General features: G+C 33.1%; 4 protein-coding genes and 1 long non-coding RNA gene across 6 annotated transcripts; 2 read left to right on the forward strand and 3 right to left on the reverse strand.

The window, feature by feature from the left end:
* The first annotated feature begins 219 nt into the window (after nucleotides 1-219).
* Nucleotides 220-1,937, forward strand: LOC148272373 (uncharacterized). Its single transcript, XR_015824859.1, has 2 exons — nucleotides 220-355; nucleotides 960-1,937. It is a non-coding gene; the product is annotated as an uncharacterized LOC148272373 (long non-coding RNA).
* Nucleotides 1,938-8,272: 6,335 nt separating this feature from the next.
* Hem (Nck associated protein 1 Hem) lies at nucleotides 8,273-12,073 on the reverse strand. The gene is made up of 2 exons (XM_088240123.1): nucleotides 11,913-12,073; nucleotides 8,273-11,796 (listed from the first exon to the last, which is right to left on the reverse strand). Exon 2 carries the CDS (start codon nucleotides 11,779-11,781, stop codon nucleotides 8,410-8,412), a length of 3,372 nt encoding a protein of 1,123 aa, XP_088096249.1. The 5' UTR covers nucleotides 11,782-11,796; nucleotides 11,913-12,073; the 3' UTR covers nucleotides 8,273-8,409.
* A 1,568-nt stretch (nucleotides 12,074-13,641) lies between these two features.
* Nucleotides 13,642-21,973, forward strand: Cdc5 (cell division cycle protein 21). The gene is made up of 15 exons (XM_088240126.1): nucleotides 13,642-13,850; nucleotides 13,927-14,192; nucleotides 14,272-14,402; nucleotides 14,578-14,737; nucleotides 15,266-15,434; nucleotides 15,661-15,795; nucleotides 16,896-17,062; nucleotides 19,011-19,169; nucleotides 19,302-19,374; nucleotides 19,454-19,552; nucleotides 19,646-19,817; nucleotides 20,165-20,356; nucleotides 20,505-20,710; nucleotides 20,787-21,089; nucleotides 21,270-21,973. The coding sequence occupies exons 1-15, from the start codon at nucleotides 13,806-13,808 to the stop codon at nucleotides 21,366-21,368; spliced, it is 2,376 nt and encodes a 791-aa protein (XP_088096252.1). The 5' UTR covers nucleotides 13,642-13,805; the 3' UTR covers nucleotides 21,369-21,973.
* A 1,858-nt stretch (nucleotides 21,974-23,831) lies between these two features.
* On the reverse strand, nucleotides 23,832-40,893 carry Fancm (FA complementation group M). Its single transcript, XM_088240125.1, has 18 exons — nucleotides 40,589-40,893; nucleotides 40,384-40,516; nucleotides 40,112-40,295; nucleotides 38,532-38,797; nucleotides 37,316-37,462; nucleotides 34,700-34,824; nucleotides 33,632-33,875; nucleotides 33,401-33,509; nucleotides 32,647-32,754; nucleotides 30,827-31,019; nucleotides 29,051-29,120; nucleotides 28,782-28,967; nucleotides 28,481-28,628; nucleotides 28,114-28,311; nucleotides 26,038-28,028; nucleotides 25,163-25,365; nucleotides 24,689-24,800; nucleotides 23,832-24,574 (listed from the first exon to the last, which is right to left on the reverse strand). The coding sequence occupies exons 1-18, from the start codon at nucleotides 40,744-40,746 to the stop codon at nucleotides 24,320-24,322; spliced, it is 4,830 nt and encodes a 1,609-aa protein (XP_088096251.1). The 5' UTR covers nucleotides 40,747-40,893; the 3' UTR covers nucleotides 23,832-24,319.
* A 1,622-nt stretch (nucleotides 40,894-42,515) lies between these two features.
* Nucleotides 42,516-46,543, reverse strand: Ercc1 (DNA excision repair protein Ercc1). Of its 2 annotated transcripts, none has more exons than XR_015824860.1 (5): nucleotides 46,314-46,523; nucleotides 46,168-46,229; nucleotides 45,885-46,079; nucleotides 43,941-44,113; nucleotides 42,516-42,926 (listed from the first exon to the last, which is right to left on the reverse strand). XR_015824860.1 is itself a non-coding variant. In XM_088240127.1 (5 exons), exons 1-5 carry the CDS (start codon nucleotides 46,420-46,422, stop codon nucleotides 42,642-42,644), a joined length of 837 nt encoding a protein of 278 aa, XP_088096253.1. In that variant the 5' UTR covers nucleotides 46,423-46,543; the 3' UTR covers nucleotides 42,516-42,641. The 2 variants fall into 2 exon arrangements, 1 of the variants encoding a protein (XP_088096253.1); XM_088240127.1 differs by having other exon boundaries at nucleotides 43,941-44,126; nucleotides 46,314-46,543.
* Nucleotides 46,544-52,135: the final 5,592 nt, after the last annotated feature.

Raw genomic sequence — 52,135 nt, forward strand, 5'->3', positions numbered from 1 at the left:
TGTCAGTCATTTTGTAAAACTTTTAGGAACCCTTATGCCACATGCGAAATCAATCTTATGACTGTCAATTTTATTACATATTCAAGCTCTGCCATGTTTTTTTATCGTAACGTTTTTTTATTATTTTCAATTCTGACTTGCAGACGGATATCCGAGACCCTTCGCCACCCGATGAACACGCTCCGGCGCATGCGGCGCTCCCACCACTCGCCGGGGGCGGCGGCGGGGGGACGCGGCGGCGGGGGCGGGGGCGCACGCTCCATCCCGCCCCCGGGGGCTGCGGTCCCGGCCGGGGGGCGCCGCCCCCAAAATCCCCCCCGCCAGCCCCAGAGGGGGCACTACCAGCAACCCAAAGGTTTAAACAATGACTAGTCAAATATTTTTACCTACCTTGGTATTTATACCATATTATATACATTTTAGTATTTCAAGTGTTTAAGGGTCAGATATCAGACGCAATATTATCATAAAAACATGTACCTCTAAATTTTTATTATTTAAAAGCTGTTAGAATATTCTTCAATATCTTTAAAAGTATTATGACAAAATTTAATTGACTCGGAGAACATGTATATAGATTCCCTTCAATTTAATTACATATTATTTACATTGTGAAAATAATTAAGTTCCATCCTCAATAGCATATCAGTAGTCAGATGGCAGAAGGGACCATCTGTAATTTTTTCTGTTTTTTATTTTTCAAAAGTTTTAGTAAATATTTAAGTAAATACGCATAGATAAAAAAAAAACAACCTTTAGAATGATCATTTATTATTGAAAAGTAACACTAACATATTTTAGTTTTTGGATTAAAGGCTTAAAATTGAGTTTTATTTCAGCTCTCCTGAGCATTTTTTCAAGTTACAGATGGTCCCTTCTGCCATCTGACTACCGACATGTCGTTTGTATTATTATAGATAATTTATATTGCGTCAAGATTCATTAATATTTTTTTACAGCGTCTGCACCAGCCCATGCTGGAGCTAGTGCCAGTGGTCGGGGAGAATTGTACGCCGGAGCATACTCGGGTCCAGCGTACGAGCTCCGCCCGACAAAGCATGTCTGACAGTACCCAAACCCTTACCACAACCACAGCGACGAGTACCCCAGCGACAGGTTCTACTCCCGAGAGAATCAGCAAAACCAGAATGCCTTCCTCAGGATGAATTCTTCCCGCAACGTAGGTGCTGAGCGTCGCATTCAAAGCGCTCCCTTCTACGCTAACCAGCCTGAACCGCAAACACAACACTCCAGGGATGAGATGCTCTACCATTTAGCTGAAGACTCCACTAACTGGCAGTTCCCGAAGATTATCGTCGGCTACCAGCCTGTGCGACCTTTCGATACGGACACCCACGGACTCATGCTAAAACCTACCATGATCTATCGAGCGGATAATGTAGTTTATCAATTAAGAAATGAAGATTTTACTAAACCTACTGCGTCTCAAATATCTACGGATGTTCAAATCAACAAAGACCATCGGGATGACGAAGTGAAAAGTTCAAAAGTGGAACAGTCCACAAATTCCACATCGTGCAGTGAAGTCAAAAGTGAAATGGAACTACTCGCTCAAGAAAGTATCCCGGAAGAACCGTGCGAAGAAGACCCATCTAATTCTCGAGTTAAAGTTTTGGTTGTGAAAACTGTTGCGTCTCAGACAAATATTACGCTCCAATCACCCGATTCTCTTAGTGTCAAAAAATCTTACGATAATAATTCTGCCAAAGTTGTTTTAAACGGTGAATCTAACGATGCCTCCGCGCAATCCTCTAAATCAAAATCAGAAACTGTCATTCAATAGTATATAATACTGGAACTTCCTTGTTACGACGATATATTAATTGTTATACCCGATAAGATTTGTCTCAGCAACAAGTATGTTTAAGTGAAATTTCGATCTTATAATTTTGGAATAAAAGTGCATGATTAAACTATATTTGTAAATTATTTTAATATATAATATAACTATAGTGAATGCCCTAAATTTATTTCTACTTATTTAAGATTGTTTAGTTTTTATTTCATAAAAAGTCATTACCAATATTAGTTTCATAATTGTATAATTCGTGTTTAAATATTGTATAATTAAAATATCATCTTACAACCATTAAAATTTTTCTAAAGGTAATTTATTTTTGTACCTAGAATGTTGTTATAAAACACATGATTTATCTATATCTTGTTTTTCTATACTTTAACAGGTGAATAAATGAATAGAAGATTGGTTTTGCTCAATGTCATTCCTTTCAAATTCAACAGTTTACAATAAGACTGTTTACTTCTAATATACTAGTAATGTATCTTAATTTTATATATTTTATTTCTGAGGTGGCTATGAATTTTTATTTTACTATTTGAGTAACGAAAAAGGACAATATGGAATTCTTAACATTATTTGACATAATAAGAACTTATCCAAAAATATTTTAAAACATTTTATTTACAAAATGTCTCATAAAGTAAGTGAGGATTTATCGTCATTACTGTTTTTCTGATATAATAAATATGCTACTGCATTTTATTAAATCAAATTATTTCTTATTTAATTTATAATAATGAAATATCACCGTACTTTCTTTCTAAAATAGACTAAATAATCATCAATAAAACATTTAAACGTCTCTTTAAGCTTAATATTTTTATATCTACTTCAATTTTTGCTTTTTTTATAATTGTAATTATGTAGGTTAGTTTTTAGTTCGGAAGAACTAATTTTGTCCACTATAAAGACTGCTGTGGAATTTGATTTATGTGATTTATTTTACTGATCAGTAACCGAGTGCTTTTATTCTATTCTGATAGTATTTTCTTGATTAATCAAATTTGGTATCACTTTTTTATGTTTAAGCTTACAACCAAATAGTTAAAACAAAGTACTCGACATGACACTACAATGGGAGCACCTAGTAGTAAAATAGGTGCTCCCATTGTAGTGTCATTATCTTTAAAAAACTTTGTATTTCATCCAGCGACATTCTTTGTGACATAAATTTGGCAAATGATAAAATGTGATCCAAACGCTGAGGTAAAAATAAGTAGAGATGATGCTTCCTTCATAGTTTAGTTCTGAAAAATGAGCATTGTCGCGTCAAGATTGCCGTGCAAAACCCTTAGCAAAGTAAAAAAGACTATCTGTCGATGCCAGTTTACTGTGAATTCAAAGGTGTGTCGGGCCTTTTTCGCTCCTTCACATTTACTGACTACAAGTTAAGTGCCGGAACTTAAGTTGAATGGAACACAAGACGGGTGCTTAGTGCTGCATCTAGTGTATACAAAGATGTATAATAATGGTTCCAAATTTGATTAGTTAAAAATTCATTGTTTACCTGTTCCTTTAAGATGAAAATACATTGATATTTTATGTTTTATCGAGTATTTTTATATGTATTATTTTGTAAGCTAATTTTACTAAACTGTATTTAATTGTTCCGAAAACAGGCTGAATTTCAGGTCACTCGAGAATTCAACTCTTCAAAGGGTAAATATAAAGCATAATAAAGCAAACAGTGCTTAGCAGATTGTTGTAATAAGGAGTGTAAATCGGAGGATCGTAGACGGGAAGTGAAGTGTGCGAGTTTGGCCGATTACTAATTTGAAATGTGGACCTCATCCGACAAGATGCGGTATAAGGAACAGTGCAAAGAGCATTCAGTTCTTACTGAATGTTACAATAAATATAAATTTGCCATTTATTTTTAAGAGACAATGACGCAATCTCTACTCAAAGTGATATGAGAGGAAAATAACGGCTAAGAGTTATTGGAAAAATATCATTTGTAACAGTATATATTTCTTATAAATGTATCTCATACCAAATTATAAAATAGGGTAAACATTAATATGAGGAAGTTGTTTATAAACAAGTATTTTACTTATGTATATTTTAATAATATTAATAAAGTGTACTGGATTGTATAAAATGAAACATAAATTTGAGAAGTCTCATTTACAATATGCTAAAGGATTGTATCCTTTTAGGTTATGATTCGGAGTATGGAGGTTTTAATAAATACTTAGAAATAAATATATTTTAACACTGTTATATGCTGTGTTATCATGGAGATAATTCTTCTCATATTTATTGACTGGTCTTTCGTTCAACATTTCCAACTCATTGATTCCGTGATCGCTGAATGTAAACAAACTTGTGTACATACAGAATTAATGTTTTTATATCACACAATATGTATCATAGTATATCTTAGATACTTTATTATGTATAAAAAAAAGGAACAACCAGAGAAAATATTACCATCGAGGCCAAATTCTTGAATGCTTCTGACAATAATATTTTTCATGATGATGTGTACTTTGGAATAATTTATGCTTATTCAACATGTACATAATTTACCTTAAAGATGTAATTAGATGAATGAAATATAACTGCTGTCAGAAATAACATACATATTTATTGGCTTAAAAAAAATCAGTAAAAATATTTGGTGAGTTTTATAAGTTCATGGAAAGGATCGAGTTTTTCTTCATTTTCAGTATTTTTGTCATTAAAAGGTTTTTTGTAATATAATGCGTCTAGTATTTAAAATATATATTTGCTTTAAGGATCAAAAAAGTCCTTTTTCCTTTCCAGGTACTTAAGATCCACTTGTGATTAGATGTTTGATAGTAATAATTCATCTCTAAATGGAAGCGCATGTCTTTAGACCGAGAGGAAAGGCTTTTATTGGGCGAATAGTAAAACTGTGATGTGTGGTATCTTTGGTAATATTTTTACGTAAATTCGACCAATAGGTGTTGTATGGACTACAAAAGATAACTTCCATCCTTGAAAAATCCTTGTTCCCATTACCACACTAAATAATTTTATTTGTAATAAAATAAATTAAAACTTATGTGAATATTTTAATTATAACAAAATGAATGTTGAGAAAAAATCAATGTGATTTCAAGTGTAAAAAATCAAAATAAATTTTACATTTAAATGAAAATGTTTTTTAATTATTATTTCATTATGTATCTATCTATAAGTATTAACCTTTCCCTAACTGTTCTAAAAATACCCGCGCGTTATGGTACTGTGTAGTCACTACACATTAAAAAAATAAGAGATTTAAAAAAGGGAAAAATGGAATATTTATAGGAAATGGCATTAATTATCCATAATTTAATTTAAAGATGATATTTCAAATCTAACTGCTGAAAACATGAAAAAACCATTGGGTATCGCTAAGGACTCTGGCGAAACATGCACCCGCGCCAACTTCCCGAGAGCTACTAAGTAGCCAGTACTGGACTACGTGACTGGACATGTAACGCCAGGTGTTATTGGTATACTATGATTATACTTTTAATGATATTTGTAATTTATCCCCGATTTCCGATAAAACGCTTTTTTTGTGCCTAATAAGTACTTATTATTTATTAAAAAAATATTTCAGTCGATACGTAAATGTGTAATGGAGGAATACTGAAAATCTAAACCCAATATTTATAAAGATATTATAGTTATTAGACACAAGCTAGCTAGCTTTGTACTAGCTACACATCACCGGGGAGGGAGGGTTAGTACTCAAGAATAGATTGGTTGCGTCTGTCCCTTATACTCACGCACAGGAATTTGAGCCTTATGGTACAAAGGCTAAATTAAAATTTAATATTTAAATGCAATAATAATTATCTCTCTATACTTGTATTAATATTTACCTCTAAATTGATTTTTTTAATGAGCTATGAGAATATATTTTTTTCAATATTATCTTGAAAATAGTTACCTATGAATTATTTTACTAGCTACACATCACCGGGGAGGGAGGGTTAGTACTCAAGAATGGATTGATTGCGTCTGTCCCTTATACTCACGCACAGGAATTTGAGCCTTATAGTACAAAGGCTAAATTAAAATTTAATATTTAAATGCAATAATAATTATCTCTCTATACTTGTATTAATATTTACCTCTAAATTGATTTTTTTAATGAGCTATGAGAATATATTTTTTTCAATATTATCTTGAAAATAGTTACCTATAATTTTTTTTTTTTTAAAAGACTACTAGAATATTATTCAATACCTTTAAATGTATTATGACAAATTTTCAATGACTTTGAGAACATATTCATAGATTCCCTTAAATTAAATTATTATTTGGATTGTGAAAATAATTACACAAATATTATCCTTATTAACTTCCTTTCATATCTTATTTCCCACCTGCTGACAAGCCTCTCAAAGTATAGGCTTAGCTGGTTATTCCTTAAAAACAAAAACTTGATTGTTTTTACAAATAAAACAATATATCTGTTCTGTTTTCCAGTCGCAATGCAATTTAAGCATTTTTTCTTCATACACGACGATGGCATATTTCTGTGTAGCATGACCATCTTCTCTTTATACATACAGTAATATCCACCCACAATTTATCTCTACCACACATTCATTTATGTTAAATATTATATTTACTCTTCAATAAAACACTCGTGAAATAAAGTTTTTTTCTTGTATTTATTACATTTAATAATAAAGTCTTGTGATAATAAACAACTGACACAGTGGCAAAGAGATCTTCAAATCCATCTTATCAATTTGAACAAGTTGTTTTTTAATTAATATTGCTTACAAATTTATATAGTTACTAAAGAAAAATAAATAATGTTCAAAGTTGTTTGGTTTTTCTGTATCATTATAATTCTGATATTTGTTGTAAATCTTGAAAGAAAAAAATCGAGACAGCAGAATGCAAAATTTCGTAAATTCAAAATATCATAAATAAGGTGGTCCATGAGATATAATTTTCTAGATAGGTATGCAAAATAAACAAATTACGTATCAAATCTTTAAAAATATAACTATGCTTTAGATAAAACTATAAGTTCATCATTAAAAAAAAAAGTTTATTGTTATATTATTTTTATCAATATAAAATAAATGGTATTACATTAAATTGAACTGAAACTGTCGTTTTATCATTTTAAAAAAAAACTCTTAAAATCGGTACCAAGCAGCCACCAGACCATTCAATTTTATAAAAAGCACAAGCCAAATAATTGTTAATGTAAAAATGTGATATTTTACTATAAATTTGATATACCCTTGTACCCCTATTAGATCGATATTAGATCTGTTTGTTTTGGTACCCCCTTGGGTACCAAAACAAACAGATCTAATGTTGTGGTGGGCGGAGTTTTTGTAGTATTAAGTTCTGCCGCAAGGATCATGAAGAGCTATCTTTTCCCAGCCAGCATACCAAATGTTGTGGCTGGAGAAAGTTTCACTAGGCCGGTGTGATTTTTTTTTTTTGAGACAGCTGTGATTATCTCGAAAAGCGCAAAGTTTTGCTTCCTGCTTGGGAAATCTGTTGTCAAAGGTCACCCCTCTTACCAGATGAATGAAAACAGACATGAAAAGAAAGCGTTTTGCCGGTGTTGCTGAGGTGAAGAAAAAAAGACGGAGGCACTGTCAAGCATCATGGAAGATGAATTAAAAAAATATTTCCAACAATGGAATAGAAAATTGGACAAGTGCATTAGCTTCAACGGATAGTACTTTGAAGGCAATTAAAGGTCTTTTGTAAAATAATTGAAAAAATATTGTTTGAATATTACTTTGGCATCTTTTGGGTCCCCTCATACATATAATGTGTAGGTAGATTATATAAATCAGGCAAACTTATACAAGGTATCAAAAAACTCTAATTGTATAATAATTATAATATACATGCTCATAGGCAAGTGTAGTATCTATCTAGTATACTAGTGTTTTCCTACAAATAATTTTCAAAGCAACAATACTTTATTTTTTCCAACCAATTGCATTCATTCTTACACCACACATAAAAGCACAAAAAATATTAACTTAATTACCAGTGTAATATATATTTATCATAGTAGATCTACTATACTAGCCTTAGATTAATGATTTATCAAAACTAAGCATATTACAATATAATACTTGGAGTTTCTAAAACAGTAGCACTATTACTTAAAATATAAATGCTGATTTGATTATCATGGTTTTAAAAAGGCATTCATTAAATTGGCGTGTAATCTCTTTTTTTTTAGTGACATCTTTAAAAAATTTATTAAATCACAAAATAATCTTTATATATGTATTAATAGCCTCTGGTTTGTGAAATACAACATATTTTTATATATTTCTAATATACTTTATTTAATTTAATAGTTTTAGAAATGCAAATGTTGTAATGGATGCGTTACTACAGTTCATTTGTTGTACGTAGGTAAGGAATAATTCATATAAAATTAATAACATGTCAAAGAAAACAGGAATGTAATTATTACAGTAATAGGTAGTGGGAAGATATTTGATAATATAGTTAAAATTTTGTTGGTACATATATAATATAAGTATATCTATAAAAATAAAAAAATAAGACCAACATTAAAGCAACAGAAAAAAGTGACCGATAAGAATATTTACAGAATGTACAGTTTAAGTGTGAGTCATAGCTTGTTCCTGTTTGTAAACAGCGTGATAAGCATTTCTAATCAGTGCATATGGAAAACATGACTCTAACAAGTCCATGGTTAGGAAAGGGGACTCTTGAACTATTAAATCCAAAAGCAAATAAACAGATTCTCGATTTTTAATAGCTTCCTTGTCAGCTTCTTGGCCAAGTCTCAGTAAAGATGAAGATGTTAAAGCTAAAAACTCTTTCATTCTATCTTCAATATCCCCTTGCCCGCAAATGGTAAATAGTGCCCCGAAAATATTATTAATAGCCAAAGCCATGCAGTGGATATTATTGGCGTGACCTTCGAGGGATGCCTTGTAAAAGGAGGTCTCATTTCTGGCGAGCTTAGGAATAGAAACTGCAACAAAGACCATCAAAAGACACACTAGCAGGTGTTCCTCTTCGTCGGATGCGGCCTTGTGCTGCCTCAGAGCAGACGCCAGAGTAGGGTCCACCTTACACGGGAGGCCGGCGGCCGAGGACATTTCGGATATTACTCTCATGGGGTCTCCACTGGGGAGGTGGTGCTGGAAATCTTTTATAGAACTTATTAGGAACGGAATCCTTTGCTCCAATACATCCAGCAAAGCTTCTTGAGCTACTTGTCGGAAACTCAAAATTACTCCGACGATAGTCATTCTTTGCAAAACATTATCTACAAATTGGAGTCTCTTAAATTGTTCTTTCATTATTTCTGGTTTGTCAAAGTTAGTTCTAAGCATTTGTAAAACTTCTTTATTTCCATCTACGAGCTTTTTTAATTCTTGTACCTGACTCGATATATGCCACATTAATGTTTCGTTTAGTAATTTCATTCCATACGGACCAATTAATTCAGCTAATGCTCTCAGTTCGTTAAGGTCAGAAAACTCTTCAGCGTTGAACGGAATAGTGCCTTCTGCGGTCAGACTGACGAAAGCTTTTTGATTCATAGAAAAACAAATGTTCCCCGCACTAACTCGCCTGAGTAATATTTCAGAGTACCACTGAGTATATAACGAAGCGATTGTCTTTTCACCGTGGCTATCGACATTTTGGGTTTGTTGGAGTAATGCATTGTTGAAAACTCTCGTTATATCTATGTGTACATAATTTTCTACAGTTTGTAGAACATTCATGTAAGTCCTAACACTAACCAATAATTCGGTGGGTTTTGCTATTTCACTGGTGTCCAAATTAAACATGACCATACCAACGAGAGCTTTGGAAAATCGAGACTCCAAATGTTGGTGTAAGTATTCTCTGGGAGCGAAGGTGTACTCCCACACATTCACTGTTGTGCAGTAATTAATGGCGAAACACAGCTCAGTTAAGGCCATATGAAGTTTATCCATAGTTGTTAATTCTTCGCGAGTTTTTCTATAACTTTCCGAACCCGGTTTCATCACTTCAATAGCATTTTTCTTGTTCTTATCCTTTTTCTTTCTATTGACAAGTTGGGCAATAGTTTGTGCGCAATGTTTGGGAAGCAATTTGTCGCTCAAAGTGCATTGCTCATCACAAATAGTTGTGATTATATTTTTGGCTTCTTTGGCCATCTCTTCTAAAAACATGTTGACAACTGACAGACTGCGTTCGCGGATATGGTGTCTTTCCTCAGGACATAATTCGTGGGTACAATTCTGAAAATGACTGCATATTAATGGAAAAGCTATTATGTATCTATTTTGGGCGGGAAATTCCAAGCACATGTGAAATTGATCCTCAAATATCTTGCTATAAAAACAGAAAATTGAGAGATCAGATGTTTCCACCATTATTTCATCCAGATTATCTACCATTTTCGTGTGATATACCATTTTATCAATTAGCTGTGCCATTTCACGATTATCCAATAGAGACATGGGAGTTTTTCCTACCGACGTATATGCTTGCAATCTGAACCAATCTAATCTGAAAGCTCTAAAATCAAATATTTCATTAGCTTCAACCTGCTTCACATTGAGGCTGGCCGCAGTATTGCAAAGAGAGGATAAAATAACGCTTTCATCTTCTGGACAAACTTGGAGATTTTGAATAAGAATGTTCAAAGCGATAGCGTCGTAGCCGGCGAGGTATTGGATGTAATACCTCTGCATAACTTGGCTGTATTTGCGAACAAGAGCTCGCAGCTCCTCCATATGGAACAGTAATTCAGGCAACTGCCTGTCGACTAAGTCCTCCGCAGACTTCCCCTTGGCTTTTTGCGGCGGAGGATTGTCGTTGTGTCTCAACAGCCAGAATACTTCATCTCGAGAATAACTGAGCCCGATGAATATAAGGAGAGCCTTAGGTCCCAAAAGACCGGGCTGGTCAGTGAGAATCAGACCGAGTTCTTTCAGGGCGGTCCGCAGGAACTTTCTCCGTTCCCTGTGTTTGTAGCCAGCTTTCGATATGGCATGATTGTAGCAATCCTTCACTTCTGATATACGTTTTCCATACCCTTTGATGCCGTCGAAGAAAGCTTGAATGTAAGAGTGAATGTAGATGACTTCATCGCGGAAGAGAGCGACAACCCAGCACGAGTCCAGAGCCCCCACCCACATCTTGTTAGCTGATTCCTGCTGGAGTGTCTGGTGACATATCACGAACCCGAATATTATCCATCGCTCCATGGACTCGAGAGAGAGATATTCGCAAGACATCGTATTTGTTTCGGCAGCCTTGAGAATTTGCCCCGGGTTGCCTACCAAACTGAGTTTTTGTTCAGACCTCCAGTGGTCTGCAGTAAGATTTCGCGAAGGGAACACTTGCCATAGAGACATGAGAGCGCCTAGAAGCAACTTCTGGTGAGGAATAAATTCTTCTGACAACTTTTTTAAAGGAACATCATAGTCCATAATAAGTTGTCCGAGTCGAGGAAAACTAGAATCACTCTGATTATGGACCATTTCATGCGCAGCGTTGAAGAGACCTAAGACTGGTTTTCTGTCTTCTACTCTGGATAGCAAAATCATTAATGACACGTAAGTTGTCACCAAATCTAAATAATTTTTGGTCAGCCCGAAGTTTAACGTTAAATCCAAATGCATTTGACAAGAATCCATTACATTCAATAAATCACACACATTATCTTTGAAATCCAGTAAATCAACGAATGTGTAATAATATAATGAAAGAGATTTTATTATTTCGTTTTTCAAATTGGTGATAGCTTGAAGACCTTTAATGTCTATATTTGGAAACCTTCTGACGATAAACTTTATAGAAGACTCCAAAGTTTTGTCAGATAAAAATCCAGGCTTAGATTTAGCGTCGCCACAAGCCTTCTTGATATTGTAAATTCGGGTTAACATTCCAATTCCGCGATCATTTAGAATTACTAACTTTTCAGCGAGCTTTTGCTGGGTAGGATTGATTGAACGAGCCATTATGTATTTGTTTATCTGTAACACAAATGTATGAATTAGAATTATACCGGATATTATCATAAAAAGAGGATGTGAATCTAATCGTCCCACAAAATTAATCAGGCATATTAAACAGTAATGAAATAGCTCACCTCAAAGAAGTGATGATTTATGAAACTAAAAGATTACTAAAGAACCCAACATTGCACATTCTCTGAAAGCACTAATGCACAAATGTATAATCACTGAATTATTTTATTTTTAATGTGTAAAAGGGAGTGTCAACATTATCCGCGAATATTCCGTGGTGTACAGCCCATAGACGATTTAGATAAACCATGCAGTTGTCAAATTAACCATAAACAATTTTTAAGATTATAGTGCGGCATGGACGCAAAACGATTGATATGTTGGGACAAACAGGCATAGTAGGTTCACGAGCAAAAATAAGGGATAAAAAATAACGTTCTATATTGTATGTATAAATTGAATTGTTAAATTGCATTTCTCATCTGTGATCTGTGCTAATAATTTAGTAATTATTTGCACATTGGAAAAATAAATCCGCACACGACATGTCCACTCAATTTTTGAAAACGTTACAAGAACACCGGCCTTCATTTATTGAACTTTTGTCAGATCAGACTTAGTTTTTATTCCTCCGGTTATTTCCGTTTTAATATTAGTTTTTGTCTTAGTCTTCCTTCTTTATCATTCTTGATATTTTTTCCCTTTTGTAACACTCTTCTAAATTATTTTTATAAGTTGAGGCGGAAAGGATTGCTAGTAGAATTTATTTTGTGTTTTTTCATAATCTCATTAAGCAGATTTAAAAATTCAATACTGCTACTTTGTTGAAACTCATAGCGCGTGCTCCAGATGTTGCTTCTGGTTTTGTCAGACTCAAATCAGAGTGACGCTTCAAAAAGCCTTTAATCCAGTCTTCTACCGCCATTTCCAAAGTTCTGTTGAAATGATGGCTGTAATTATTATTTTCTACTAGCTGGTAAACCAGTTGCGAAAATTTGTCCTCATTCTCATTTGAAAACTCATTCCGAAGAGTTGTTTTTGCATATCTTTCAGGTAGTTTACAAACTTCAAATCTTTCTCAGCTGTGAAAACGGTGGGGACCTTTCTTGACTTTTTATTGACAAGAGCTTCTGGATTTTCCCGATTTTTATGAACATATACCTCTTAAGTGTTGATGACGGCACTTCGTACCAATTAGATGTCACCAGGTATCCTATTTCTCAACTTATGACTGCATCCGCAGACCAGGAGTGCCAGATGGTTTTTCTTATAAATGTTCGCACCATCTGCAGTTGAAAAAGTGACGTTAGTGGTATAAAAGCGTATCTAACAAAGAAAGAAACTCATTTTCGCATTTATAATATTAGTTAGAAAAAGAATACCTTTCAAATATTCTCAGGAGCGGAACGGGGTACCACCCCATTGTGCCCCACCTATTGTGCCCCGACAGTAGCGTTCTTTAAAACACGGGAGTTATGGCCGATATAAGTGTTGGCCTTGAGGTATCACTAGACTTTTAGTCAGTCAAAAGTAGGTTAAAATTAACGTGGCATGTAAATTTTAAAATAAACAATGGTTTATAGATATTTACCTTGGTGTAACAGAGCAAATATTAGAACTTTCGAGTTTTTTCTCCAACATTCGATGAATTTCAAACTAAGCGCACTCCGACACTGACAGCAACCGTTTCATATAGCGCAGCGCAGTGAACTGACTATTGTGCGCGAAGTTCATGCATCTCTGTCAAACGTAACGAATCTCCTGCCTCTTTTCAGTTCCACCCCGGGTTCCTCTACTCATTTTCAATTATTTATTAGCGACGCTAGTGTTCATCACTAAACCATAGACACCACACCGTCATCTAACTCTAATGCTAATGTCAATTTATCTATGAACCGATTTGTTCCTATCGGCTACTGTTGGTGTCGGTGTGTCAATTTTTAGTATTTCGGCATTATTTATATCCTACACGGTTCTGTTTGTCTTTATCTACGAAAAGAAAGCACAATACAAAAATGCCTCGAATTATGATTAAAGGGGGGGTGTGGCGCAACACTGAGGTATGTTTACAAATTAAATTATACACAGCACTCTTTTCCATTTTGTGACTACCTCATTTTAACATGTTTTTTTTAGGATGAAATACTGAAAGCAGCCGTAATGAAATATGGAAAAAATCAATGGTCTAGAATTGCCTCATTGATCCATCGTAAGTCTGCTAAGCAGTGTAAGGCTCGCTGGTATGAGTGGCTCGATCCGAGCATCAAGAAGACTGAATGGTCAAGAGAGGAAGATGAAAAGTTGCTGCATCTTGCCAAACTTATGCCGACTCAATGGAGGACTATCGCTCCAATTATCGGGAGGACTGCAGCTCAATGCCTCGAAAGATACGAATATCTTTTGTAAGTGATCATATTAATTACAATAAATGCGATCGGTGCCGAAAATGTACGGTTATGAAAAATGATTTGTACTTTTTAGGGATCAAGCGCAAAAGAAAGAAGAGGGGGATGACATGAATGACGATCCCCGGAAATTAAAACCCGGTGAGATTGACCCAAATCCTGAAACTAAACCAGCTCGCCCTGATCCCAAAGATATGGATGAAGACGGTAAGATTTTGCCTACTTTTGATTATTTCAGTAGCGCTATTTTTATAAAATACGATCATTTTTATACCTATGTGCCAATAATAAAGTTGTTAATGAGAGTTTTCTCCCCAGTGGATCCATTAATCTCGCTAAAAATTTGACCAGATGAGTTTCATTATTTATTGTCTGTCTGTAGAACTGGAGATGTTATCGGAGGCTCGCGCCAGGTTGGCGAACACTCAGGGTAAGAAGGCCAAACGCAAGGCGAGGGAAAAGCAGCTCGAAGAAGCTCGCAGATTGGCCGCCCTACAGAAGCGACGGGAACTGAGTGCTGCCGGTATATTAGTCGCTGCAAGGTGATGTCTTTTCTAAAATATCTCGGCTTTTTTGTTGGATAAAAGTTGTTTTATAATGAATCCATAGATTTTTATTTGCTTGTCACATCAATTTTGGCTAGTAACTTTAAACTTATTTGCCACACATTTTTTTTACGAGCATTAAATGGAAATATTTAATAACTAAAATCCCAAAAATGATGTTTTTTTTTTTAAGAAAGATAAGCATATTTACTTTTTGCTAGTTTTTTAAAGTTTTTTTAATTTAATTTTTGTGAAGTGATTGTTTTTAAAATTCATATTTTTATAGAAAAATATACAAAAAAACATATTACCATGATTCAGAAAGTCATTCTGACATTGTGTCAGCGTTAAATATTTTATACATAAATTCAAGGTAAATCAATTTAGTTGGCTGGTTAAGTTTTATGTAAAAACTATTCATATTTCATGTCATAGTTTCTAATATCTTTCTAACTTCGATCTGTAAATTGAATAAAGGATAATTGACTTTTAGCCTAGCATTACATAAATAACATTTCCTCATAGGCACAAGAAGAAGAGAGGTATTGATTATAATGCTGAAATACCGTTTGAAAAGCGACCTGCTCTTGGATTTTATGATACAGCTGATGAAGTGATTGATCCTATGGCTCCAGATTTTTCCAAATTGAGACAACAGCATCTCGATGGAGAATTGAAATCTGAAAAAGAAGAGGTAAGCTTTCCATTTTAATTTTACCATAAGTAAATATTATGGCTCTGTGGTAGAGGTGTCTCGGAATGAATTGTGTGTCATGGTATGTACATAATATATGATTGATTTACCTGATAATTACATTATCCTGCTGATATTATTTTTCCAATTGCAAATTGTATGTAAACTGTTGCTTTTGAATTGTGAAAATGTGGTTGATATTGTACAATTTAAATTTGTTTTACAGCGAGAACGCAGGAAAGATAAACAGAAGTTAAAACAACGCAAGGAGAATGATATTCCTCAATCAATGTTGTCGGGTGATGGGCCCGCCAAGAAAAGAAGTAAACTTGTTCTACCAGAACCGCAGATTTCCGATCAGGTGACTTAATATTTATTATTGTGTTATTTTCAACCACAGATATTATTCCCATTCTTTGTTATTAATTTACAAGAATTTGTGTAAAAAATAAGGTTCCCAACGCTGAAAACTCGCCGCGCGAAATGCTAGACGGAATCCGGCAACACCGCTGTGTGCGCTGGTTCTTCCACTCTAGATCCTGCCTTAGTAAAACTCGCTGCGACATTCGGTGCCGGCCTGACTGCCATCTGCGATGGAACACCTGATCGCCGTCACCGCCAGGTGCGAAGTTCGTGCAGTAATCCGATTTTTGCACGCTAAAAAGTTACCACCGGTTGATATTCATAGGCAGTTGTGTTTATGGGGAAGCTTGTAGAGCGTTCAACACCGGATCGGCTAAACCGAAGAAGTTCAAGCAAACGCTATCCGCAGGGAAAGTGATGGTTACTGTCTTTTGGGACCGTAAGGGCGTCCTGCTTGTTGAGTTTATAACTCGAGGGACCACAATAAATTCGGAAAATTATTGCGAGACCTTGAAAAAACTTAGAAGAGCCATCCGAAATTGCCGGAGAGGAAGACTGAAAAAAAATTGAGAACCTTATTTTTTACACAACCCTCGTATATATGTAGGTTCAACATGTTTATTGCTAATCCCAGCCATTAATGTTTTAGTGTTCCTTTGCTACATTATATTGTGAATGTAGCCCGTATACACAACTGTATTTGTCATTTCCCTATCTGGACCCAGTGGTGCATGGGGCACTGCATTGGTAAGCTAAAAGCAGCGTATCTCGATTGTGAGAGGTGTAGGTCTTTTGATTGGCAACAACAACATAGCTACAGTATCTACATACCCACATATCCTGTATTTAAAAACAAGTCATCTTTTGCTCAATGTAACACTATGTTGCGCTACTCTCTCCAGAGGGATTTTTTTAGCAGGCATGAGTTACAAGCTGACACTGGCACATGTGTTTTTTTATTCATTAAAATGCAAAATTATAATTTATATGTATAAATTTCTAACTGTAGACACTGCTCTGAAAATTACAAATGTGAATATAAAGATGGTTTTTTTTTAGTTTGAATTATCTTATATAATGCGTGCAATGTGTGTGTAGGAACTACAACAGGTAGTGAAGTTGGGGAGGGCAAGTGAGGTGGCGCGGGAGGTGGCCGGGGAGAGTGGGGCCGAGGGGGGTGGAGCCACGGACTCTCTACTCGCCGATTACGCCATCACTCCGCAGCACGCCTCGGCCGCACGCACACCCGCTCCGCAGACAGACAGGTAATAACAAGATAAGGATTAATAAAACTATGTGGCTATTGTAATTATTTCCGAGGTAACATCAAAGAACAACTTCTTGCATAGGGCACTCTTCCGTTACTGAAAAAAAAACTTAGTCAGGGTATTATCAACTCACAAATCAAACTGCTTCCTGAAATTACTTCTAAAAATAATGTGGACCTCCCTCTTAAAAAAAAAAATTTGAGGAGTCGCGGTGACCATAAGCGAATGACCAAAAATATTCTTCTTTCTATGCCATATCAGGTCTCCACGACGTTGGCGATCACTCTAGAGTAGGTATTCCGATCCTGCACCAACTGGAACAGCGCCTCAACCCCGCGCACTCCCGTCCAGTCGCGGATGTTTCTCACCCAGGACATATGTCACCTTCCAACTCCACGCTTTCCCTCGATCTTTCCCACCATAATCAGCTGTAGAAGCGCATATTTGCTTCCGCGCATGATATGGCCCAGATATGCGAGTTTTCTCTGTTTTATTGAGGACAGTAGTTCTTTTTCGGCACTGGCTCGTCTCAACACCTCCAAGTTGGTCACTTAATCTGTCCACGGAATTCTAAGCATTCTCGGTGAAGCCACATTTCAAAAGCCTCTAATCGGTTCATGGAGTTCACCTTGAGAGTCCATGTTTCAACCCCGTAGAGCAGTATTGACCACACATAGCACTTGACCATCCTCTGTCTCAGTTTTAAATTAAGACTATCACTGCAGAATAATGATTTCATGCCGTTGAATGCTGATTGTGTTATTTCTATTCTGCATCTAATTTCCCTATCCGAATCCAGATCAGAAGTGATTTGACTGCTGAGGTATTTAGAGTTAGTCACTCTCTCGATTGTTTGACCATTTATTCGCAATACAGCATTATTGTGAGGGTTTCGGCTAAACACAATCATCTTTGTTTTGGCCACATTGATGTTCAAGCCCATTTATCTACCAGCTTTTTCAATTTTACTAAGAAGTTCCCGAAGGACACATGTGTTGTCAGCCAGGATAACGGTATCACAATTATGTACACATAAAAATATATATGTGTACATAATTGTGAATGTCCTGATCTCTCTATCCGTTATATTATTCAAAAAAGTTCTCATTTATGGGTCATTAATATTTACATATGAATAAAAATCTCCACCAACAAGCCACATACAGCATTTAATATTTTAAAATTATGTGCTTTTTGTTTCTAATTATTTTGTACATTTTTATGTTTGATAAATAAAAAAAATGAATAGAATTCAAAATTACAGTCAAGTCTTTTTTCTTTTATTTCCAATTTTAAATGCGGGAACTAAAGAACGGTAGTCAAATGTCATAATCAATACACCACAAGGCGGACAATGCCGAACAACATGATGTTTGAAAGTATAAGTATACCATGCTGTAAATGAGGTAAACATACCTATATATTTACTTGTGACAGGTTATTTTATATCAAGTCAGTAAAGATTATTTTATGTCAAGTCCTCGATTTATAATGTCCCGTATTTTCTCTCTGAATTATGCCACTAGAGCAATACACTGTAGATCTATTGGCGTGTCTATCGTTTTGCCTTTTTGATTGATTGTTTCTGATGGGAGCTAGGACCTAGGACCATTCAAAAGCCCTTAAGTGCCCAGTTTTATCTGCCGTCTTCGGACATGCGATATTCAAATATGATAACTATTTTTGTTAAAGGCAATAGGTACCGATACAGAAAATTTTATTCTGGTCTTTCTTTAAAAAAAACTCAAATCAGTTCAGTTTTAAGGTATTGAGGTGTCGATTTGTCTATTTCAGTTGGCCAAAATCAGTCCATCGTACAGTTGTCTCTTTCGCACTGTATCGGGGAGGCATCTGCGATGCATGTTCAAATACATATTAATCAAAATTCTTACCTACCGCCTTATCCTCTTAATTTGTGAACAAGAGTTGGTATATTTTTTTATAGGGTTCTACAAGAAGCACAGAACATGATGGCACTGACCCACGTGGATACACCCCTGAAAGGTGGCCTCAATACTCCCTTATATAATCCTGACTTTGGTGGATCTATGCCGCAAAATCAAATTGTAGCAACTCCTAATACAGTATTGGCTACACCCTTTAGGTAAGTCTTAAATTAAACAACAAAATATGAATTTTTATCTCAAAATATTAAACAAAATAGCGGTATTATTTCCAATCAAGTGCGGCAAAAGATTCTGCTAAACTTAATAACAACTCACTATCTAAATTTCAGGTCTGTAAGAAGTGAGATGTCTACACCGGGAGGTTTTGGCACACCGGGAGCACAAAGTCAAATTGGAGGACCTGTAAAATATTTGCGTTAATTATAATATTATATTCTGTGTTTAATAAGAATTTTATTAAATTACTATGCTGGTATTCTAGGGATATACACCAGGTTTGAGGGACAAGTTAAATATAAACCCTGAAGAAAGATTAGCAATCGGGGACACTCCACAACAAGTTAACCATTTCCAGAAACAGGTACTGAATAACCACTTGACGTTATAATGGTCACAATATGTTCATAGTATCAATGCGGTACATATACTTAATATTATTTATCTAAATTTTTAGGTCAAAGCTTCTCTGAGAGCTGGCTTGCAGTCACTGCCAACACCCAGAAATGATTACGAAATAGTAGTGCCTGATAATGAATCCGAAGATATTCACGATGATGGCCAAACATTTATCAATGAAGACCAAGCCGATATAGATCTTAAGAAGGAAAAGGAAATGGAGGCAAAAAGTATTCTTTTTTACTCTTACTAAATGAATACATTGTTGTATAATGTTCTCCAAACACTAAGAATAATCAAATATTGAAAAGAAGCTAATTTTATACTTGAGTTTTGAAGTAATTGTCTCAAGAATTTCCATTACAGTTATATTATAATAAGAAAAATACTTTCGTTTTTTCCACTTTTATTTAAAAAATATGTAGTGTGCCACAATGAAATAAACAGTGTGGAGTTAATGGTGAATTTTTTATTTAAAAAAATGGTTCATAAAAGACAAAAATCCTCATCCTTGAAGGGTGAAAATGGAAATCAAGTTGTGGATTATATTCTAACATTCTCAATAATGCTTTTACAGGAGCTGCTGCATTGGCTTTACGATCAAAAGTCGTCCAGAGATCTCTTCCTCGGCCAGCGGATATTAATACCGGTGTACTGCGGTCTCGCGGAGATACAGGGCCACTAACAGAACTACAGAAAGCTGAAGAACTTATTAAAAAAGAAATGATTACAATGCTACACTATGACGCTTTACAGAATCCTGTTGCAGGTAGGAATCAAATTATAATAATACAAGTTAAAAGTCATTTCATAGTTACTAAAATGATTTAGTAAATATTTTTTTCCAGAAGTCAATTTGCGAAATTATGCCACATGCATTTTAATCAGAGTTTAATATTTTTTTGTACCGATTTCAGGCAGTGATAAAAAGCGGCCATCTAGCCAGCAGGCCGCACAATTAGCGTACTTAGAACAAAATCCTTACGAAGAATTTACATCAGAACAATTGAGAGAAGCTAATAATTGTCTCGGAAAAGAAATGGAAATTGTGAAACAAGGAATGGCTCATGGAGAACTCAGTATTGACGCTTATTCACAAGTTTGGGAGGAATGTTTGGCGCAGGTATTGCATATTTATGTGTTTTTTTTTTAAGGTTCCGTTCAATTACTATTTCCTTTTATTAAACATTTCATTACAGGTGCTATTCTTGCCGAGTCAAAACCGGTACACGAGAGCCAATTTAGCTAGTAAAAAGGACAGACTGGAATCTGCAGAAAAAAGATTAGAGCAAAATCGTAATCACATGGCAAAAGAAGCGAAGAAGTGCTCCAAAATGGAAAGGAAATTGAGAGTATTAACTGGAGGCTACCAAAGCCGGGCTCAATCTTTATTGAAACAATTTCAAGAATTAAACGATCAAATTGAATTAGCTAATCTTGAACTCAGCACATTCAAATTTTTGGCAGAACAGGAAAAGGCAGCTATACCTAGAAGAATAGAGGTAATATTTCAACTCATTTCTTTCACTATACTTGTTTTTTTAAGCTATTTTTCATATTGTATTTATGTGAGTCATTTTAACCTCGCGATTCCGAAGGAATGTTGATATATTTATTAATTGATAAACTTCGATTATTCAAGATCAAACATTTGAAGAAATATTTTATTCATTATTTTTCAGTCTCTAACGGAAGATGTAGCGAGACAAACTGAACGAGAGAAACAATTACAAAGAAGATATGCCGAACTTCAGTCGGAATTGGAAGTGTATAAAAAATAATACATTTGAGAACTAATATTATAGGCGCCTGTAGTGTAGTAGACATACACACATTGAAATGTATATTTAATGAATTAGCTTGTTAAAGATTTGCATTAACTCACTAATTTAATTATGTAAATATTTATTTCATCGAAATTATAATGCAAATTCACCCTTTGTCATAAAACATTCTTAGTATATTGATTTTTGGTTTAGCCAGAGGAGCTCTGATTTGTAGTTAACCAATATAGCAATCTTTCAAGTTTATTTGTCATAAAACTTAGTTATTATCAAATAATGTTACGTAATAGAAAATTTAAATAAACAAAAAATAAGGTAAGATAAATAATACCTACATAGTCACTAAAGAGTAATATACGAGTGCATAAATAATATCAATATTGAGTTACAATGTACATATAGTATGGGTATTCTGTATCATGTGTCATTTGTCTTCATATTTAAAGAATAAAAAGCTTAATCCGAAATTATCTAGTCCAGTATACTGCATACATCAATCAAGTACATTTTTCTATTTTAATTTGTATAAATATTATGTATACTATTTTTCCTCCGATAGCATGAAATTTATATGAACCAATAAAACTACAATGCTCCAAATATAATATTTGTTTTATTTTATATCTCCATTTTTTATTACAAAATGAAAATTCATGAATTATTACATAAATCTACCTATATAATAAAATTATAGTGGCGCAAATTATCACAGTTAAATTATATTCACATAATAATTTCAAAGCATTTTTAATAATACTTCCGAGTATGTACAAAAAAATAATTCATTAGAACACAACAAGTTTAATTAAGTCTATAAAAAATAATGATAACAATATACAGTAGAACTCCAAATATCCAGATCGTTATCAAGAAATAAAAAATAAAGACGTTTTTAATTGAATTGAATTGTGGAATTAACTTTGCTGGCCATGCTTGAGTAAGTTTTTAATAAGTTTTCTAATTCGCTGTATTATTTCAAAAGCAATAAAATCTCATTCATTCATTAATCTGGATAGTTGGAGTCTTACTATGTATATATGTAAATGTATCTGGAAAAAAATGCTTGTTATTATATATTTCGGCAAGGGTTGTTTTATTATTTTTAACGAGTTTATAACCAATTACATGGGTCTTATATGATCTTATTTAATGAACCATCGTTACTGGAATAACTGGCATTCAGTGTTCTGATTCGTCGGTTGCGAAATAACAATGTGCTGTTTCTTGATCAGCACAGCACAAACTATGGCTTGCACGCACCAATGTCCCGATTGTGTCGCACTGTAAACTTGAGACAGGATCTAGATTTTTTGGTGTAAGTCTTTCTAGATTTAAACGATCATTAAAATGGACTAGGGCCGCAATTATGAACGCTATATTCATCGGTATATATAAACTAACATCGATATTTATGTACAAAAATGTGTATATTTGTATGAAAATTCAAAGTATCTTTGTCGGTAACCTGTAATTGAACATGTTTAGAAAAAAATAAATTGTAAACATATATTTTTGGTATAGAAAACTTAATTTTACTTTGTAGATAAAATTTAAGATAAATTTTAACTTCCCACTAGAACACGGACCCTGATCTCGTCTCGAGGTAGTTATTATTATTTTTTTTGTCCTAGCATTAATTTTCTTTAGTTGTATTTTATTTCAATTGTATTTGTATACACAGGATTACTGGCTAAGTTGACATAGATCCTTTAAGGTATTGTAGTTTCCATCATTTTTGACAGATTTGACTATTAAACACCATACCAACTTAACTGTTTTCAAGATATTGCATATTGAAGTTTTTTAAAAAAAAAAAACAGATTTTAGCTGTCAGTAAATTCCGTCAAAGACACTAACATTCGGTACTCGGCGGCCTGGATAACGTGATATATATTCATCAAGAACTCGTGCGGACACACAATTGCAGTACCCATAACAAATCAAAATATTAGCATATTCCTCGTTTGTAAAGGTCATCATATTTAACAGTTCCAAATCAGAAGTACAAATCAGAGTGCAATTTGAACGCACAGCCACGAATCGAAAGAAACAGTCCAGAAATCCAAGCCAAATCGAGTAAAAAAAAAACCAAGAGCACTGAGTATCGCATCTACTTCGGAAGAATTGCGTAAGCAGACTAACAAAACACAATAACAACAAAATGACCGGGTATTTTTTTCGCTCACTTGTTTGCATTGAATAATATCCCGCTCGCACGCACTACAATCTCTTGAAGAACAATAGGTGCAGCAAGTAAATCAACGAAATACTGTTATCTTTACTACTACCACCTGGGAGCCTTTCATCGAAGTTTTTTTCTAAGAATTCTGAACATACCCTAGCTTGTTATACCTTGTTGGATAGCTGATAAAACGTAGATATTTTTTTATTTATCTGCAGTATAACTGTCATAGACTTTTTTTTTTAATATTTCTAAAAGAAAAATATATTTTTTACGAATTTATTTCAATTTATAACTCTCAATCATCTACTACGACCCAGTCGGTTCAAGTAAACTGCAGTTTTAGGGTTAAGAGTAATAAAGCAACATATCTACTATACAAAAATCACCAACAGAAATAAATTAGAGGCAAAAAAGTCAAAAAAATTAGGCCAATAGACAAAAATCTGATTTTAAAAAAAAACTTCAATATGCAATATCTTGAAAACGGTTAAGTTTGGTGTATGGTGTTTCATAGTCAAATCTGTCAGGAACTATGAAAACTACAACACCTTAAAGGATCTAGGTCGACTTAACCAGTAAACCTGTATATAAAAAAATAATAAATGTATTTACTTTTGTTAAATGAACTGAATAAGTCCGTAAATAAATAAGCTCGGTGAATTCCTGGGCTTCCATATTCCCTTCTTCAAAAAGTTCTCCATCACTCTTGAAATACCTATCAATCAAAATATTGTGACTAGTTCAATAATTGAAAAGGTTATTGCTAAGCAAACAAGTCTTCATCTGTACTAGATTCACTTTCTATCAAAAAACAGGCTCTTCTTTTTTTCTTATTCATGGCAATTGGACTATCACCTGCCGGGTCATCCGTGTGTTTCTCTTCTGGAAAAGAGTAATTCATTTTATCTTTTCTTTTTCTACGTTTTCGTTTTTTAAGTATGGCTTCTGCGATTTCCAACTCTGATATTTCATGTTTTTGTGTCAGTAAATCGTTATCTCCATCAACGCAGAATGAATCCTAAAAAGAAACACTTATTTGGGTATTCTTATATGAAAGACTATATATAAATAAAAAATTATGTGTTCCTGTGTAGTGCACTATTGAGAATTAATAAATAAAAAAATGGCTTACCAAAACATAAGTAGTGTGTTCATCGGGATCAATTTGAGAGTAAACAGATATTGTGGATGCCCTACTTGGCAGAACCGGTATTTTAAATTGTCCATGTCTTTTTACCGGACTTCTACAAAAAAAGAGACGATGCATACATAGGTATAATTTTTTTATTTACATATATATTGATATTTTTTTTGGGGTAAGTATAATTGATAGTGTGGTTAGAAATTAAGATCACAAAATTCAGTAGATTTAACAAAGAAACAGTAGTCTAATAAAATCAACATACTCCTTTCGTTAGTATGCCGATCATGTTGTTCCCAGTGTTGAATCCAATATCCTCGCTTCAAAAATTTACCCAAATAATTTTATATTTAATGACTGGTGATATGTATTGCTATTTGTAGTCCTTTTCATACTGGGTAGGATGGTTTTCTTGGAATTAATTGGATTTGGATTCATGAGCGTAATGACAACTTTTAACCATACCTGACAGATTGTAAATATTTAGCTTCCATATCAACTCCAACATCATTATCAATATGGTCTTCATCACAGATAAACTTTATAATGCTGGAATCAAGTTCGTCACTGCTCCTAGTTACATTCTCATCACTGGAATTTTCGAAGGAATCATCGGATATTTCAGCCTCATAATGAATAAACTCTGACCTTGGTTTTCTTCTCTTTTTCTGTAATATTTTTTATTTATAAATTTCATAAAAGGTACATGTTTTTAAAAAATTCTATACATATCTACTTTTACACATCTAGTAAATGTTATCACTGCAACTCTCCAAAAAAAGAGACTTACTCTTGTGCTTGGAGAGTGACTTACACTGTTGTAGTTGTTTCGAAATATGTATTAACGAATTGAAACATATCAACAAAACAAAAAAATACAAAATTGTTTTCAGATGAATGGGACAAGCTGCATTGACTGGTGTATTTAAATTTCAAAATCAACCAATAGACTGCTTGCGTTCAATTAAATCCAATACCGCAAATGAAATCCCCACCAAAGAAGCAAGCAATACTGCGTACATCCCTAAATCCAATACAGTGAATACTTGATTTGCGTAAAGGTAATATAGCAAATACTGTCAAATTAACTTCGTATTGACATATACCATAGTAAAAATAGATTTTTTAAATATAAATCAACAGCACAAAATAAACTGCATTAAATTTTATTTTTTTAAGAAATTAAAAAAATTTTAAGGGAGAAAGAAATCACAAGGTTGTTTATCCTTCCTGAACATTTTGACAAATGGTTCTTTCGCAGTAAGTATTGAATTCACATGGACAATATGCACTATTAAATGTGGGCACAAATAACAATCACATTATTGAGAAATACCTACTTTTCTAATACAAGCTCTTTCCTTTTTTCTTGAATCTCTTTCGAAAGCTTTCTTTGGCGAGGGTTTTTCCACAAAATCATCATCTTCTGAATCATCAGATTGTTTTCCACATTTGATAGAAATCATTTTCGATTTGCTTTTCTGCGTACTTGTTTTTTTACTAAGCCACTGGGGTTGAGATGGTTTAGCGAATTGTTCTAACTGACTGATGTTGTTTATTTTTATTGATTGATCTATTTTTCCATTTAATATTTTAGCTCCATCGTTATAATTTTGTTCTTTTTTTGAGCAAGTTTCAACATCAGTTATAGAATCTGAGACAAAATTATTATTAGTAGACGCATTTAATTTTTCTTTTAGTGAAAGTTTTGAAGATTGATTTTGGGTAAGTTTGTTATTAGGAGTGCTATTTAAGAAGGCTGTTCTTTTGAAAAATGGAGAAAATTCATTAAATTCATCCGATGAATTCAATTTTCTCTTAATAGTAGTTTCTCTTTCTCTCGATACAGAATTTAATAATTCTATGGGTACATTTGCATTTTTTACAGTGTCTCTTCTTTTTTCACTATCAGTAATTATAACACTGTCATCAGAGGAACTTTCAGAAGTTTCTACAATTGTAAGGTGAGGTTTATGAGGTGAATTAAGTTTTCTTTTAATAGTGGTTTTCTTTCGAATTTGCGAACAAAGAATTAAAGAACTATCACTTTCATCGCTACATTCTTTATCTTTTGTTTCTATTTTTTCTGGTTCATTGATAATATCAATCATTTGAGTGATAGTAAAGAGAGTAGTATTGTCACCTTTGGTAGTGCTTTTTTTGTTATGAGGAGATATTTTACAACTCATTTTACTTACACTATTTTCAAAATATGAATAATTGTGGGTTTGTTTATTTTCAAGAGTATCGCATCCAATGTTTTTTGATTGCCATGTTGAATTATCGTATCCAATATTTTTTGATTCGCATGTTGAATTTGAGTTACTCACTTTTTCTTTTAAAAATGAAATGCTGGACACATTGTCATTAAATGTAAGATGATTAAAATTTGACTGAATTCTTTGAGAATGAAGAATAGGAGAAAGTGATTTATTAACATCAGAAGGAGGCGTATTCACTTTGAGAATTTTATTACTCAACACTACATTGTTGTATGATTCTTCACAATCATCCGCAAATATATCTTCTACATCCTCGAGGCCAAAGAAATCTAACGGATTTTTATTTGTACAAAATTGATCATTCACTTCACTCGCTAATTCGGTTTGCTCTTTATCTACAGATGGTATATTTTCTTTTGGACTCGGCGTGTTTCCAAAAATATCATCAATATCTCCAATATCAAAATTGACATCTAATTGATTATTTATCTTACATAAAGGATTTGGCAAGGTATTCTCATCTTTGAAAGACAAATAGGAAATATCACCGAGAGATTTATCGAGATGCTCCCAAGATTTGGATTGATCTTTAACTGGAGATTCTTCACATGTCATGTTCATATAATTATGCTCTTTAGGGACTAACGCTTGAATGTCAATATATTTAACATGTTTAAGCTCATTGACTGATGGTACAGGAGGAACGGACCAAGATGGTGATAAACCTGACGGAGTTGCTTTCATTAAATTTTTTGACGTAACCAAATGTGCATTGAATTTGGAATACTTTTTTGTAGCATATTGTTTTGATTTTTCTATATTCAGTTCTACCATTAGGTCAACTAATATGGATGGAACATTTTCTTTTTCAAGTAATAAATCTTTACTGAGTTTATCATCAGAAGTAACTCCGCAGTCTTCCAGGGTTTCCTTGAGTTTTGCATCAAATATAATTTGTTCTTCATTGTTGTTTTTATTTAGTTTATTAAATAGATCCCTAATATCAACATTTTTTTTTTTTTGGGTTTGGTTAGAATTTTTTACTACTTTTTTTGTTGGTAATTGTTTTGGTTTTGTATTCGTAGATTCTAAAAGTTGTGTGGCAAAACCTAAAATCAGAAAGCACTATTTGTATTTACAGAAACATAAATAAAGAGTCATATATTATACATATTTAATTTATTGTTAACTTACTAGGATTCTGGGTGCTAAGTGGAGAGTTAAACCGCTTGGCATCTGCGTATTGAAGTAACTCTGCTAACATCTGACTATCTGAAGAATGATGGACTGTGACGGAGTATTGTAAACTCCTTTGCCACTCCATCCATTCAGAAATATCCACCTTCGGTTTGTTGTACAAAGTGTTACTTTGATCAGAGTTCAAGAGGGCACCTTGAATTCAAATGAGACAAAAATCAATTTCAAAATTCATCGATATAAAATAGGTGGGTAGCTATCGTAAATTATAATCACGTTAATATTTTTCTTTTACTATATTTTTAAGGAATCGGTTGCTTGGAAGAAACAGCCAATGCACAATGAAATAAATATAAATTCTTACTTTTCGACATGTTCCAACATTCCTCAGTTTCAGGAAAGTAACTAAATGTTGGGAATCCATTAGGGTACATAGAAAGATATTCTTCATTTGTCAAATTGGTTGCCTGGTTACTATCTGCACCTCGTTTCAGAAACATATCCTTGATACTCTGAACCAACCGAAAAATAAATACATTCATAAATAAAATAATTTAAAATACATAACTAAATATATTATAATTGTATATAATTCACAGATTTTTTTGAAGCACTGACTTTGTGATATTTGTATAGATAGTAAAAAAAAAAAACATGAAAATTACCTTTTTTGAAGAATTTTTAAATACTTCATTTTTTTTGGCAACGGTGATAAACATTTTTTGACATTCAGGTTTCAGATTATTAGGAATCATGGTTGGACTGGATTTATACAGATTCTTCAATAGCTCCTTACTTTGTAAAACTCTTTTATTTAATGAATCTCTCTGTGAAATACATTCCCGCAAAGTCTGGAAGAATTCAAATGCATTTTTGTGTATGTTATATAAAGAGATGCTTTATTTTCATATTTTTCTAATGTGTTCATATTTACTTGATGTTCTCTGCCTTCTGTGACAAGTATTACTACGCGACCACCTCTTTCTCTGCCGGTCCTTCCGCACCTAATAAAGTTTAAAAAAATAATGATGAAAATCTTTTTTTTAAATGACAACAATAGTTCAGAAAAATGTTTCCATATACGTAGGTAAAATAAATATAAACAATGATAAACCATGATGGTTTATACTTTTTGGTAAAAAAAAATATTACGTGATATATAATCCAGCACTACCGTCCATAGATTTAAATGAATTTACGAATCGAGTTTATGACATAACTAGTACTCTTCCCCTTATTAGATAATTATACAAAACAGCCCAAATTAAGAAAAACAAATTAATGAAAGTTTCAACAATGTTTTGAGTATGTCCAAATGTTTGCAGACTGGCTGGATTTCTTCCCTAGGGAGTTATTCAGATCTAAATTTGTTGCTACAGAGAGAAAACATTTTTTTCCTCTTTTGCAACAAATTTAGATTTAATGAAAGTTTTATTATTTAACATTATTAAATATTGGAGATTTAGTTATCAAATTATTTATCGACAATAAAAACTAAAATTACTCTTTTACTGTGGAACACAAATATAGATGAAATGTGACAGACAAGAGATTAATTACATATTCAACGATGCAATGCTGTACAGCCAGGGTCAATGAGGAACTTCAGCCCTACGGGAAATTGGAAACTAAAAATGTTTTCTTGCACGCGGTAAAAATTAGAGCATTAAATTGTGCTACAAAATTTTTTGAAAATGTAGGAAAAAAATATTCAATAAAAAATTAACTCCTTTGAACGATGTTGCTAGTTCATATGAATCAACCAATGATAAGAGAGCTGTGAAAGATATCCGGTTTATTTACTATCAATGGATCAATCGGTAGAACTGACCGGAAATAAGCGGAAGAGAGTCTCTGACATCACATGCGGAGTAATTTCAGAAATACAAAACTTAAAAAATCATAGCGCTGTTAATACGACAAATAATTTTTTTTTGGCTTAGTTTAATAGTCAATTAACAAACAATTATTTTTTTAAAACCACTGAACTTCCCCGTTCTTTAAATTAATTTGTAGCGGATTCTTTAAATTATGTGATTCGTAGCTTAAACAATGTCTCTTAGTTTGGTAACAATTAATTTTATAAATATGTTACATGTATTTATGGGCAATTTCTTTCTACCAACCCAAACTGTTCAGTTTGAGAAAATAATACAGATTTTCGGCCTCGTTGTGTAGTGGTCAGCGCGTTTTCCTACCGTGCGAGGTCTCGGGTTCGATTCCCAACATGGTTGAATTTAAAAAGGCAGCCTCCGTGGTCAAGACGCTTGATTCACAAACGGAAGGTTTGGGTTTGATTCCCGGTGAGAAGAACAAAATTCAATTGATTTTTTTCAGCCTGAGTGTTCTGTGCTGTAATCACTGTAATTGAGCCCCCTGGCCTGTTGTGGAGCACAAAAAATAATACAAAAGGTGTTTTTACACTAAAAATAATTCATAGTCCCTGGACTGGTACCTGAAGCGTAAGACTGCTCATCTTACCTTCATGTAACAAAAATGATCAAGATACACCGCGATTGGTGTATCAATGCAGTGCCCTATGCACCATTAGGTGTGGAAAGGGAATGACGATGATGATTAATACAGAATCTTATAATTTTTTTATGAAACAGATCACATATTATATATATACACATACATATTTCTTTATAGAAACAAAAATTAACTAAAAATCAACACAACAATCACATGCTGTATGTATATTGTTTACCTTTGTACTAATCGAACGGGAGATTTATTGGAAATGTCAAAACATACAATAAGGTCAACATTTCCAACATCCAGTCCTTCTTCACCGACACTAGTAGAAACCAAAACATTACATGTTCCTTCTCTAAACATTTTCATCACACGGAGTTGTTGCTTTTGTGAAAACGGTTTCATATTCTGGTCTTTCGTAGCACCTGAAAAAAGACAATAAATGTCAACATCATAATGTTTTGAATATCTCAATAAGTAACTTAAGTTACCACAACCGGGTTGTGGTACCGTAGTAGTATTGTGGACTCACGGGTGTAATTATTTACGAAAAAAAATTTTGTTCAACCAGCTAATAGCAGGAAAGCTAACGTTCGGGCAGGACAACATCTGTCTGGTCCGCTTGTATTTAATAATATATATTTTTAAATACTTAAATAAAAAAATAAAAACTCCTTTGAACAGAAAAAAACTAGTTTAATCCAGCAATAGTCGCATTATTGACTGTGCATGTTTAACTAGTTTGATTCATGCGCGAGTTATGGGGTGGTTTGCAAAGGGGTAGGGGAGGGGAGTAGGACCTCGGTTTAAGATACTTGATGCATTGTACGACCTCGAATTAAGTCCAAATTAGGCATTTAAGCGTAATGCGTACATTAATGTTGCAGGTATTACAAAAAACGAAAATTGCATTGTTTGTTTAAATCATAGGTCTTCAACCCACAGCTCGCAGGCCGCCTGCGGCCCGCGGTGGCTTCCTTGGCGGCCCGGCAATAACCTGGCAAAATTAAATTTATTGATCTATATATAATTTACATATTATGTATCTTAAGAAATTAAAACAAAAAGTAAAGTACTTCCACTAATGCGCGCAATTCGTTTTAATGTTGCTATAAAACAATTTTGTTTGATACCTACATTACATAGGCACACTTTACCATCAAGTTAGCTACATTATTTTTAAGAAAATAGGACGTAAGTCAAAACAATTTACTGAAGGGGAATTCATAAAATAATGTATGGAGGCTGCGGCAGTACTATTATGCCTATCGCAAATGCAACTTTTTTCAAAGTATGTCTGGCGTTACAGTTGCAACGAGGGTAGAATAACTGGCAGGTGATATTGAAAGAACATTAAAGGTGTCGCATATCGCAATGTGTTGGCAGGTTTGCTCGAGTTTTATTCAAAATACATCTCCATTTCAAATTTTCCTAAAATCAGAGATCATGCACTAAAAATGACGTCACTTTTCTGAGCTACATATCTATGCGAGCAATTGTTTTCTCGAATGAAAAACGTCAAGTCCAAGACAAGGACAAGAATCACCGATGATCACCTGGAGAACGGTTTGAGAATTGCGACGACCACTATTGGGGCAGATATTGACAAATTAGTTAAAAGTAAACAATGTAAAACATCTTATTGATTGAATTTAATTAATATCCTTTCCTATTTCTAGCCTAGTAAAATTTTATAATAACCGAGCTTGCCTAAATCTGGCATTGCCCAGGGACAATTTTTTTTTTCCTCCTTAGTTTTGTATCACCTCTCTTGTATGTCTCAGCGGGGTAGGGTGGTATAATAACTCACAAGTTTATAATGAAATATTAATAGGTGTATTAAAATTCATAATCTTATTCTAAAAGTGATTGATTATTCCCCAGTACTGCAGCCCGCTGAACAAAAACCAAAGTTTTTCAGCCCTTGACTTCAAAAAGGGTGAAGACCCCTGGTTTAAATGATAGAAGGAAATGGCGGGGTGAAGTGGCTATTTTTCAAAAGCCAAAAAATAAGAAGCACCCTGAAGTACTTCTTAAATAGAAAATAAATACCTGAAGATCCAAGACCCTGCCCGAGGAACACATGCGGCCTTATGGTGGGTCTACATTGTAACAGCAAGCAGTGAACTAAATGCACACTCTCTCGGTATTCACAAAATACTAAAAACAAAAGACATAAATATCATCGACGACCTCAAAATGTAAAAACCTGAATTAAACTTCATAACAGCTTTGTGCATGCACATAGACTAAACATAACCGTACTATATTAATTTTAATTTACATATCTCTCTCAAGGGTCACAATCCTAGGGATTGGTCTGCAACATGCCTCACTTGTTCACTCCACTCATTCCTGTCCTCAGTCAGTCTTTACATATCCGTGTAGCTACTACAGCACACATCCCTGATCACTTTATAATATTATAATTTTTGTAATTTAAAAACCCATTATGGTTATATAAACATATTATAAGCTATGTTATGTCTCATCTGGTTAGTGTAGTCATCGTGTGCTTCTTAATCCATATAGGCGTCTCTTGGGTGACCTCTGTAGTTTCTTCCCTTAGCTAATCCCTATCCGATGGTAATAAGCAGGCCCGGGTTCCTGATGTTATGGCCTATCGAGTTGGCTCTTTGTTGGGCAATCATGTTAAGGATTCGCCTCAAACACATAGAACTACATAAAAAAAAGTAGATGAAGACATGAAATCCAATGATATTTATCAAGTTACAGAATAGGTACTTTGAAGCTTTCAGATTAACGGTGAAAAAATTAGTAAGTTTATTGAATTGAAAAAACTTACTAATGGCTTTAGTCTCTTGTCCTTTACTCTTTGCGGAGTTGAAATGATCAATCATTATTTCTTTTAAGTTATCAAATTTAGGATGTCCGAATTTGAGTTCCTCGGTGATCTTTAAATAAAAAATAATAAATGTAATAATTAATAACATGTTTAAGAATAAAACGGAGACTACCGGTTTAAAAAATGAACAATCTAATAAATCAATTTTAAATAAATAAAATAGTCATATACCTCAGGCACAGTTCCATCAGGTAATGTTTCTCGGTTTATGGAGAATGGATTTGTTCCGAGATCATCTCTTAACCTTTCCAAAAAGCATGTCAAAGTGTCATCTCTACCGACCCAACCCTTGTCAGTATGATCATCAAAGAAGTTGAGAAATACCCTGGCGCCGTGCTTAGTCAATAGTTCCAATGCATGGAACAAAGTTATTACCATAGTGAAGTCATGCATTATTGTTTGATGCTGCGGATGTCTGTAAGTAAACAGAAAATAGCAATTTTTATTATTTATCTTTTTTTGATTTCCATAGTCTATACCCAAAGGTGTATAGAGCTTTGTATATTAATACACAAATTGCAGTGTTTAACTGACAGCTTTATTTTTTATTATAGAAATAAAAGAGGAGTGATACTCGAATCCACAAATTTAGAATAACCAGTGACCGGTTTCATCAATTTTGCGACATCTTCGAGACTGATATCTTTATTACAAAAACAGTAAGGAAATAGAATTCATATTAGGAATTGAATTTAATTGAATTATTTTTGTCTGAAGGACCTTTAAACAAATGTTGCGGAGTAAATACAAGAGTTGTTATAATGTTATTTTATTGAGTACATAAATATACTGTTGCGGCTCAGGTTCTTGATTGTCCCAGCCCGGTGGGGCTTACAAATGTCAATTATAAGTCTGAAATGTGTCACAAAAGCGATGAAACCGGTCAACGGTTATTTCAAATTTGTGGATTGAGTATTACTCATCTTTTATTTCTATAATAAATTCTAATGAACTTCCACCAAGAATTTTCACTAACAAAATTGAATGTTTTTGAAAGTTTTATGTTACACAATGGCGTATAATCGAGTGTAGCAAATTAAATGTATACAGAGAATTCCCACAAAAGCAGTGTACATGTAGCTTATCTGGAGTGGATTTTCTGGATAATCAAACAAATTGTTTTTATGTGTGAAAACAAAATTTTGATAAAAGTAAAAAACATTAACAAAATTGTACATTTTAGATAATATTCACTCATAACAACTCCGGAATTTGACATTGATATTATGTATTTTTTACCTCATAGATTTTTCCTTGTTTTGGTATTCTTTGTACAGCATTATTATCCTTCCTTTGGATAAATTTCCAATGTTTCCTGTTAATATTTTGTACTGTACTAGACGCCGAGTATAAATATCCAATATCTAGAATCAGGCTATATATTCAAATTTAACTGTTTATTGTAAATATAAATTGTCTATAATTCTCGTTTTGTGTTGCCAGTGCTAAAAAAGTTGAATATCTCACAACTCACAACTAGAAAAATGTTTGTTACACATAATTATATAATGTTATACATAATAATATTGTCGGGTTTCTGTCACAAGTTGGTAACAAACATTTCACTAGTTGTGAGATATTAAACTTTTAACTCTCTCTTCGTGGTAATATGTAGCTAGTACACATTGCATTTAATAACTTTAATATCTCCATAAATATAATAAATTGTGGGCTGAGATTTTCGGTATTCCTTCGTTATATATTTACGTATCAGTAAAAATAATTTTTAAATTAAATATATAATGCTAACTGGGAACAGAAAATGCATTTTATCAAAAATCCTAGATAAATCACCAATACAATAGAAAGTTTACCAATGTGTCGCATGTTGTGTACAAGTAAAAGAGTAATCCTAATATATATAATTGTCTCACACACTCTTTATGTCTCACTCTCGATAATACAGGTATATTCGGAAGTGAGAGTCAATTTCACATGTCACACGCGCAAACGCGTTCTGTCCCACACACAGAGATCATGAGCTAATGATTTATTCAAGTTTTTAGCAATTAGATTAAAAGTATTATCACTTTTGACTTTAACTATTAATAATTTAAGGAATTGCCTATAAATATTACGTTTTTCCGAATTAAAATCTCTCATTTTTTGCATGTGTAATACATACATACATTTACATTTTTTTTTGCACCACAACAGGCCAGGAGGCCTAATTACAGTGGTGAATTACATCACAGAACACCCAGGCTTGAGAAAAATCACATTTTTTAATTTTTGTGCTCTCACCGGGAATCGAACCCGGAACCTTCCGTGCGTGAGTCAAGCGTCTTGACCACTACACCACGGAGGCCGCAGCACCGTATAATGCCAATGTTTTTTGGAAAGTAAAGGAAAGGTTAAAGTTAAAAACTCGTCCCAAGTCAACAATTCAAATAAAACCACAAGTAGAATATTATAAAACATTATTTTTTGTAATTATTATTTTTTAATACAAGTGGTTAAAAACAAAGTTGTTTAATGCGAATTTTATTTTATTATTTTTTGTATTCATAAAATACGAAATATTTCTATTTACTTTTTAAATAAGGATTATTTGTTGCCAGTTACGAAGGGATCTCACTTTTTGAAAATTTATATTATTATTATTATTATGGATAACTTATATAGCGCCATTTTCGTAATAAAATACCTCAAGGTCGCTTTACATAGTGATTCTATTGTTAAATTAATTTAATTAAAGCTTTTAAATTTGTAATTTAATTAAAACAATTTATTTTGTTGTCACATGCTACGGATTTATTCAAATGATTTAGAGAACAAGTGGGTTTTAAGTTTTTTCCGAAACATCACTTCACTTTCACAGCATCGCACCTCTGCTGGGAGAGCATTCCATGCCATAGGGCCTGTGACCGTAAATGCGCGTTTACTAAATTTAGTGCGCTGTTTGCGTAGAGGTATAATAACTTTTTCTCTCGCCGTAGACGTAGCTGATCTAAGCGTGAGACGCCTGTCAGCTAGTTCATCTGTGTCATAGTTATAGTTACCAACTTGTGCCAGAAACCGAATTGAAGTACTCTCTTATGCTGGAGATGGTTCAGAAGAAATTTCTGAGGTATCTTTACTTGAGGGAGTGCGGATATTATCCGTGGTTGTACCCGTCTGACTTCATACTGGGAATTCTTGGCTACAATAGTTTGGAGAAAAGAAGAAATGCATATTTGCTTATGTATTTTTTCCGATTGATCCGTGGTATTACGATCAACATAGGTGTAATGGAGAGTATTTTTCTTTACGCTCTTAATGACTACCTTAGACATAGACAGCTTAAGCTGTTTTATCTTCCTGCTTGCAGAACCAAGCTGCCGATGGTAATGCCAGTAGGAAGAGCAATGTCTTTACTCAACCATATCTCTTCGGATATTGACATCTTTCATATTAGTGAAAAAAAGTTCAGAGAGGATAGCATTCTTTCTCCATAACTGCTGGGTACTTTTATTTTACCATTTTTGTATATTTAAATTTAAGTATTAATTTTTTCGTTTTATGTATGCATTGAACTTTTTTGTAATGTACATAAACGTTTATAAAATAAATAAATTGAAATTTAAATTAAATATACATCCTTTAAATTAATAAAGTTCATTTTTAACCGCTAATTTTTTATTATTATTTTTCTTGACGAAGAAGCTTGTTTGCTTTGAAACCGGTCGGTGGAGTTGTTTTACTTATTTTATTATAATTAATAACCACAAAGTTAGTCCTTCAAATATAAACTTTATAATAAAGTTCAGTTCATGATCAAACTAATAATGCAATTTTCTACTATTTCAAAACTTATTATTTGAAAATAGTGAATAGTTTTATAATTTTTTCAATTAATAATATTAAATTTATCACCTGAATATATCTCTGTCTAATATTACTAATATCCTCTCCTAAGGGTACAACGACAGTTTGTATTTTTCTTGAATGACTATACATGGCAACATCCAAACAGTTTTCAGATCTCAATTCTAAATGAGAAATTTGTAAATTTTTTACAACCTGGAAGCAAAATAAAAACACACTAAACAAGGCAGAACCGGAACTCGTAAATGAACCAAAAAGTCACATTTATTGATTTTCAATACAATAACATAAATATAAATCACAATTGTTTAAAATTAATCCATCTTTCAACGTTAAAGGAAGATCACTAATTCTGACTGGCTTGTTTGGATTGTAAAGTTAAAGAATAAAAGTATAAAATAAGCAAAATATAAACAAATTATTAAAAAAATTTAAATAAGAATGCTAATATATCATAAAGATTAAAATGTTTAATAGTGTGTAGCAGTCATAAAAAGGACCGCTGTTTGTTAATTGTATTTGATGTGTTGTGTGTCCCACGGTTACAGGCATAATGGCCCGTCCAGGCACTGCGGGCCGGTATTTACAGTCTCTGCAGCCCATGCAGAACCGAGAGTGGTAGGAGTAGTATGAGCCCCTTTCTTCCACACGGAGTTACGGCATGTTTCGTACAAGCAAATACAAATATATGTATTTTTTGATTTAATTAGTTAAACTCTGGTTTCAGACAGGCAAACATCATGTTTTATTTCCGTCTTCGTTTTGGGTGTTCTCCGCTCCCGTTCTTCGTCTCTGCTCTGCCTGCCAACTGGATTCGTCTCTCTACACCACTTGGACTGAGTAAAAAGGCTTTTCCAAGGGTATTGAGGTTGATTTGTAGTCGGTGCAGTTGTGCTCCTACTTTCCGGCTTTGCCTTTTGGCACTGTCTGGGAGGGTGACCCCCGTTTACGCTAGAAAACCTGACTACGGTAGACTGCCGGTTTCCGGTTTCCAAGGTAGCCATGTTTTTTGAGGTTTAGCGGGTACAAATTATAATTCTTTTTTAAAGTTTTTTTGGCTCGGTTTGATAGCCTTTTAACAAATAACGATTAAAACCACTGAACTTCCTAATTGGGCCTCTATGGGCCAATTATATCCGTTTTGTCCATTTCGACAAAAACATAACAATTATTTAACTGTAACTTTCTGATGCAAACGATCCTAAACCTGCTGTGGTGCGAAAAATATAAAAACATACAGTGGTCTGAAATTCAAAAGCCTTACATTGATGACGTCTTCAACTTTACTGCCCGGAGTAGCGGAAAGCGCCAGCACTCTGAACAGCGTGTATTTCCTTAACGCAAGCGCCTCCACCAGCTGGCAATAGGAGTGGCGACCGCGAGCGCGGTGGGCTTCATCTATTACGAGACACCGGACCAAGGCGCCGGGACAAGCCCCGGACTCCAGATCGTTGTGCACCACTTGTGGAGTGGCGAAGAACACCCGTTTCTGTTGCCACGCTATCTTGCGGGCTGATATTTGCATACTACCTATAATTAATAAAATACCATAGATACATAGATCTCAACAATAACAGAGGAAAATCTTTTGAGAAGAGAATATGTCTGAGGTCAAAACCTCGCTTGTTTCAAACCCGGATATTAACAACTAACAGGAAATGCCCCCAAAATTTAAGCACATTAAAAGATGACAAATATATATTATAATAATAAAAATACATATATAGTTTTATTCCACTTTTATTTATAAATTTTTACCAGTGACCGGGTTTCGTCGTGACCGACATCGTCAGACTGGTGGGAGACTAAACAAATTTCTATGTTATATACAAGTGCATATACAAGTGTTATACAAGTATACAAGTGTTATATATATACAATATATATATTAATTAAACACCATATTTATGAATTTTTTTATGAAATATCATTCAGACTTCTTGGGTTAGTTTTACTATTTATTGAAAAGTTTCAGGAGATAAGAACATCAGGCAAGTATTATTAATTTAGACTAAATTAATTACATGTCTGTCCCTATTTATTGCATATATGTCTCTATTCATTACATGTATGTCTCTATTTATTACATGTCTGCCCATATTTACTAAATGTCTGTCCCTATTTATTATTTATCTGTCCCTATTTATTGCATGTGTGTCCTTATTTATTACATATTTGTTCTAATTTATTAAATGTCTGTCCCTATTTATTACGTAACATGTGTCCTTATTTATTACATGTTTGTCCCTAAATTAACAATACTTACCAGATGTCTCCTTAAACTTCTAAAACATTAAAAAAGTTGTATTTAAGTTGAAAATGTTAAAGGTGCCTACTTAGGAAAAAGCGCTCGTTGGTCAATAAATAAAATAGCAAAACTTAACCAAGAAGTTTGATTGATATTGTATACAGAAATTATTAAGTCTTCTGCTGTTTTTTTGGGAAATAAAGGAACTGAAACCGATATTTATGTAAATGAGATTTTTATAAATATTTTACCCACCAAAAATATCTGAAAATGCTTTTTATTTAAATTTCAACTTAGTGGTTTTATTAATTATATAATTATAATTGAAAAAAAAAACACTTTTATAACTACATATTATTTATTTTATTACCAGCCGGTTTCTGAGCTACTATGCGGTCCTTTACCAAGGTATAATTTTAAAATTAAAACAATCCTTTTTTGGGTCAATCTAAGAAATTTTTTAAAATTAAAAATGAACTACTTGATACTACAATCAATGATAGTGTTGTAATTAAAAAGTTTTAAAGAATCGTAGCGATGACAACACTACTACTGAACTTCATTGAATAATTTACAAATTTATTTCCATTACTCACCTGTCATCTCGATGGTATCTTCCGGTGGAATAGCAGTAATATTATAACAGGCATCAATTTGCTGAGCAACTAAGGGTCGTGTAGGAGCGGTGAATATAATTTTACCAAGAGGATACCAACGGTAATAATTATACATTACTACAGCAGCAATAAATGTTTTACCAAGACCTGTTGGTAAACTTACCTGCAATTATACATTACACCCGATTAAAATGTAGACAAATAACGCAAAAGTAAAGGTTAACTGTTTTGTTAAATATCAGTTTACATACCAAAGTATTTTTGAATAGAGCAGCTTTGACAATATTGTATTGATAATCTCTAACTGAATAATTTGTAGGATAAATCCATGTGGGACCAGAATTTTTATCGAATCCATTGAGTTCCTCATCGCAACACAGGGCACTATAAACATTACAGGTTAATATATCGTATGGAGAAAATTAAGAGACACAAATCTAATCGGAGAAAGTTTACCTGATATCTAAATTATTACTGGTATCTTGATTCGTCGAAGAATTAAAATGGGAAACATTAATATAAGATTTATTACTATTATTGCCACCATCCTCTAATTCATCCCAATCATCAAAAATTAGAGATCCCAAGTCTTCTTGACATATGTTTTCGTTCATTTTTAATGTACATCATTCACATATCTACACTATAATGTCCAACATATAAACAAAACATTTTTGACAAAAGAATTTCAAAACTTTTGATAGCTGACAGAACATGACAAATAAAAGTAGGTATAATACCACACGTACCCACCATTTTGTAAAAAGAATGTTACTTTTGCCAAGTACTTTAACAAATAATTTTTGTCGGGGTTAGTTGTTCAAGAAACAGAGAACCATTTTCAATGACATATAATTTACATTTGAAGGGTATAGGATATAAATATAAAGAATGGGTGTCAATTTTTAAGTGTAATACTATTTGAAATTCTATTTTTTTATATTATCCAATGGCACTTCACATGATCTTTATTTCTGTTTAATGAAATTGGACATAAAGGCTCTACTTTCTGAAACGATTGCAGAAGAAAAAATATGAATACGGGAGATCATACAGCCTTTATTTTCATGTAATGCTGCATGCCACACACCTATGGCCTGCATATGTCGGGAATATAATAAAATTGTCATTTTTCATGATACTTTCCCAACTTTTGCGAATAAACTCTTAGGAATAAATTTTAGTCAATAAGTACACACGTACAACTTATTTTTCATCGTATTGTATGTTGATGGTATACTGTACAAGAAACAAAAGAATCAAATTTAACTCCCTTTTATTTTTTGTAATTCTATAATTGAAGATATATTATATGCATGTGAAATTGTATCGACAGATAACTTCAAATTGTATATTTTCTAGTATGTTTCTTTGTTGAATTACCTTATAATGTAATTAAAAAATAAAATAATGGGTTGATGTCAGTTAAATATTGAAAATAAAGCGATAGTTTAATATTAATGAAAAACATTTTAAATGCATGGTACAGGTTCCTTTATGTTTAAAAGTTTATTTTCATGTCTAAGAGGTTTGAAAGCTCAAAAACGTTATAACTGAAAACTTCATATTTTGACATTCTTCTTTTATATCACGTATCCTTCATTTATTAAAAATAATCCTTCCCCCAAACAAATCAAAATAGAAATTCAGAGATTTTCTAGTTCCCCCTTTCAGAAGTGATCTCATGATAATAGGATATTATTTTATTTATTTAATCAAATACTTCTCCTTTTTGACAGTTTTATTTTGTAATTATCTGCCTCACTAGATAAACTTGTATCGAGGTAGTAATTTGTTTATTTTTCATTATTTTTTTTAACCAGCATCAGCAGATAATAATAATATTGCCATACAAAATTCTCATTTCATTTAAATTTGTATGATTTATATAATATTATGTTATAATTATTTTTGATGAGGTCATAAATATTTTTGACAGAATAGCAGGCTTTACATGCGTATAATATGCTGTTCCTCCACAGCACAAACTATGGCTTTCATGCACCTATGTCCCGATTGTGTCGCATAGTAAAGTAGTAAACTTTAGACAAGATCTGGACTTTTTTGGGGTAAATCTTTCTAGATTTAAATTATCACTAAAATAGACCAGACCTTGTCTTTAGGTTGTAATTATTATTAAATTTTTTGTCCTAGCTTCAATTTTCTTTAGTTGTATTTTATTTCAATTGAACCTGTACATATTATAAAGAAATGTATTTGCCATTGTAAATCAATAAATAAACGCTTTTAAAAAAATAAAAATATAGACAGTTGTGAGACAGTAAGGTTGTGTTGCAGATTGTATTTTCTAGGTTCAATTCCTATTCCAAAAACTTGATTAGCGTCTGAAAACATCACAAAAATAAACATAATATCTGGGTACTTTTATGATAAGAATGCAATGAGTATATATTTTTTAAATACAATACAATAAAATATGATAGTAGATAGATACGAATCTTTAAAAATTCAGATTACAGTTAAGTATATGTAGTTTTAAGTAGTAAACTTATGTTTCATCATCTTTTTTTAACAAATCTTCAATCTCACTCAAATCCACACTGTCATCATTTAAAATTTCTTCAGTAGTTTGCTTAACTGTAGCACTCTTTTTCAAGAAAGGTTCATGTAAAACACTGAAAAGTTTTGAGGCTTTGCGAGTTCCGAAGCCAGGGCAGTTAGAAAGCTTAGTCTCAGAAGATTTTACTATGTTTTCTAACGTGCCAAAAGTAGAAATAAGCGTCATGGCGTCCGTTTTGTTGACAGGTTTTATGGATGAAAGGGCATTGATTATCTGGAAGAAATAGTTAAAATCATTTATTCTATTTTCATTTGTGGAAAATAGTAACTGTGAAGTTCCACGTTATTTAATTATAGATTAAAATTAAAAACTATAAATTATTCAAACGGATTTATTTCAATGTGCCTACATATTAAAGATATGAAACATCTATGATACTGATTATTTTTTCCATAACAAATTCAAGAATACATTGTATTGTTATTATTTAGTTGTAAAAAAAAACTTTTTTACTAACTAATGTGACACTTGTAGATTGGCAGTAGTCTAGAAGATTTATTATTTATTAAAGCAATATATTTGATTAAGGAATACTATTTCCTATAATGATTATTATTATATAATTTTGAGTTAACAAAAGACAACAGTATCACAAATGTGCGACATACTCTTATATCCGCTATAGTCACTAAGAAATGTAAGTAAATGAATAAACTATAAAAATAAAATGGGTAATATTTTAAATTTCAGCAATTGGACATTTGTCAGATTTTCCAAAGAATTAACCCCCTAAGCCACTGTTTTAGAGGCATGTCAGCAGGCCAGAAAGAGAGGATATGGAAGGAAGTTATGAAAAATAAACCACAACACCCGGATCAATTGACAAAAAACCTTTCTTGATTTTTTTTATAGCAACTGGCGGGAAAAGAACCCGCGATGCCAGTTACACAGTTGGCCGTTTAGCCAAATGCGTCATGGTGCAACATTTGCACTGAAATCCGCCAGTCCCTGGAGAGTGCTTTTCCTAATAAATTTTAGTTACGGACCCCTTGAACGGTTTGTTTTATTTAGTTCATTAATATTGACGGCTTTGGGTAAATACATTTTAATATTTTTAAAATTAGTATAACATGCATCAACTTAGGATAATATATTGACTTATTTTTATGGTTTATTCCTTTACAATAAAATTTAACAGCGCCTACATAATATTCTTGGCATTTTAAAACAGGCAACATGGAAGCACTGATAAATAATTCTGATTTGATAAAAGTAATTTAATAATACCTTTTCATGCGGCCCATTTTCAACTTTCTCCATAATTTTATCAGGCGGTTTGTTTTCATATATTTTATATGTCTCTATGATTTTCCCTGCTTCTTCTGCAGTCCAAGCTAACATTAGAGTTAAATCAGCTAGTAAACAAATCCGTGTTAGATTTTTAAGTGCTATATGAGGATCTGGAACGTCGACCTAAAAGATTAAAAAATATACACCGCAAGACAAAAAAAATTACGAGTTTACCTGCTACCGCGCCCCTTGACTTTACTGAACCCTTTTTCTAAGAAATCCTTTATCGATACCTCTTTCTTTTGTTTAATAAATTAAGGACACTATGTGTCACCTTTCTACAATATTTACATTTTAAAATGTCTCAACAGTCTTGTTTTACCCGCGTTTGAGTGAACATAACACAACAATCATGGAAAGTGCAAAGCAAATGTCGATTGCGATAAAATCCAAAATAATCACATTGTTGCAAGAAAACATATCTAATTGTGAAATATCTCGTCGAGTTGGGTATTCAGAAGGTGCAGTGAGGTTTTTATTAAAAAAAATCCAAGAAACTGGATCCATAGAACGGAAAAAAGGAAGCGGACGGGGGCGCGTGACATCTGCCCGAGATGATCGCTTAATAAAAAAAATTGTTATGCGCGATCGATTTTTAACGGCACCTGAAATACACGCAGAGGTGCAGTCTACCAGCACATCAACATTTTCAGTAAAAACAGTGTCCAGGCGGCTGTTGGAGCATGGTTTCCAAGCACGGAGTCCCGCAAAGAAACCATTACTCACGGACAAAATGAAGAAGGCTAGACTGGATTGGGCGAAAGAGCACCAGAATTGGACCTTGGAGGATTGGCAAAATGTTGTTTTCTCTGATGAATCAAAATTCAACCTTTTTGGTCCAGACGGCAGAAAGATAGTTCGACGAAAACGTGGGGAAAGATATCATCCGTCGTGCGTCACTCGAACCGTTAAACATTCACCCTACGTGATGATTTGGGGGTGCATGACAGCATACGGTTTAGGACCTCTAAATTTTGTACAGGGTACGATGAATGCCATTCAGTACAAAAAAGTGTTAAAAAAACATATTATTCCAACAATCGAGGACATTACGCAGTATACCGCGGACCCAATTTTTCAGGACGATTCTGCGCCGTGCCATAGAGCCCGCACTGTGAGTACAAATATATATATTTTTAAATGCATTTTGTGACCACATGATAAATAATTTATTGTTTTTTTATAGATCAATGAATTCAAGGAGAAAATTGGCTTAAAATCGTTGACGTGGCCCGGGAATAGCCCTGATTTGAACCCGATAGAAAATTTATGGGCGATTATGAAAAAAAAAGTCGGGAAAAAAAAATCAAAAAACATTGAGGAATTAAAAAAAAACTTAATTCAAGTTTGGGAAGAAGAAATAACATCAGAAATTTTAGATTCGCTTTACGCTTCTCTAAATAATAGAATTTTACATGTTATAAAAAATAAAGGTGAATTCACTAAGTACTAAATATTTTTAAATGTTATAAATATGTTTAAATGTAAAATACTTTAATTTAAAATAAAGCGATAAGAACCTACTTCTTAAATATGAATTAAAAAATAACATGTCTTTTATTATTCCATCACAAACACTCGACCATAAATGAACCGTTATGGGTCTCTAAGGTTCGGGTAATCTGATACCTGATATATAATGGCAATTTCTAAGTACAATTCATGAGTAAGATTTTTTATTTTAACCTTGAAATAACGAGTAGTCATCACATATGTCAAACAATATAAAAAAAACTAATTAAATATCAAGAATAATTCATTATATGTCAATTTTAGTTTTTTTTGAGAACTCGTAAATTTATTTGTCTTGCGGTGTATATATATATATTACAAAACCAAATAACCAAAACCCTGGATAGTAAATGAATTAAAGGGTTTTACCTGAACTAACAGTACTCTCAAATCGTACGATTTTCCAAGTAATTTTAACCGTTCATGAATGTAATCAGGATTCATGTTGTGGTATTTCAGAGAAATAAATAGAGCGCATGTAGTTGGTCCCATCACATAATCAGGAATGATCTCATCAAATTCCCACGGAACGCTGGTTATTCCTTTCAGAAGAGGATTTCCTTTCTATCGAGAGGAGTGAAAGATAAAATTCAAAAATAAATTTATAAACTTAAAAGAACCACCATGCTTATTTTACTTTCTTATGAATTACCTGTTTCGGATTTACGATAACACAATGTAATTTCGAAGTACCAGATTTATGCTTGGCAGGTTCTGAAAATTAAAATCGAATAAAGTATAACCAAAGGCAAATTACAGGTTAAAGGAAAATTTCAAATTGTTGGAGTAAGTCGTTACCAATCTCATCAGTTTTGTTACCCGAAGGGGCATCTTCACTTGTTTTAGGTTTTTTGGGGGAACTCGGTTCTTCGATATTCGCGAGAATATCGTCAAAATTATCGTCCATCTTATGAAAATATATTAAGCGCTACTAAAACGAGAAAAGTAGGTCAAACAAGGCGAATTCCCGCATAAACCTGTCGTCAGAAAAGTAATTGGTTTGACACTTCAATTCCAGAGTTACCATTATGTAATAATACTTCAATATAATATTGCCTTAGATTTTTTTGCTGGGGAGAGTTGTTAACTGAATATAAAAATTTAATATATTTATTTATTTGACGGACTTATGCAGTCCTTTCTAACGATAGTATATACAATTTTTTATAATAAATAAAGGCACTAATAAAATAAAATACAATTAAATAAAATTAAAGCTAGGACAAAAAAAAAAAAAATTACTACCTCAAGACACGATGCGGCCTAGATCAATATCTATTAGATATCCAGTCGCTATTATTAGTACCAACATCTAGTAGGTATTGATAGTATCCACGAAAAATAATGATATGATAATATTAACGATTATGGTATTTTAACAAATCTTATAATTTATAATACGTTTTTTGTAAAAGATTTCTCTGGAGTATAATTTGTAGTAGGTACAATCTATTTTAAAGCAGACAGTTTTATGCATAGAGAAAAATAAACTAAACATGTCTACCTAGTAACTATTAATTGATTTATTATACTGTAATACAATTCTACTATACTATTAATTATTTAAGAATGTATTCTAATAATTTTTCTGATTTTTCTTAATTTTGATTATTTTGCTATATTACCGAGACAATATACAGAGTGGCAGAAAAACAAAGATCAAATACCTATTCATAGAAATTCTCAGCCACCGTGTTTCCTCTTAATAATACTAAAAATATGCAAATTGAATATAAAATAAACATGTCCGGGCGAATGAAGAATGCAGTTTTGTGTTCATAAATCGTAAGTTCAGGTTCAACTATATTAGGTTGTGGTCCCGTGGCTAGTGTTGGACTCGCGGATCAGAGATCCGAGGTTCAAACTCCACTCTACCCCAACTTGATTTCCATTTTCTAATAGTGAGTTATTTACAACTCTTTGAAAATGGCCAGCAAATTTGAAATATTTGGGCAAATTACAAGAACGCCAATATTTCTTTTCTTAAAAAAAAAAGTCCACCTCGTAGTGTGGTGGTTGTGGTTACTGAGTTCGCCTACCATTTCTGAGGTCCCGAGTCCGATCCCCAGCAAAGTCAGCGTCGTGAAATATTGATATAAAATATTTATTTTTCACCGCTGTTCTTCTAAATTCCTGGACTGGTACTTGAAGTGTAAAACTGATCTACGAAACGCTGCCAGAGAAGTTGCAATGCGATGTCCAGTGCTTCATTGGGTGCTGATGAGGGAATGAAGAATATTATAAAATCTGTTCTCGGTGTACCAGTGCACTGCCCTATTATATTTATTTATATAGAATATATAATCAGATATAATCAGATTTATAGAATGTATAATCAGATTGTTTAACGACGATTATTGATTTATATAAAATAAAAAAAAAGTTTGGAGATTATTTTTGATCTGCTACAGATTTTAGAGTTCTAAATCCTTCGACATCAATAATATTATTTCTGAGATTATTCATAAGTTATATCCGATTCTCCTATTATTTAAAGTTTAGCTAAATAGTCAGTATGGAGGCCTTCTGCCACACACAGAAATCCGTTGGTTGAGTAAAGGACGTGTTCTTCGTCGTTTTAATGAACTGCTACCTACAATAGTCGAATTTTTCAAATAACGTAATGAAACATACTTAAAACTTACAAATTTTTAGTGGCTGCGAGATTTTGCCTTTCTTGTCGATGTTACAGAAAAATTAAATGAACTGAATGTTCAACTTCAGGGACAAGATAAAAATTTGGGGAAATGATCTCAAAAGTATAGGCATTTTCCAACAAACTTACCTTCTGGAAGCGCAACTTAAGTCGTGGAGATGTCAAACATTTTCCCTGTTCGAAAGAGAAGAAGAAATAAATTGTGAAAGCTACAAAGGTGAAAATCATGCCCAGATTCTTTTAAGCTTGCGAAAACAATTTGATTTGCGGTTTAGTGACTTTAAAAAAGTTGAGCTGCTTGGACATTTTGTTTCAGCTCCATTTATAAATTTTGACATTGAAAAACTACCCAACTGTATCGTCAAAAATTTCCAAGAAGATAGCCCTTCATCAGAAATGGAATTGATAGAATTTCAATGTGATTTGCCTCAACTATAGAATCTGTATGGCCTTTCGTCCCAAAAGAAAAGTATCTAATTTTAGTTAAAATTGCACTCAAAATGAAGCCATTGTTTTGTTTTACGTTCTACCTACTTATGTGAATCAATGTTTTCCACTATGAAGGCTATTAAGAGTAAATATAGACTCAGAGATTTACATCTTGATAATTGCATTCGGATGAGAGTGACAAGGTACTCACCGAGAATTGAAAAAATTGTGGAGGAAAGTGAATGCCATTCTTTTCGCTAATTATTTTTACTAGTTATTTTTATTTTTATGTTTATTTTTAATGACACCTATTTTCAATTATTATTTTGTTTATAAAAAAATATTTAAAGCACGCATTTTATGTTTTATTGTTGATCTGATGTTCTAATTTATTTAAACTAACATAAAAATATGAATGGTATGATAAGGGCCAATGATAAAAAACTAAAAAGAGGGAATTTGTATAGGTAGCTTAAAAGACAAGTTAAAAGACCCCTGATCTAAACAAATTAAATTAATGAATGTAATAACAAAATAGCTACTACGAATAATCAATAACTGCTGCGAAGAATAACTACTACTTCATGTTTGGAGTATGTCCAAATGTTTATAGACAGGCTGGATTTCCACCAGCCAATGACAGGTCACAAGCCTTGTAAATGCTCAGATTCCCGTATTCGCTTCTCATAAACGTTTTCCCTCCCTGTTGCAAGACATTTAGAACTATGTATTACTTTTATCTTGTGATTAAAAGCCTTCTTTTTTTATATTGTTTCTTTATTTATATAAAGAATATATTAAAAAAGGTTAATATTGAATGTTAAGTAGACGAAAGTAATGATTTTCGACATCTCCTTCTGTTCGCGTTCAATCGAGGGAATAAATGAGAATAAGGAGAATATATTATCGATTAATTCGTTGCAAAATAATGACGGAGAATTATCGAGGATAAGAACGCCTTTTTCGGAAACCTTCACTAATGTTTATTTATAAAACTTTTACCATAAGTATGATGTTTACATAAGCTGAATCTTTTTTTATAAATGAAGAGAACAAGAGGACAAATTATAGCAAATTTGTCAATAATGTATTCTCCTTTGTTTCCTCGATTGAACGCGAAAAGAATGAGGTGTCGAAAATGCACATTTTCGAATATTTGACATTTCGTTTTGAAAGCTTGAAGAAAGTAATATGTGTAAGATAAAAGCAAATATAATATCTTGTAAAACAGAAAGTTTTCTTTCAAATGACGACCCTTGACCATTTTGTTTTAATTTTTGTGATCATTTTTAAATATGAAAAAAACGGAAAAAACGAATGTTAACATTAAATATAATATAATGTATAATAAAAATATGTCAATCGAAGCTAAACTGGCAGTGCACAACGGAGTTTTCGTCCCAACACTTATGTATGGAAGTGAAACATGGAACTGGCAGAGGACGGATGAAACCCGAGTGAACGCGGTTGAAATGCGATCTCTTGAAAGACGAATGTGTGGGAAATCAATGTATGACAGGTTACGAATGATGAAATTAGGCGAGAGTGTAAATCTGAGTCAAGTATAATTGATAAGATTAAGAAAGGGTCTCTGAGATGATTTGGTCACGTAGAACGAATAGACGACGAAAAAATGGTAAAACAAGCATATATGGCGAAAATGGAAGGCAACGGGGGACGAGGACGACCAAGGAAGACGTGGCATGATCAGATAAACCAAAATCTTAAGTCTGGTGATGTCAAAAGCAGACAGAACCGAAGGGCATGTACGACAAGATGTATGAATGTGGATGAAGCTAGGAATGTATGCCAGGATAGACGTGTGTGGCGGTCCATTCTCTTTGCCTACCCCTACTGGGAAATGGCGTGATGGTAGTAGTAGTAGTAATAATAGTATTAATATTTAAATAATTAACTTTGAATAAAAAGGTTTTTTTTAAATGTTACTAAATGATTGATCATAACCACTTACCAACTTTTCTATGTCTACCGGTTTCGAGACGTACACGTACACGTCTCTTCGCCAGGGCACTTGACGACATAGAAAAGTCGATAAGTGGTTATACATGATGAGTATTTACAATTCTGTAGTATTTCCCGAATCGAGTTCATGTAGCCTCATGGAAATATAATACGAAAATATGTATTTATTGGTTTATTATATGTACTAACCGATAGTAAAAATAATAAAGCAAGCTACAGTGCAATGTTTAACCCTACGTTAATGTGTTAGTCACTGTCGATGAACCAAGTAAACATAGTAGGCATACGAATTCGACTCGTGCGAAGACTCATCTTCCCTTAATAAATGTTAAAGCATTTCCGGGCCCCGATTACAAACGGAAGTTAACATTTATCTTCAGTTTTATCGACAATGTAAAATTAAGTTTTCTGTATGAAAAGCAGAATATGCCTACAATATTTTCTTCTAAACATGTACAATTACAGGTAACCGACGAAGATACTTTAAATCAGAGGTTCCCAAACTTTTTTGTATCGTAGACCCCTTGCCATGTTTTTCGGTTTTTGGTAGACCCCCTACTTACCTGATATTGATTTTTCATCAATTTCTAACTAACCTTAAAGTTAAAACAAATGTTAAGTTTTATACATTTATTAATTGAATTTAAATTTAAACTACTCAAAATAAAATTTTGTATCTGTTATATAAAATAAACGTAACATAAAATAAACTAAGCAATGGGTAAATGTTTTTAGTGAGAAGGATGAACCTGATGCTTTAATAATAAATTATCAACATTTGGCGTCAATTTTGTCAGGTTTTATCTTTAATCTCTTCGGCCAATGATGTCCAGTCTGTTTCTTGTTTTCGTTAGGAGATTGGTAAAAGCGCTGAACCCCCTTTCCACTAGGTATGACGATGGAAAGGAAATTAAAAATTTGCTCGCTATATTCCATAATACAGGATAAGTAACGGGTATGTTTTTTTGCAGCCAGAAGTACTATCAGTGTGTGTTGAGATCCACTATCGTGGACCCCCTTTTTCATTTCATGGACCCCCATTTTTGTTTTCGTTGACGTAGACCCCTTGCAGGTTGTCATAGACCCCTGGGGGTCGATATAGACCACTTTGGGAATCACTGCTTTAAATGTTAATTTAAATATACTCATTTTTGTACACAAATATCATTTTTTCTTTATAGACAGTCGAAGATAACTCTGTTAACTTCCCAATGTAATCGAGGCCTTGGGTACGTATTCTGATGGGAACTTAAAATTAATCTTCAATTTTATCTACAAAGTAAAATTGAGTTTTCGGTATGAAAAATATAGTATGTTTACATTTTTTTAAAACATGTTTAATTACCGGTTACCGACGAAGATACTTTGAATTTTCATACAAATATACACACTTTCATACATAAATATCGATATTAGTATATACCGATGAAGATAGCCGTTCATAATCGCGGCCCTGATCTGTCTTTTCTCTTCAAAATTTTGAACTATTTTATCGACAGTTCTCATATCTTAGAGTTTAGAGCGTATTTCAATAAACTGTACCGTAATGTGC

Source organism: Micrasema longulum, unplaced genomic scaffold (genome assembly GCF_059751315.1).
Source record: "Micrasema longulum isolate JH-2025_06_02 unplaced genomic scaffold, ASM5975131v1 h1tg002351l, whole genome shotgun sequence".
NCBI classification, from domain to species: domain Eukaryota; kingdom Metazoa; phylum Arthropoda; class Insecta; order Trichoptera; family Brachycentridae; genus Micrasema; species Micrasema longulum.

Coding starts and splice junctions, on each gene's coding strand:
- Hem (XM_088240123.1), bottom strand. CDS start 11,781: ATGGCTCGTTCAATCAATCCTACCCAGCAAAAGCTCGCTGAAAAGTTA.
- Cdc5 (XM_088240126.1), top strand. CDS start 13,806: ATGCCTCGAATTATGATTAAAGGGGGGGTGTGGCGCAACACTGAG. Junction 19,375..19,453: donor AAAGTCAAATTGGAGGACCT/GTAAAATATTTG, acceptor CTGGTATTCTAG/GGATATACACCAGGTTTGAG. Junction 19,818..20,164: donor AAAGGAAATGGAGGCAAAAA/GTATTCTTTTTT, acceptor ATGCTTTTACAG/GAGCTGCTGCATTGGCTTTA.
- Ercc1 (XM_088240127.1), bottom strand. CDS start 46,422: ATGGACGATAATTTTGACGATATTCTCGCGAATATCGAAGAACCGAGT. Junction 46,230..46,313: donor TAACAAAACTGATGAGATTG/GTAACGACTTAC, acceptor TTTAATTTTCAG/AACCTGCCAAGCATAAATCT. Junction 46,080..46,167: donor TTATCGTAAATCCGAAACAG/GTAATTCATAAG, acceptor TCCTCTCGATAG/AAAGGAAATCCTCTTCTGAA.
- Fancm (XM_088240125.1), bottom strand. CDS start 40,746: ATGAACGAAAACATATGTCAAGAAGACTTGGGATCTCTAATTTTTGAT. Junction 37,463..38,531: donor AAGTTGAAGACGTCATCAAT/GTAAGGCTTTTG, acceptor TTTTGCTTCCAG/GTTGTAAAAAATTTACAAAT. Junction 24,575..24,688: donor AACACACTACTTATGTTTTG/GTAAGCCATTTT, acceptor GTTTCTTTTTAG/GATTCATTCTGCGTTGATGG.